Source organism: Benincasa hispida, chromosome 9, assembly GCF_027475165.1.
Source record: "Benincasa hispida cultivar pf3 chromosome 9, pf3_genome.v1.1, whole genome shotgun sequence".
In the NCBI taxonomy this organism is placed as follows: Eukaryota; Viridiplantae; Streptophyta; class Magnoliopsida; order Cucurbitales; family Cucurbitaceae; genus Benincasa; species Benincasa hispida.
In genome coordinates this window covers 95,608,205-95,680,293 of record NC_143486.1, presented here as the reverse complement: position 1 = coordinate 95,680,293, position 72,089 = coordinate 95,608,205, and the positions used below count along the sequence as shown (strand labels likewise).

Genomic DNA, 72,089 nt, shown 5'->3' with positions numbered 1-72,089 from the left:
ACCCAGTCACTCACGTCTGTGCCATCTTCGTATGATTCTCCTCAGTCGCGTCTCCGACCGTCGAACCCCGATGGTACCGCTCGCCAGCCCGCGCTGGTCTCCATGGGTTGTAGGTCGTCGCCTAAAGTCTTGAGTTTCGCTGTCATTCACACCCAGATCCGAAGACCCACACCCAGGCGGCCACCACTACGCCTCACTTTTGGGTCGCTCGCCGTCAGCCACGCAAGGGTGCTTCAGATCCGTCGTTTCTCGTCGTTTGTGCTGCCAATAATAAGGGTCTTCGGAACTTGTGGATTTGGGGTAAGTTTTGTGCTATTTTAATTGGATTTATTGGCTAATGGTGTTCTGCTTCAATCTATTGACACATATTTTTTTGGGCTTTAAAATCGAGTTTTGGAGAAACTTTGAAGTAAAAAATGTGGTGTCAAGAGGATTTGAATGTGGTTTCGACAAGCTTTTGGGTAAGTTGTGCTGGTAATTTGGGAATGATTTAATGTTTAAAAATTGGGCTTAAAGGTTAATATTGATTTTTGTCCATGTTCTAGGATTTCATTCAAAAGTTGTGAAAAGCTAGAAAGGAGTTTATTCGCTTAACTTAACTTTTAAACTTTATTTGAGGTAAGTAGTTTTACCATTGGAACTGCCCACAGGCCAGGCTTTAGTTGTATGCTAGCATGGTGAGTGTATGTTATGGTAAATTGTTAGCATGTTGATTGATAGTATGATCTGAATTAAAGTATGTTCTGGCACGAGTTCTGAATTGTTTAAATACACACCTAAGCACTTGATCGTTAGTATGTGATGGTATGTGTTTTCATATGTCGACTTCTGACCTGCTAGTGTTAGGCATACTTGTATGTTGTAGAATTATGATGTAAGGTTTACATGAATGTTGTATATTATGTTGTTGAGGATTATGTGTATGTGATGGAGCCATGGTACCAAGGATTTCATGTATGTTTTAGAATTGTACGGTGTTGATTTTTTGAACGTTAAGACTGTGTGAATATCCTCATTGATTAGTTAGATGCTCACCAGTTTTGTGTTTCCTTCGGGATTCACCAGTTTGTGTTTCATTCGGGATTCACCAGTTTTGTGTTTCCTTCGGGATTCACCAATTTTGTGGGCATACTTAACTACAATAGGATAGGACTCAGTCTCTTGTATGTTTCATGTATTTATGTGCCATATACGGGTATCTAGAGAACATAGATGTCTAGCCTGACCCCAGTGATGGGGCTACTTACTGAGTATTTCATACTCATTCTTTCTTAGGTTGATGTTTCAGGAAAAGGTAAAGATGTACCGGCGATGGCGCAGCGAAATTCGTGATCGTGTTATTGGGACTAGACCTTTTCGCTTCCGCATTTTGAAATCTGTTATTTGGTTTTACTATTTAAAATTTATTACTAAGGATTATTTCTTTTATATGCCTTTGATTAGCCTTTAAGAATTTTGGGTACCCTATTAACTGTTTTAACAATTGCATTTAATAAACGTCTTTTGAACTTCTCTTATTTAATTAGCATTTATTTCAAATAATTGAGCGTCATTTTTAAATTCTGTGCATGCATTTATTTTAGTAACGGCCTTACCTAAGTCCTAGGGGTCGGGTCGTTACATGGTTATTATAATCATAGATTATTATGTAGATTATAATACTTTGTGTTTGAGGATAGATTATTTTAGTTTGAGTTATGATAGTATATGTTTGAGATATAAACTATTTTAGTTTGACAATAAAATAGTAAACACTGTAGCAAAGAATAAAAAAATGATGAATGTAAAATAGTAAAAACTGTAGCAAATAGTAAATATTGTAGTAAATAGAGGTTTTGAAATAGTGTTAACAATAGCTAAATGAAGAATACAAAATAATATTTACGGTAACAAAATGTAGTTATTATAGTCTTAGGATAATCTTTGTCTCAAACGTCCTACGATGATTTGGATGCGACAATGTATGTGGATGGTCCTAGAATCGAAAATGACTAATTTTGCATGCCAATTAATTGTTGATATTCTTGTGGGAAAGTTGGAAGCTTTGAAGATAAAAACAAATTAATATGATATTCTTGTGGAGTGCTTTCATGGACGCGTCCTTTCTTTTTTCGAATTTAATGTTCTCATAAAAAAAAGTCTTGGATTTAATACTCGAATTAAAACTTTTGGTGGTACATGACCATTTTAGTCGAGCTACGCTTTCATTCATGATAAGTTTTATATTTGAATTACAATTGAAAGACTTAATTAAACTTAACTATAATTGACATGATTTTTCTTCCTTTAAGATTGAAGGTTCGATTTTCCATCTCTATTATTATTGTACTAAAAATATCCACAAACTTAATTAAGATAATTAATTTATGTGGATTTAAGTTAGAAATATTATTTGAATGCTTAAAAACATAATTAAAAAATGTTTTCGACTTTGATTATTTATCAGTGGACTACTCTCATATAGAGATGTCTAAAAAATCTATGGGGTTGGAGAATCCTCGAATATACGGGAATAGGGAGGGAGTGGGGAGTTTTTTTTCCATCTGCAATTCAAGGCCGGAGACGGGGAATATATTCCCCGACCCCGATCCCGCCTCATGTCCCCACCCTATCTCGACTTTTGTATATAAATTATGAATTTATAATATGTATATATTTATATTAATATTGTATAATTTGTTAGGATAATTATTTAAGTTTAAGATTTTATTACTTTAATTCATTAGATGTTGTAATTTTTATATATGACGTTCTAATCATTGAATTTTAATTTTTACAAATTATGAGAATTTAGCATTTTAATTATATTTTTTAAACTGGTATATTATTGTTTTTATTAGCAAAATTGACAATATTTTAATTAAAAGAAAATTGTATTGGATGTGTTTAAGGGATTGTTAAAAATATATATTTAATTGAAATAAGAAAATTGTAAAAAAAAAAAATAATAACAGTGGGGAATTTTTCCACCAAAGGAACCTAATCCCCATGAAATTCCCATGAAAAATTTTCGTCCGGTTTTCCAGAGAAATTCGAAGGGACAGGAAATAAAATAGAGGGATGGTGACAAGGACGAAGAAGACTTCTCCATCCTTACACCGTAGACATCTCTACTCTCATGTCATGCACCTATGTTTTATATTTTCTTCCTTTTAATTTAAATTTAACCATCATATAAATTCACCTGCAGCATGCATTTTGGTTTGATGGAGATTGGTCAAATAAACATTATCATATAATTAATTAGAGATGGCAACATTAGAATCGTACAATTGAAGCTTATCTTTAAAGATGAAAAAATAATGCTAAATATCAATGAAACGTCTTTTAATCGATTGACTTATAAATCAGTTCGAGTTTTAGTCTCGTCATATTGGTGGAGAATATATCTCTATTTATCTTTTTTTTTTTAATATTTATAATGTTGGAAAATAAATGAAAAATTGGATGATTTTAATACGTAAATTCAATTCATTTGTGAAGTTTTTAAATTGAATTGAAACCATCAAATTTGATGATATTGCATATATAAATTTAATTTTTGATTTATCTTATTTAAATGTGTTATGATTGATTTTGGTCGACTGGCAACTCAATTGATTTATTTTTTTACAATTGTTTCAATTCTATATTTATTTGGTTTTTTTTCTTTTTAACATTACTAAATTGCTAACCTATAAACATCACCTTCTTTCTTCATTTTTTGAGTATGATCTCATTTCAATTTGAAAAATTCTCTCATTTCTTTATTTTTTTTTTAATCTCGAGTTTAGTTGAGAGTAAGTATTCAAGAGTTCTCCTAGATTCAAGTAATTCAAGGTTATATTCTACCGAAATTAGTCGTTGTATCTTCCTAAAAAGATCGCTATAGTTTACTTGCAGCCCTATGTAGAGTATAAATTTTCTTCATACAATGCTTATCAGAAGTGTGCATCAACTATTTATTGACGTTTTCGTAACATCTAAAGGTTTTTTGGATACTTCAATTTATAAGTATTGTTATACCCTCTGACTTATCTTTTAGTTTGAACATAATTGTTACATAGAGTGTGTATTCCAATTACTATATTAGTTAAGGTGTAATCAGCTTGCCAGCATATTCACTTTCTATACATCAATTCTCCCAACATATTTTATGTTAATTCCTTTATGTATAAAATACAAGTATTTAGATAATTTGTTGTGGATTTGCATGTATAGTTATGATACTTTTTTACAGATTGTTTGTTTTTTGGGATGTAGATAACCGGAATCTTATATGCCTAAAATTATATATATTAGGAATTATAGCTGACATCTTTAGATTACCATGTTTATTTTGTATGAATATTTTTACAGATATCTGGGAATATTTTGATAACTATATTTGTTTTGTAGGACTCCTACTCGAGAATGTCTTAAATTTACATAAAGTTTCAAGAGGCCCTTACGACTATTTATTACTTTATAATTAATTTGATATAATTTGGATTTATATAACATATTTATTTTTATCGATTTGAATTTCTTTTAAAATTAAATCAATTTATATTATTTGTATATGTTTTTTTTCTCAACAAAATAATATATCGTAATCTAAGATTTTTTATAAAATAAATATTAATTTGAATATATTGCTAAAAAATAATAGGAATTATGACATGAACATATGATATACGTGGTTGACAATATTTATTTTAATTATATGATGCACATGAAGAATGATATATATGTAAAATAAAATAAAAAGAAAGGACAAAAAAGTAAAATGGAGATGTCTTCAACTCGAAAATTTGGAAAACCCATGTTTTATAAAGGCATCCAAAACTCTCTATATGTCCTTCGTCCGGACATCGAAATCTTCAAATGTCGAGGCAAAACAAATACGGTAATCTAGATCTCCACTCCATAAGAATCTAGGATACCCACGAAACAAACGCTCCTATAGGACATCTTACCAAAATTTCGAATATTATTGAGTCATAATTAAATCATAGAGTAATTATTTGGAAATCAAATTGAAAAGATTGATTAATTGAAGAGTCCTTCGATCAGGAAAATATATATATGTGTATATATATTAATAATCCACAGGTAAATCAATTAAGAATATCAAGAATCTTTGGAGCATTAATGAAAACAACAAGAGTCATAATATTCCATTAATTTAGAACATTTAGAAATTGTCGTAATCAAAACAACCTTTTATTTTCCATAATTTATATTAAAGAAATTTCCCAACTAATACACAAATATATATATATATATATATAGTTTGTTTGGCTGGATTTTGACGGCATTATATATTAAATAAAATTTAGTATTATTTTTTTGTGCTCCAATCATTGGTCCAAATCAGATTCTCATTTATTAGACATACCTGCCAATATCCGTTCATTTGTTTTTAATTCATACAATTTTATTATATTCATAAATAATTTTGTATCTCTATCGGCCAATTATTACATAGATAATTAATAATTTCTAGGAACGCGCCTTCCATATAACTGAATAAACAAATTTCCAAATTCAGATTATTGGTGAGATTTTGTTTTTTCTTTTATAACAATTACCCTATAGCCAAGCTAAAAATCTATAAATAAAATTTTCAATTTTCTACCTTATTAACTTAATCCTTAAATTGAATGCAATACATTTGTGAATGGAAAAAAAAAATATACATCATCAACCACATGGAATTAAGAGTTTTAGGATCAGGTCAAACAATGGGTCAAAAACAAAATCAACTTATTAAAATATATGTCTTGGACCGAAAAAGTCAAAGTTAAAATTTTTTCGAAAAAGTCAGAGTTAAAATTTTTCTACTCCAAACGCATAAATGAAAATTGATGAATTTATTAGACACGGAATAATAATAACAACAACAATTTTCTGCAAATATTTAAGTCAATAACTAAGGCTATAAATTCATTGTAAGGTATCAAAGTGAGTTTCATTTAATAATAATATTGATGTATGTACTCATTCGTTTAAGATCGGAGGTTTGATATCTATCTCCATAATTATATAATAAAAATAATAATTTTAATTAATATTATTATTTATTTATGTTCGAAGGATATCTAGTTTGAAACACTTATTTACCTGTGATGATGTCATCGATCAACTAATAAAAAGGTTACGTGTATGCTAATGCTCTACATATATATAAAACAACCACCAATGTGATTTTAATGCAAAACTTATATGGTTAGAAAAATATATTAGATAATTTAAATATTAAAATATAAAATTTATAAATTAAAATAAAATTTAAATTATATTAAATAATAAATTAATGAATTTGTGACCTTCTAATTTTTAAATCGAAGATATAACGTTATGCTCAATCAGATCATAATCTCCAAGTAATGGTAACCACTTACGTAGAAATAATTTGTATTCATATCCCTTGTTTTATTTAATCTCTGTTTTTTGTTTTTTTTAAAAAAAATTAAACAGTTGTATCTTATTTTCCGTTGTCAGGGATGACGTACTTTTATAGATTTATTTATTTATTGAAATGATGTACCTTTCCTCTTTATTGAAGCAGTGGAAGAAAAATAATAATAATGGTTTCGAATATTATAATAAGAAACAGAATTAACAGAACTAATATATTCTTTTCTTTCTTTTTTTTTTTTTTAAAAAATTGTTTTTCTAGGTTTTTTCTTTGCAGTGACGAGAAATACAATACTTTAACCTTTTTATTTAGGTTTAACAAACTTTTTTTTCAGTTCAATAATTACAGGATAGAAGATTAAACTTCGGATCCCTTGAGACGGAGATCATGCCAATACTATTGAGTCAAATTCACTTTAGCCGATTTAATGATTTTGGTGCTTAGCAACTTTGGATCAATTCTAAGATATGTTTTCAAAATAAAAAGTATATAATTGAATGCAATTAAATATAATAAAAGAAGGTTGTTTTTTTCTATAAGAAAATATAATTGTTTTTTAGTTAACAAAGTAGATGTGGAAATATATGTACACATAATCTAATTCTGCGACTCTTATTTTGAATTAAAAAAATGTATAGAGGAAAAAAAATTAGAGCTGGGTGTTCGGAAATCATTTTATTTTTTTAAATTATGTTTATTTCTCATATTATTTAAAAAATGATTTTCATCAAGAAACAATTGAATTTATAACAAAATTTCAAAAACAAAATTAAGTTTTTAAATAATTAAGTTCTTTGGATCTGTTTGAGAACCAATTGATTTCTGGTTTGTGATTTTTGAAAATATTTTTTGGTTTTAGTTTTTAAGAAACAAAAACGATACATGTTTGATTATTATTTTTTTAAAAAAAATGTTTCGATAATTATGTTTTTTTTTTTGTTTTTTAAAAAACCAAAAAAATTTGAATGACTTTTTAGTTATATTTTTTTAATAAAAAGAAATAGAATTAAACTATATTTGCAATATTTCCATATAATATAATAGTTACAAAACTACATATTTATTTTTAATACTTAAAATTTCATATTAACGAAGCAATATCATTATTTAAAATATATTGATTAATCACAAATAAAAAAATTAAAATATTGATCATATAATATAAAATAGTTTCATTTATATAAAAGTAGATAATAAGTGAGTGAAGAAACCATAATAATTAAAATGAATCCAATGATTCGCGTTTTCTTAATTTTGAATTTTAATATTATTCTGAAAAATTGAGATATTTTTGTTTAAAAGATAGAGAGAGAGAGAATTGGTGTGAAAGTGAAACTAGAGAGGAAAAAAAAGTTTGGCGTTATTTATCATTCAAATTCATATAGAAAGTTAAAATTATTATTATAATTAAAATAGAAAGAAATGGAAGGACAGATGAAATGTGGAAGTGAAGTATGAAAGTAATATATTTAAAAAAACAAAAAAATATATAATTTTGACATTATTTACCATTTTATTTCTATATAAATATTAAAAATTGTTATTATAAAATGGAAAAGAAATAAAATGACAAAGGATGGAAAAGATAAGAAAAATCATTGTGGCAAGTTTGAACTTTGGCATTTGAACCAAACAAATATTCATACCGCTACGACACAAGGGAAACGGAGCCATCTCTATAATAAATAAATAAAGCGCGTGTTTTCAAAAACGAAAACATATTCTTGAAAACCATTTTTTTTTTTCGTTTTTGAAATTTCTCAGCAGTTTTAAAAACATTTTTTAAATTGAAAAATCAGAAAACTCGATTAGATATCAAACAAGAATAAATCTTTTTCAAAAAACAAAAGACTAATTACTTATCAAACCATCCCTTAATTTTCAAATTTTAGTTTGGATTTATTTATCGACATAAATATGTATCTATTAGACACTTTTGAAGTTAAGTTACCTTCAAAACAATATTAAGTTTTTATTAAAATAAAATATTTATCTAGTATATTAACAACTACAGGAAACAAAAAATCAAACCTTCAATCTGAAAAGAGGAAGATCAAGGCTATTATCGTTAAGCTAAGTTCGCTTTGACGAAAAAAAAAAAAAAAGAAAAAAAGAAAAGAAAACCGAATGTAACCCAATGACATACTTCAATAACCAAGAATTTATGATTTCTCTCTCAAACCAATTTCTTTAGTGTAAAAAATATTATAAACAAAAACAAAATTACATAATGGTGTCATCATATAAAAACAACAAGAACGCCAAAATCAAAGGTTTCTTAACTATTGGAAGCGACGGGGCCCTCAGAACGACGAACTGTAAACCATCAAGGCACAGCGGTCAGGCGAAGAGTAAAACCTGTAAAACAGAAACTCGTTATAAGCTGAGTCGCGGAGCTCGCTTTCTTTAAGACGTTTCGTAGCTCTGTTTAAGTGTGCAAGCAAGTCTGAAAGTTGCCACATCATTCTCAGGATAAAACAGCCAAATGAAAACCGATCGGAAATACACCGTTACCAATCGGAACGTACACCCTTTCTAAACTCACTGCTCGAAAATCTAAGATGGAAAAGGAGAGGACGATGAAGTGGAAAATTAAGAAAATTGATTTTGTGTGTTACGAATTGCTGAAGGTCTCGCCTTTTATAGGCCTTCGACGTCGAACAGTAGGGAGCAAAACGTGCGTAGACGTTACGGATGGGCGAATGAAACGAAACGGGATGAATGGACTGTTTCCCCCTTTTTTCGGTTAAAAAATTAATAATAATAATAATAAATAATATTTTTATTAAAAATAATCATCACGCACACGCGCACCTTGCCTCGCCATGCCGAACGACGGTGGCGGCGCACGTGTGGGATGTCTACCGAACCCACATTGGTCTATCTCCTCACTCCCTCCAAAACATGGGTACCCCTTGGGCCCAAACCCCACAAGGTTGGAGTACATAAAGCAGACTTCCAATTTCCAATGTGGGATTCTCCAACCAAAAAAGTTGGTTCCCTCTAGTTTTGAAAATTAAATTTTCACCCAACCATCCCTCACTTGGAAATTTAAACAAAACGAAAAGAGAGGAAAGATTTTCATCGAACAGTTTCAATCTATACAACACTGTGCATAAGCAAAGGTGTCTTACGACTTGAACCTTTACATTGTGTAGATGATTCAGAATATACTAAGTAACCCTTGGTTTTAAACTCTATTTCTAATCGCATCTCACACAGAGTGTTATTAGGTTGTAGTACGAAAGCCCGTGCTTTTAAGGCTTAGCACGTGAATCCCGGTATAGTGAATGCTCTAGAGAGTTTGCCTAAAAACTCCATAGGAAGCGACCCTCACTTCCACATTCACACAGGTGAGTCTATCAAGTGTACTCCTATAGCTGGGTACCCCACTTGTCATCAAGTATAAATCTCATTAAGAACTGTGATATTTGTACTACATAGTAAAATAAGAGAAAAAAATCTAAAAATATATTACATCTTTAAAATATTTGCAAATATAGATGAGTTGACTAGTCAATCTTTGATTTTTTTAATTTCCAACTTTGCCCTCCCTTGTCTTTATTTTGTTTTTAAAATTTTTCTTTCCTTTATTTGAATTTTTCTTCTTCCCCTTGTTTTCACAAGAATTATGAAGCTGGGTTCTGTAAGGACTTGAAAATACTCAATTCATAAGTGACTTAACACTAACAAGCCAATCATCAAGTTTGATTATTATAACAACTAATAAATATAAAAAGCAAATGAAAATCTATCAGTGATAGCCACTAATATTTTTTATCATTGATACTTTAATCTTTGATTAGATTTTCATAGTTAATAGCCATTTATAGAAATATATCATTGATAGCCAACTTAGTCAATTTAATTAATAAAGTTGAATCTCAAACTAAAATTTAAGTGGAATGCCTAGAAGTTATCACTAATAGCATGTTTATTAGTGATAGAAGCTATCATCAGAAATAAAAGGGACTTAAAAATGTTTGGGAATGACAATAAAGGGGCAAAAAGGTGTTTAGTGGCTATGATTGATAGAAGCTACTACTGATAACATGTTACCAGTGATAGAAGCTAATACTAATAGCACGTTATTGGTGATAAAAGCTACCACTGATAACACGTTATCGGTGATAGAGAACTATCACTGATAGCATGATATCAGAGAGATCATTGATAACATCTTATTAGTGATATTATCAGTGAAAGAAGCTATCACTGATAACCACAATATGAGTGATGTTAGTGATATCAGTGATAAAACTTAGGTGATATCTATATATCGAGTTTCTTTCAAAGGTTAACCAGTTATAGAAGTCTATCATTGATAGCCTTAAGTGTTGATATTTCAAGGTTGATTCTAATTGATGAAAGTCTATCAGTGATGACGACTGATAGTTGTTATCAGTGATAGCCACGATAAAATATTATTAGTGATAACTACTATGGTAATTAAAGGTGTTGGTCTTCTTTCAAAGTTGATCACTATTTATAAATCTATCATTGATAGCCACTGATAGCCTTAAGTATTAATATTTCAACGTTGATTCCAATTGATGACAGTGAATCAATGATAGCTACTAATAATTGATAGTAAATTAAAAGCTAATATTTCAAGATTGTATTAATTTTTCTCAAATTGAAACCCATCACTAATACAACTATCATCGATAGCAATTGATAAAATCTATCAGCGATAGCAGCTGATAGCTGCTATCAGTGATAGCTTTTAATTTGAGAAAATCAGGAAAAGGTGAACAAAATGGTGGCTAGGTAAGGATTTTTTAGTCTTTTACCATTTTTTGATCTATATATGCAATTATTTTATCCTTGTACTACACGTTCTATTATTTTGGGCCTGAATTCTATTTATGCAACTAGCCCTAAGAATTGAGTTCAACCTTTCTTACGCTTCAGGATATCATATTCATACTTTAAGTCATAAGAATGGAACTCCGTGTTTGGTTTAGCGTGATTCATTATATATCACCCGTGATCAGTTATTACTCCTTGAACCTATTTCTTGGGATCTCCAGTCTACAGGTTGGGTTTTCCTCACTGTGATTCATTTTTCGATAGGCATGAGTCTCATCCTTTTTAAGGTTCTAAAAACCTTTTCTCTGGCCAGTCCTTTCGTCAAAGGATCTGCCAAATTTTCATCAGTCCATATGTGATCCACTCTAACTGCACCAGTAGTAAGAAACTCTCTAATGGTACCGTGCTTACGACGTATTTGACGTATCTTTTCGTCATAGTAACGGTTCTAAACTTTTGCGATTGCTGCAGTACTATCGCAATGGATCAATATGACTGGTACCGATTTTTCCTACAAGGGAATCTCTGATATCAGACTTCTAAGCCAGCATGCTTCTTCACTAGCTGTCGCTAGTGCTATTATTTCTGACTCCATTATAGATTGGGCTAAAATAGTATGTTTCTTGGACTTCCAAGAGACAGCTTCGCCAGCTATATTAAATATATAGCCATTTGTAGCCTTTGAATCATCCAAAAAAGAATTCCAATCAGTATCATTGAACCCTTTCAGGACAGCGAGAAACTTTTGATAATGTAATCCTAGGTTTTGGGTTTTCTTTAAGTATCTCATGACCCTTTCTATAGCATTCCAATGCTCTTTACTAGGTCTGCTTGTAAACCTGCAAAATAGTCCTACAGTATAAGCTCAGGCCTAATGCAGTTGGCAGCGTTTCTAAGACTGCCTATGATGCTCGCATACTCAGATTGATTAACACTGTCACCAGTGTTCTTGAACAACTTGACACTAGGGTCATAAGGAGTACAGGCTGGTTTACACTTGAAGTAATTATATTTCTTTAGAATCTTTTCTATATAGTGAGATTGATCTAAAGAAATTTCCTTTTCAAACCTATTTACTTTTATGCCTAATATTACACTATCTTCTCCTAAGTTTTTCATGTCGAAGTTCGCACTCAATATTGATTTTACATCATTTATGACGTGCAAGTTCGGCCCAAAGATCAACAAATCATCTACATATAGACACAAGATATTGTAGAGGTTATTATCAAACTTATGGTAGATGCATTTGTCACTTTCATTGACCTTGAAACCTTTAGATAGGATAAGGTTGTCAAATTTTTCATGTCATTGCTTATGAGCTTGTTCTAGTCCATAGAGAGATTTGTCTAATTTACACACCTTATTGTTTTGACCATGGACAACAAAACCCTCAGGTTATTCCATGTAAATCTCTTATTCAAGTTCACCGTTTAGGAAAGCGGTTTTTACATCCATCTGATGTACTACGAGGTTATAAAGAACAACGAGAGAGAACAAGACACGGATAGAGGTAATTCTAGTGACAGGGGAGAAGGTATCAAAGAAATCTACGTTTTCTCTCTGTCTAAAGCCCTTGGCTACTAACCTGGCTTTAAATTTGTCGATAGTCCCATCAGGTCTAAGTTTCCTCCTTAAGATCCATTTGCACTCTGTTGTCTTACATCCCGGGGTAGATCTACTAAGTGCCAAGTCCTATTTAACTCAAGTGAGTCCATCTCATCATTTATGGCTTTTTGCCATAGGTTGGCATCTACTGAGGACAGGGCAACTTTTAGATCTTTAGGGTCTTCTTCTGTTGGATCGACACCATCACGCAGCGAAAGAAATTAGGAGCCATAAGCATTCCAATTCATTAGTTTTGATTGAAAAGAAACATGCTAAAACAGATTATAATGGGTTTCATGAACATACCTTGGCCGAACCAATGAAATCTCCATTTTCAGCTGCAAAATCCTCTGAATCCTTGTGTAGACTACCACAAGATCTTCTCTACTATCCTGTTGGTGCTCTAGATTGAGTTGTAGGACTCAAAAGTAAACTGAAATCAAAGGGAATATGGAGAAATCTCACTGAACAAAACCCATTGAAGAACACCTTCTTCATTCGAATTTTTCAGCAAAAATTCAGTCGGTTCATCCTCTTTTTCTCCACTCTAATCTCTTCAATATATTGAAGATTATCATGCAAAGAGATGTGCTACATAGGATGCAATTCATGCTTGGAGTAAATCAAAGGAGAAGTGGTGGGTTCTTTGTAAGCAACTTTGAAGATGACTTGAAAAACTCATTTTTTCAAGTTTGTGTGATTTTTCAATTTTCAAAAATCCAAAATTGATTTTAAAATCATATTTTATTTCTAAAATAAAATTTATTAATTTTCTAATAAAATTAATAAATAATTATTTAAACAATTTAAATAATTCTTATTAATTTAATATCCAATATTAAATTAATTTTTACACAAATTCATCTTCATATATTTAAATCATATTTAAATATATTTTTTCCAATTTCGTTTGATTCTACTTTGAACATTTCAAATTAACTTATCATGCTACTCTAGAGCTCATCCATTTCCGAGCTAGTAGGGGAACCTCATGGACCTACAGATCGTGGGCTCCAACGATTCGAGATTAATCGACTAAACTCATTAGATCGATCTAACCCTCATTTGTTAACTAATGGATCACTCCACTAAAGCCCATAGTTGAACTCCTCTCACTGTAGATATATTATGTCCACTCGATATAACCATGATTAGTAAGTTAACCCTTCACAAGTTGTTCGTAATAACAGCTGAGTCAAATATCTGTTTTACCCCCGAAATTACCTCTTGTTTTTTAAGTCTCCACCGATCCCCTAATGAACAATTATTTTGTGATCCAATCACAAAACCGAGTCCCTCTCATGCCAAATGAGAGGGCGGGATCCCTTGTTCAAGCTCCAGAATTAGCACTTAAGAGAGCAATCTCTCTATTATCCCTAAAGCGGGTAGGAGTGAATTCCCTCTTGCACCCTATGTCCTCAGCTATCTATCCAGTCTCACCCCTAAAATGGCTGTCATATTGAGCCAGCGCTGTTGAGCCAACCCTCACCTATGAAAATCCTAAGGCAATACCAGATAAACAGGAGTTCAAAGTTAGCTCAGGATTAAGGTCAAGTTACCTAGGTCATTGCTTTGAAATAGTCAGTCTTAAACAGTAAACATCGTTATAAAGTAAGAGTGACTCATTTTGTGGTTCGATCTTGTACAAACTCTTTTGCACAAGGACACCGTCACTCCTCATGTCCAACGTGAACGATTTAGGATCACTTCGTTTATAGCACTTTACAACTCCTTGTAACAACTACAGAGCAGGCCGTATCCAATAGTGCTACCAGAATAAGGTACCCAACCTTATCCATGTACTATAGATCATTTTGACTATTTACTCAAACCTGATCCACCTTTATGTCTCCACATAAAGTTCAAGTACTCATCCAATAGTCAAGGGACTTTTAGGTTTATTGGATTTCTATTCAAGCAATAGATCTATTCAATAACACCTTTATTGAATTATCAGAATAAGCTCTATTATTTACATATTACGAGTTTTATGACATAAAACTCAACATCTTCTACATTGTAGGTCGAGAAGTCATTTCCGAAATCTTTGGCGGTTCTAGCTCTTACTTCTTCTAGGTTATGGGTCAGTTTCCTCTCTAGGGTTAGGATTTCTAACTAGGGTTATACCATTTAAACCAGAGCCCCCACAATTCCTTGATTTAAAACGAAACCTATCTTTAAGGAAGTCGGCATCATTTGACTCAATAATCATTTGGTTCACTAGATCATAGAACCTGCAGGCTTTACTATTGAAGGCATAACCTATAAAGACACACTCGTAAGCTCTACTAGCCAACTTTCTCCTTTTTGGGTCAGGAATCTTTACAAAGGCTAGACAACTCCACGTTCTAAAGTAGGACAAGTTTGGTTTCTTATTCTTGAGAATTTCGTAAGGTGAAGTTTTATTTTTAGATTTCGAGATTCAATTTAGGACATAAAATATGGCAAGGATGATTTCACCCCACCAGTAAGACACGAATCCTGAACTAAGTAAAATAGAAACTACTAACTCAGCTAAAGTTCTATTTTTCCTTTTGGCGTTTCCGTTCATTTCAGGAGAATAAGGTACAGTCTTTTCGTATATTATTCCATGTGAGTTAAAGAATTCATTAAAACTGTTCGAGTCGTACTCGGTTTCCCTATCACTACGAAGTCTTTTAACTTTTCTATTAAACTGATTCTCTATTTCAGAAACAAAAAGTTTGAAGGCATAAAACACATCACTTTTGTTTTTCAGCAGGTATACAAAAGTAAAATCAAAGCAGTCGTCAATAAAAATAATGAAATATCTTTTACTGTTCCTAGTCAATATGGCATCAAATTCACATACATCAGAATGATCAAATCTAGAGGCTCAAAATTCCTAAGTATAGATTTATGCGGAGTTTTAGTAATTTTAGCCTGACCACAATACTCGCATTTATCAAAATCATCCATGGATAACTTAGGTATCATTTCCAATCTAATCATATTACTAATTAAATTCTTATTCACATGATAAAGTCTAGCATGCCAAATATTCATAGAACACAACATATACACAGAAGATTTCATTTTATTAAGGTCTAGATTTAATTTGAACATTCCCTCAGCTGCATACCCTTTCCCATACATTATTTTTAGTAAGGGTATATAAGTCTGCCTCTATAGTTTGAGTAAACCTGACTTTGTTGAGGAGATAGCCTGAAACCAAATTCCTTCGTATCTCTGGAGTATGTAGAATGTCCTTCAATGTGAGGGTCTTCCCAGAGGTAAACTTCAGTTCCACTTCACCGGTTCCAACAACTTTCATGGAGTGGTGATTGTTGGGATATTTTAGGAACGGGTTTTGTTTTGTTTTAATTATTAAGGACGGATGGGTTTGAACATGAAATCATGCGTTAGACATAATTGATGCATTTGCTTCCATGCGTCTGAGGTCATGCTTCGAAATGATGATGCGTTAATCTTAGCATGAAATGACCATGCGTTCCTATCACAAGTTTTCTTACGCTTTCACCAAGTATAACATAAACGCAAGTTTCTCGAGTAATTCGAGGTTGAACACGGGGACTTGTCACTCAATAATATTTTTGAAATGATGCGTTTGGGGCGAGAAATAAAAGAAAAATAAAGCGAAGAAAGTTTAAATGACTTATACACTACTCCTACTGCTAGCTAAACAGATTGAGCACTAGGAGGTTTACAATGAGAATAGGTAGAAACACAACAACCAATAACGCATAGTGATGTTTACTATCTTAAATTGCCCGAGTAATCCCAGCTCGTTGCACTAACGCATCACACCTCTCGGTGGTCAGCCGCATGACTATATCTTTATAGTGCATGGTTGCGTTGAGCATAAGATTGTGCCTATCTCTAGGAACAATGCGAACCTTGCTTAGTGCGTTCCATCTCTTACCTTCTCAGGCAGTTAGACGCAGCTATTTAATTTATAGACAAGCAATGCAACATCCCATAGACAAGGTTGCTACAACCTTTCATCAAGAAAAGAGGATTAACTCACTATACTTGCACAATGCACACCTCTCGGTGGATTGCTTCATGCGTCCTATCTCTAGGCTACACGATTAAGCATGCGATTGACTTTGATAAATAAACGTTGAAGATAAAATATGATAGAAATGAAGATGATGAAGAAGACGGTAATGGAGGAATTAGGATTTGCATTGATAAAAAAATATCTTAATATCTCAAGCTAAAATGTAATACGATACAGAGATTAGAAGGGAGATGAAGAAATCTGCGTCAAGGCTGCCGATGGTGCCATGGTTGAATGATGGAGATGTCTCTCTCGAACTCTATCTCCGGCGAATGCTCCGATCGTCACTCGGTCTAGGTTGTGGAGATGAGAAATTCTCACTGGAAATCTCTTTCAGGCTCTCATCTGTGATCACAAACTTCTGCCTTGAGGCAGAAGCTCGGATGTTGTAAAATGAAGCTCCCAAGGGCTATTTATAGAGTTTGGACGCCGACAGCTATCATGATGACGGTATTGCTCATTGCTACTTTTGTCGCGATATGGGCATTGTCACATCGCCTTATCTTATTGATACTCCCAAGGTATGCGTCCGAGCTTAATTTAGCCGAAGTTATCAACGCGTTCTACCCATCTTGCGATCTTCTATTATGGCTATCACTTCGTGGCCACAATCTCCATTTGGTCACCGCAATTCCCATGCGTTAGACGCATGCGATTACCAATACTTCCATGCGTTGGATGCATGTGATTACCGTCTGCGATCGCTTATCTCATGCGTTTGTCTTTGCGATCGCCTGGCTTCAGCGCATGCGTTTGTCAGTTATTATAAGCCTTTTGGCATGGAGTAACGCATAATATTGGGGTTAGTGAGGATTTAGGTGCTAATTGATGCAAAACTCCATTTTTCGCAAATTCTAAGTATTATAACCTCATTTTCTACTTATTAGCCCTCATGATTCTAAATAAAAGGCTTATAATAACTGACATTTCTGCCAGTTATCACCGATCTTCCAACAAAATATTTTTATCCTTAGTTCAAGTATAAGTTTTAAATAGACTAAGGTCGTGACAGACATGGCGCGTCGCGCCAGTGTCTATGCACCACCCTTCACAACCACCGATCACATTTACTTTTGTGATCATGGCGACTAACGATTCTTCTGTCAAGTTCGCCTGACCAGTAGGTCGACGCTTGTTCCTATAGTTCCTAGCCATGTGCCTGGGTTTATTACAATTAAAGCAGCAAAACTATACCTTTTCTCCTGAAGGGGGCTTCTGTTTTTTCTGTTGGTTCTGGTTGTTGGAGCCACGATTCTGACCTTTCCTCTTTGTCCTTTTAGGTTTTTTGTCAGGTTTTACCACGGCAGAGGCGAGTTTCCTAGGTACTGCGTTCACCTCCTCCCTCTGGTCCTGCTTCCAGGCTTCCTCCTCGATCCTTAGTCGGGTTATAAGACTTTCTAAGGAGAACTCATTGGTCTTATGCCTCAAAGTGTTCTTAAAGTCCTTCCACAAGGGGGGCAGTTTATCAATAATAACAGCAACTTGGAATTGTTCGTCTAGAGGCATGCCTTCGGTAATTATCTCGTGGGTTATCTTCTGGAGTTCATGGGATTGGGCCTCCACGAATTTGTCATCCGTCATCTGGAACTTGAGATAACGGCTAACCGCATATTTCTTCGACCCGACCTCCTTAGTGTCATACTTCTTTTGTAGGGCATCCTAGACCTCATTCAATGTCTTCATTGTACTGTAGTAGTCATACAGATCATCAGTCAAACCATTTAAAATGAAATTCTTACATAAAAAGTCTTTCTCCTCCCAGTCAGCAGTTTCTTTTATCTGTTGTCAGTTGGTTCTTCTAAAGGGACGATCGACTTAGCCCTGGTACAAGCTTCGGCAACTTTCTTGACGGTGAGTCAGAACAACATCTTTTGCTTCCACTGCTTAAAGTTCGCTCCTTCGAATCGGAATGGGCAGTTGAGGTCAGATATCTCATTGTTGCTACTGAGGGCCATTGATGGCCACGAAACGTCTTAAAATTGTTGGAAACGACAGGGCCCTTAGAATGACGAACTGTAAACCATCAAGGCACGATAGTCAGGCAAAGAGCAAAACTTGCAAAACAGAAACTCGTTATAGGCTGAGTCGCGAAGCTCGCTCTCTTTAATGGACGGTTGAGGTTAGATATCTCATTGTTGCTACTGAGGGCCATTGATGGCCGCAAAACGTTTTAAAATTATTGAAAACGGCAGGGCCCTCAGAACGACGAACTGTAAACTGTCAAGGCACGACGGCCAGGCGAATAGTCGTTATAGGCAGAGTCGCGGCGCTCGCTCTCTTTAAGATGTTTCGCGTATTGACACGACGGCCACAGCCAAATGAAACCGATCGGAAATGCAGCGTTACCGATCGGAACGTGCACCCTTTCTAAACTCAATAATAATAATAATAATAATAATATTTTTATTAAAAGTAATCTAAAACATGGTTACCCCTTAGGGCCTAAACCTAAAACACAAGGTTAGAGTACATAAATGAGACTTCTAACACCAAATTTTCCAATGTGGGATTCTCCAACCAAAAAAGTTGGTTCCCTCTAATTTTGAAAATTAAATTTTCACCCAACATTAACACATCGAATAAGTGATTTGTGGCCATTTACAAAGTTATAATATTGTTATATATATATAAAGAATAAAATATGAAATTATTGATTATTGTCTATTGAGCTAGTATATATTAACAACAAATTTTATTTGATTGATAATTGATATGCAAGAATATTGCATGTCAAAAGATCATAATTAAGTCATATTTAGTTATCACTATTGAGAATTAATTAGACTAGCTAGGTAAAATCATTATAAATATCAAATATAACTTATACACTTCAATATATTTTCTTCACAAATCCTAGGTTGAAAAGCTCCATCTATTTAATTCAATTGTCTAAAAATATTGTATTGGAAACATCTATCTTCTGTCAAATTGTGTTTCTATATATATTTCAAATAAATAATTGTATAAATGAAACAAGAATGACATTAATGCTTTAGTAGAAATAATAGTTTAATCACTTTAAGACATCGTTTTCGTCTACATATAATGGACAACTGTTGTTGTTGTTGTTTGTATAAAAAGACATTGTTTTCATAAATTTATTAAAATATATATTCATCTCTCCATTTTATAGAAATGGAGATGAAAATATCGATAAAAATTTATGAGAAAAATTAATAATAAACAATTACAAATATTATCTTAATTATTAAAACACGATTTTACATTTTTAAAAAAAATTAATTGGAACACTTGGTATAATATTATATTCACGTTATGTTTTTTTTTTTTTTTTTTTTAAAAAAAATGTTACATCGATTTTATATGGTATAATGAAAATGACAATTCACTTTTCATGTTGACGATGGTAAATCATAGAAATGTATAAATATCAATAAAAATCTAATATTGTGATGGATATTTGTATGTATAAATTTTGTTGTTTCTATCTATCTATCTATATATAAATAAATAAAAGTGGCACTACATTCATATATAAAATTTAAGATTTTTAAAAAATTTATTTAGACTCGTGGTAATAACACTTTTAATTTTATTAAAACGATATTACTAACAAATAGAACACATAAATTGTATACTTAGAGAGGTAATATATATTATGAGAATGCGTTGAATAAACAAGAGTATATATAGATGTTTTGGATTATACATTAAAGATTAAAATCATGTCAAACATCATAGTTGTGATTTGTGTTTAATTAGTATGTCAAGTTGAACCCAACTTAATTAATTAATTAAAAAACATATATCTTCGATCATGAAATTAAAAGTTTGAACCTCATCTTCATATGTTGATATATATATATATATATATATATATATATATAATATATATATATATAATATATAAATAAATTTAAAAATAAGTTATGTTTAGTGAAAGTGTAATTAACTTGAAACGACATTCAGAAATACAATTTTTAAGTTAAATATTATTTTCACTTCAACAATTATCGAGTACAAAATATTACATTATTAACCTTCACTGATATAGATATTAAATGCAACCAAGGCATTATAACATTAGGATTTGAAAGTTGATGTACATAGATCATTTATTTATTTATGGATCAATTCCAAATTTTATATATATCATTTAATACGGATGCCTATTAGAGATATTCACGGGACAGGATGGGGATGGGGAAGGCTTCCCCATCCCCGTCACTGCCCCTTATTTCATTTTCCGTCCCCATGAAATTCTCCACAAGAAATCGCGGGGATCGAGTTTCCCGTGGAGAACATTTATCCGTTTTTTAATATATTCATTTTTAACAATTTTGTTTATTCTCAATCAAATAAAATTATATATATTAAATGAATTATTTCCAACAATTTTTTTCATTCAAATAAAATAGTATAAAAATTTATTATAAAAATAATACTATTATACGCGTAAAAATATAATTTAATCCTATAATTTTTAAAAGTTAAAATTTGAATATTACAATATCATAGTCAAAATTTTCATTTAAATACTACAACATTTATGGCTTAAGGTAGAAAGTCTTAAATGGTAAAACAATTTAGAAAATATTAAAGTATGAAAAGGTTTAAATGAAAATTATAAAATAACTAACTTTTTATACCACAACTTTCGTAAAAAAGTATATAGATAAAATAAAAATAATAATTATTATAACTATAATAATAATAATAATAAACTCATATTATGTTAATAGTAATAATAATAACAATAACAATTAATTAATTATATATATATAATTATATAATATATTCATCGGGTGGGGGACGGAGACAGGGAATATAATCCTCGTCTCTGTCCCCATTTAATCAACGGAAAAAAATTATCTCCACTCCTTCACCCATTTCCCGTCTAATTGGGGACTTCCCACCTCGGGCGGATCCCTGTGGGGCCTCGAACCACGGAGTAAATGGACATCCCTATGCTTATCTATATATAATTGGTAATGAATAAAATTGAAAAAAAAAAAATTAATAGTTTTGAATAATTTATCCAATTATGTTCAATATCATGTCTCTTGGAATAATTGAAAGTGCATTCTATTGTTAATAATGTATATCAAACTATTATAACACTAGAAAATGTATTCTTAAACCAGTAATTTGTATATTTCAACTAAAAAAGCATATTGTGAATTTGACATTTTATTAATTACGATTTAATTATTATCAAACAGTACATGTAGGAGAAGATATCAGGTATTGTCGTCATTAAATATCATTATTGATATATTATTTTATTTAATAAACTCCACATTATTTTTAAATAATTTTATTATGGTATGACGAAGAAAGAAGAATCGTTCACAGTATGATCAGAGAGAGTCCTTCCAAGTTTTCTTATATGTTCGATAAGAAGGTTAACCATATTTGAGTTTTTAACTTTGGTCATTGTTTGGACATTTTGATATTCGTTCTTTTATTGAGTTTAATATTTACGAGATAGAGGATTAAATGATTGAATTTTTAAATAGTAATTGATATTTTATAGACCAAATTATCATCAAATTGACCTGTATATCAACGCTTGGGATTCAAAAGATTGTTGCATTTGTTTGACCGTAAAAATTATGTAACCCAGTTTGAGAAATTATATGGATAAGTAAATTAAGAGCAAATACTCTCTAAATCCCAAATTTTCAGTAATTAAAAAGCAACACAACACTGTTGAATTGGAAAAGGAGAGGATAAAAAAGAAAAGAAAGTAAAAGGAATATAAGTATTGCATACAAAACAAATAGAAAATTAATAGTCAAGGCCGAAGTTGCGGGTTCGAGCCCGCTTTCCTCTTCATCCACTGAGTATTCGGGAGATAGAAAGTGGATTGTCGTCAAGCGTGACAAAGGAAAGGGGAGGTCCTGATGCCGGGACAGAGCTGTAAGACTCGAACAGATAGAATCGTACTACCTCTGCTGATGGCTGTTCCTTCACACCCGAGATGCTCACAACGTTAATCAATGCTTATGCCGCTGCGGATTGAGATCATTAATGACGGATGGAGGTTGAGTCTCGAGCATGTTAGGTGCCTCGCCCTTGTCTCCTTCGCCTACGACCGAGATCGAGTTTCCGAGAGGCCAAGGGATTGGATGCCCCTTAAAAATGACTATTTCAACAATGCCATTTTTATTTATTTATTGTTTCTTTTATCAACAGTTGGTAAACATGATTCAAAAGATGATTTAGCAACATTTTCGAAATTTATATTATTTGATTTTTTATTTTTGAAAATTAAATATATTTTCTCATTAACTTCTTATAATGAGTTGTAGATTTTTTAAAGTCAAATAGTTGAATTCGCAGTCAAAATTCATAAACAAAAATAATTTTTTAAAAATTATTATCTTTTAAATATGCCTATGTGTGCACGTAGGTGCCGATTCTTACTAGCTAATACGAGCGTAATTCAATTGATTAAGACACATACCCTAAACCAAAATGTTAGAATTTCGAAATAATAAATAACCAACATCAAATGACATATTGTGGTAGGATTGTAAAGGAATATGTTCAACAAGTGTTGTGCACCATTTGTTTATGACAATAAAACAATGTAAGTTATTCGATAGCCAAAAGTTATAATATTGGACCTCTCACTCTTATTCGAAGAGTACATTGTATTCTAGTTGAGATTTAACTTTTAAAAAAGAAGATAAAATAAGGAATAGTAACCAATAGTATAAGAATTAAAGGTAAAAAGACTATTCATATATATAAAAAAGGATTTAAGTGGTCATCTACTTAAGTATTACAATATTAATAAATTTCTTCAACAATGAAATGTTGTAAGATGAGACAATAATCATGTAAATTTTAGAAATATAAAGTGTAGTGTGCAAACCGAACCGAAAAAACTGATAAAAACCGGCTAAACCGACGTCGGCCGGCCGGATTCAAAGGCTTTCCGGTTGGCAGCGGGTTTATATTTTGAAAACCGAAGAACGGTCGGTTGGGTTGCCGACCGAACCGTCCGATATATTTGACATCTGCATCGAACTTATATCGCTTTACGCGTGTAATAAAGTAAAAACTGTGATTTACCTAATCAATGGTACGGATGGGTGTAAAATTACTATTAAACAATTAATCTTTTTCTCTCTCTTCATCATTATATCTTGATTTACGTAAAATGATTAATTATCAATAAAAATAAATACTAAGAAAATAATTTTCTCTATTCTTTTTCCAACTTGACACGCCTATTTATTCCTCTTTCCATCTCTTTCATTCTCTTTCCATCATGCATTTGTCTTTTCTTCTTTCCAACTCATTTTTTATATTCTCTCTCATTTCTCACTTTTCGTCGCTCCTCTTTCTCCATTTGAAACTTCTTCTTTCTTCTCCTCTGTTCTTCGTTTTTCTCTTTCTTCTCTCCTTTTCATCCCTTCTCACTCTTTTCTTTTATTTTTTTAAAAAGTTTGATGGGTTTACCAAAACCGATAAAAACGACCGATCGACCGTGTCCTCGGGCGGCACTCCAAAACCGACTGATAAAACTCGAGTCATCGGTTGTCAGCGACGGTTTTTTTTTTCTCAAATTAACCCGGTCCTACCGATGATCACCACTCTCGTAGTGTAGTGTCATGATGAGATCCATGGGTCAGAGGAGGCAGTGATTATAAGGACAGAGAAAGATATCTTGTTTTTAATAACAATGGTAGCGCAGAAGAAAAAAGCTGGCATACCCTCCAATTGTCACAATCAAGCCCTCTCATAGGCCCATCCAAAAATTTCTACTTTCCCATCATTCACCATCACATTTCCCATAAAAACTTTTTTCCCACTCTGTAATCCCTCCATTTTCTTTTTCTAGAAATTTCAAGTTCCCAGCCCACACTCTTCTCTCTTGAAAGTTGCAATTTTCTTTAATCACTTTCCCATTTGGTCTATCTGTAAAGTGAAGGAAAGATGGGTTAGGGGTTGTAGGATTCGTTTTTCGCATGTGGGTTTGATTGGAATTTTGATTTGGAGGTCTTGATGGTGAATGAGAAGATTGAATGGCGGAGCCCTTTTGGAGAGGCTACAGAAACAGAGATCATAACAATGGTGGTTGTAGTTGTAGAGGGTGTTACAGAAAAGTGAAGAGGAATTGGAATAGGAATCAACTGTTAATCAAAGCTGGAGGAAGGGTATCTCAAGGGATTGAGCCTGGATCCTCAGTCGAATCATCGTCATCGTCATCTTCAACGGCGGTATCGGAGTCAGGTTATAAACTTCACTAACACAGAGGAACAAGAAGATGAACGAAACCTTCAGTACGTATATGAAACCAAGAAGCGTCCTTGTTTTCCTCCGGTGTCGGATTCATCTCTCGCTGGGTGGAGCTTCCAAGATGAAGGGAAAATGGGGTTGTTCAGCAATCAATGGCCGGCGAAATCATCAAAATCGGGAATAAGAAGTAGTGGCGGTGGAGGTGGGAGTGAAATCGTGGAGGTTCAAGGAGGTCGCATTGTTCGTTCGATTGGAAGAAAAGACCGTCACAGCAAAGTTTGCACGGCGAAAGGCCCGAGGGATCGTCGTGTTAGACTCTCTGCCCACACCGCCATCGAGTTCTACGACGTGCAGGACCGCCTTGGCTACGACCGGCCGAGCAAGGCCGTCGACTGGCTCATCAAGAAGGCCAAACCTGCCATAGACAAGCTTCGAGAGCTTCCCGGATGGAATCCAAATGTTTTGGATACGAGCACCGACAAATCGACAACGCAGGCAGAGAAGAACAGCGAAAATAAAATTCCAGTTGCTATTAACTCACTGGAGGGGAGTACCACTAGAATTAGTAATCGGAAAGGGAATTTGGTGGCCGGCGACGGCGGAATTTCCGAATGTACTATGCAGAATTTGCAGAATGCTTCCACAGAGGATAACCCTAATAGCGACAACTCCAGCTTTCTTCCACCATCTTTCGATTCGGATTCAATCGTTGATACCTTCAAATCGTTTTTACCGATAACTACGACGACAGCGACAGAGACACCGTCGTCGATTTTCGAGTTCGATGCGTTCCCACCGGATTTGCTCTCCAGAACCAATAGCCGAACGCAAGATCTAGGACTCTCCTTGCAGTCTCTTCAAGGCCCAACATTGAAGCTCGAATCCGAACGAACTCAGCATCCAGTTGCTCAAAATCATCAAAACGATCATCTCTATTTCTCTGGATCAACACCATTAGGCTGCTTCGATGGATGGTCGGATCAGCAACCCCCACCGGCCGTGGAAATCAGCCAATTCCAGAGGATATTGCATTGGAACACAGGGAGTGCAGATCATAGTGGAGGCGGAGATGGCGGAGCTGGAGGTGTGAATGGAGAATTATTCGTATACAACTCGCAGCCAACGACCTCGAGTTTTTCGCCTCTATCGCCACCGTTGCCAATTCTGCAACCTCTGTTCGGAGAAAACCAGTTGGTTTCTCAGAGGGGACCCCTTCAGTCCAGTTACACGCCCTCGATTCGCGCTTGGATAGACCCATCAATCACCTTCGTCGATAATCAACCGCAACTAATTCCACTGTCGATCTACCAATCTTCTTTTCCGGGTCTTGGACTCGCCTCCGGCGGATTCTCCAGGTTTCTAATTCCAGCGCGTATCCCGGGTGAAGAGGAACATGATGGTATTTCTGAAAAACCATCCTCTGCTTCCTCCAATTCCCGCCATTGAATCTGCTAAAACAACTGCTAAAATCTTTCTCCTTATTCTGTAAGAAACCACATTAGATCAATACCCAGTTCACACAATTCCAATTTTAGTTCTAGACACCATTAGTTTAACTGGATTTTCTTTTTCCTTTTTTCTTTTTTGCAGGACTTGTTCATTGTTAACCAATAAAGTCAGTGAAGCTACTTCCCCATTGCTGGCTTGTTTGCAGGGATCAGAATTTGGGTTACTTTCTCAATGGCTTATATTGTGGGAAGAAGAAAAATCCTGAAACTATCTCATCAGGTTTCTTCATTCCTGAGTTATCTCTCTTTCTGTTTATGCTTTGGCTTTTCTTTTTCTTGTTTGAAAGCTTGCCTATCTGTCTCCATTTCAGAGCTTTCTATGTGATTGAGCAGTATCTGTTTGGTCTAATGTTGTCTTTATTTCAATTGTCTATTTTAATGGCCTCTTCTAATCTTGTACAACATTCTAGTCTTCCTTCTGTGAACCTTTTTTCCTTCTGTTTCATTGTAATAATGGAAATCCACTGTCTTTTCATTGATTTCAGCTATTTGGTTTGTTCTCATTGTTAAAGGAAACTTGAATTTGATTACATAGTTATTGTGTCTTTAAAGCTTTGATGGTTGGGATTATATAATTGCTATAAATTATTCAACCTAAGGAAATGAATGCCCTCCTACTTTTAGTGTCATTCCTAGGAAAAATTATTCAACAAAGCCACCACCTTATGACTTCATCTTATTAATTGTTGGATGTGTATTTGAAAACCTGCATTTTCCAACAACCACTAATGCAATGTTTCTTTTTCATATATATACATCCAACAATGTGAATCTGTCCGTCTCATTGTGGTGATCTCTTTGAATAATTTCTCCGTTTTAGCCTATCTATATGAACTATTGGATATACAAAATGGAACAATTGGAACATGAAAACCTAGATTGGGTAAAGAGTTTCAACTTCTCCTTATCCAATTTGTGATGCAAAGTGAAGGTATATCCATAACGAAGCTTTCTTTATACAAAACCAGAAATTTTTCCCACAGGGGTAGATAACCTTGTCTCAATGTTCTTACAAGTCTTGAGAATTTGTTAAGAATGGGAAATTGAAATGACTTAATGTTTTGTAGAAGAATTGGATGCACAAAGAAATTTAGAAGATGTATGCCATTAATAGTGTTCATGCCCACTTTCTTTTTTCTTTTTTTCCTCTTATATGCTTTTCTTACTGAATTTATCACCTGCCAAAGACAATGGCATAGCATTTACTCGAATGAGATCTAGTACTTGGTGTGGTAATTTCAGCAAAGATATAGTTTGGTTGATCATAGCCATATCTAAATACCTTAATATAGTCTACAACAATAAGCATTATCATGGGAAAAAAAGGGGAGAAAAAACTGTAATATCAGTACTAGATGATAGCAACGTTTATTGTGCAAGTTCTTTCGACTCCAAACTGACTTGTTGCATCTTTGATAGCATTTTTTAGCACAATCATTTGGAGGGATAGAATTCGAAGTTCTTATGTGAGTTGCGCTATGCCCGTGTCTATACTAATGGTAATCAATTAATTAACGGAAATTTTCTAAATTGAAAATTATTTTTTGTGTTTTGATTTTCCTATCTTAACCTAATTCTATTAGTTATGCTCTTAGTAAGATGTTTTCAAGGAAAATGATTTGAATCTCAAATTTTAATTGTAAGGCGAGTTACAAACAATACACTTGAATTTACTTTATCAACATTATTTAATCATAACACAATAAAACTTAATTCTAATTTGGCTCTAATTTCAAAACATAAATTTATCTTATAAACTTTAAACAACTTATTAGACTTACTCCAAAATTATTGTTTTGGTAATAATATTAGCAATCTTTATTTTTTTAGCTCGCCTTATTTAAATTAATGCCTTACCATTAAATATCCAAATTGAAAAATCCACGGTTTACTTGAACAATTACAAGTTTTACGAGATAATTTTTTAACAAAATTTAAAGAACTAACAATAATTTCAAATTTAAATTGATAAAATTATTATTTAATAAATAATGTTTTCTGAAATTTCAATAAGAACAATCCAAGTATAACTTTATGAAGGTTAAAAACGAACTACTAGAATTAGTTTTTGATTGGTTAGTTGGTTGTTTTCTGGTTATGCCACATGTATTTTGATCGCCTATTTATTGTGCCAATTCATTAATAAATATTCGAGGCATAATTTTAAGTTACCCTGAGTTTGGTATCAGATGTTTTCAGTCTCTCTCAAGGGTTTTCAGAATTTTCTCCCTTTTCTCCATGACCGACCTTCCCGATAACCCTTTTGCTTCAACATTGAAGGCAAACTCTTCATCTTCTTCCTCAGTTCTTGATCAATGTTTGAATCCTTATTTTCTCCATCACTCTGACAGCACAAATCTTGTCCTCGTCTTAGATTTTCCGACAAAGTCTAACTATACTTCATGGAGTTGTACTATGATTCTAGGGCTCACGGTCAAGAACAAACTTGGATTTGTTGATGAAAGTTTGTCCAAACCTGATGGAGATTTGCGGAATTCGTGGATTATTTGTAACAATGTAGTTATGGCATGGATTCTCAATTCTCTCTCGAAGGAGATATCTGCGAGTGTTAACATCTCTGATTCAACACGGGCTATTTGGGTTGATCTTCAACGGCGACATCAACGTAAGAACAGACCTCGGATCTTCCAACTTCGTCGTGAGTTATCGACTCTTTCTCAAGATCAATTCTCTATTACGACCTACTTTGCAAAAATGAAAACGTTGTGGAATGAACTTGCTTCTTACCGTCCTTCATGTACTTGTGGTCATTATACCTGTGGACGAGTTAAAGATTTGGTTAACTATTTTCAAATAGAGCACGTAATGACTTTTCTCATGGGATCGAATGATTCTTTTAGTCAAATTCGGACACATCTTCTGTTAATGGTGTTGGGGTTGATGTCATAAATCTCGTAATGCCCTATAGTTTGTAAACTTTGTATGAATAAACTCTTATGTGATTAATAATATATGATATTTTATTCACTTTGTTTATAAAATATGTGATATTTTAGTTGCATTAACCACAAACCAATAAACTAACGTCCAAGGTTATCATTGTAACTTAAACATGTATGTAGAGACATATAGGTGGGTCATGTTTGAGTGATAACCTAAATGGTCTGTAGTATATTGATAAGGCTGAGTATCTTATCCTGGTGACATTATGAGTATGACCCGCTTTGTAGGTGTTACAATTATTGTAAAGTGCTACAAATAATCTGATCCTGATCATTCATGCATTAGACATGCGAGTAGTAATATTCTATACAAAGGAGTTTGTATAAAACTAGACCACAAAATGTTTAGTCTTATTATATAACACCGTTCATAATAGAGACTTACATTTCACCAGGATGACCATAGGTAACATGACATGAATCCTGAGTGAGTTGTGAACTCCTGCCTATAAGGGCAGTCATTTGATTTGTATGGGTGAGAGTGGCCACACCGCCGACTCAACAAGCCTACCATTTTAGAGATTCGTTTGATTGAGGAGTTGGGAACACAACTACACAACTACACAAGATGGAATTCACTCATTCCCCGAAGCAGGGGTAAGTAGATAAATTGCTCCCTTAAGAGCTAATTCTGGGTCTTGAACAATGTGGTGTCACATCCTCTCCTGACTCGAGAGGTGTAGTCATAGTAGGACTATAATCTATTGTTCATTAGAGAGATCAATGGTACAAGAAGTTAGATGTAACTATAGGGACAAGACGGTAATTTGGCCTAACTTTACTTACGAGCAATTTATGAAGGGTCATCATACTGTTGATTGGTTATATCCAATGAACGCAGAAACATATCTATAGTGCAAAGAGTGCAGCTGTCGATCTTTAGTGGAGTGCCCGATAGTTAACGGATGGTGAATAATGTAATTAAAAAGTTTAGTTAATTATTCATAAACCATTGGAGTTTCAAGCTACAGGTCCATAAGGTCCCCTTGGTAGCTCAAAAGGATTTAGTTGAGAATCAGTTTTTGGGTTAATTCAGATTGTTCAAATTAATAAGAATGATTTAATTATATATGATATAATTAAATTGTTTCAATTATATATGATATAATTGTTATAATATATTTGATACATTATATTTTCAAATATATTTTCTATGAATGTGATTCATAGTTGTTAAATTTAATATAAATATGATTTATATTAAATTCTATAAAATAGAGAAAAGAAACTATAGTTTATATTGTATATGATACAATATTAAAACTATAGGTTATATGTTATATTTGATATAACATATAATTTAATATAAATATAATATGATAAGTTAGTTATCATATTTATTTATATTATTTGAATAATAACTTCCCTCTTTTCTCTACAACCACCTTAATGGGTGGTTATTGTTTTTGTTGCAAGAGGAATAGAAGAAAATTTGTTTTATTTTTCTTCCTGAACGACTAACGTTTTTTAGCTTGCTAAACGATTGAGAATTGCAGAAAAGTCCTGTGTGTTCTTTCAATCTCCTTCCTCCACCTAAACTATCCATCCTAACCAAAATAGTTAGAGCCCACCACTCTTGGATTCTCACCCCGAGAATGTAAAGGCTCTTTGTGGTAGTGTCCGATCTGTTTGGTTCGAGAAGTTCTCGAAGAATGTCTTCAAGAAGTTGTTGTACTTTAACTTTAAATGCATATCTACGGTATGTTTACTATAAATTATGTTTTCAACAATTAATGGAATTTGGACGATCCACTTTTGCTCAAGGATCTCTTTAAAAAACGAGTTCCTTCAAATGGAACCTGAGCCTTCTTTACAACGAGCTTTTTCTCTTGTTGCTTAAGAAGTTGAATAACGTGTTGCACCTTTCTCCTCATCCATTTTTTCGTTCGCTACAACTCTTTTACTAAAGAACTCTTCCTCTTATGTTTCTTCTACTGTTAATTCAAATGCTCGTTCCTCATCAACTTCTTCTAATTCTAAGAAGAAAGATTGTCCGATTTGTACCTATTGTAACATTTCAGGTCATACTGTTGAGAAATGTTATAAGTTACATGGTTTTCCTCATGGATACAAAATTCAGGAGAATATCTCAACTAAGCCCGAATCTTACTCTGCAAATTCTTTTAATTCTATTCCTGGTTTTACGGCAGAACAATGTCAAAGTCTAGTGAGTCTTGTTCAGACACATCTAACAAAAGCCAAGACTACTTCTGATTCTGATGTTATCACTTCTCATGTAGCAGGTACATATTCTGTTTCTTCTTTATCTGCTGCTTCTACATCTTGGATACTCGATTCTAGTGCTGCTACACATATTTGTTCTTGTCGAGATCTTTTCTCCCATCTCATGCTTGTGTCTGGAATGTGTGTTACTTTGCCTAATCAGTCTCGTATTGGTGTGGATTTTATTGGTGATATTCAAATTGATTCTCACCTTATGCTCCGAAATATTTTGTTTGTTCCTAATTTTCACTATAATCTGATTTCTATAAGTGCCTTAATTACTGATCAGTCAATTGTTTTTAGGTTTCTTGGGAATTCCTGCATTATTTAGAACATGTCAACCATGAAGATGATTGAGAAGGTTGATGTTTGGCAGGGACTTTATAAGTTGCAGATCAGTTCAAACAAATCAACTGATAGTTTTTCTATTTCTATGTGTTATTTTGTTTCTCATATAAAGAATACTAACCTTTGGCATAATCGAATGGGTCATTCCTCTCACAAACACTTATCTGCCTTGCAAAATGTTTTACCAATTAAATTTCAGAATAATAATTCTACTACTTGTATGATTTGTCCCCTTGCAAAGCAAAAAAGATTATCTTTCATATCTCACTGTGATATTTGAGGACTGTATCAGAATCCTATGCATTCTAGTTATCGATACTTTCTAACACTTGTTGATGATCACTCTCGATATACATGGGTCTTTTTTATGAAACAAAAGTCGGTTGCTTTAACACTTGTTCCATGTTTCTTCAAACTCATTGAGAATCAATTTAATGCATCTATTAAAAATTTTCGGTCTGATAATGCTCAGAACTTGCTTTTACTGATTTTTTCACTACTAAAGGAGTTCTACATCAACATTCCTATGATACTCGTCCGAAACAAAACCCTGTTATCGAGAGAAAACATCAACATATTTTGAATGTTGCTCGTTATTTGCTCTTTCAATTACATGTTCCTAGCATCTTCATTTTAAGAGATGTCATTTTCCATAAAAAAATCAACATGAAGTTGTAGATAATTTTCCAAGTTTGGTATTGCCAAGGATATTCTCGACACATTATACTTTACAGTTACTCACTGATGGCGTCTTGCTGGGCATCTTGTTTGGATAAAAGACAAGACACAATAAAAAATTAGATGGTCCCGGCGGGGCTCGAACCCGCGACCTTCGGCTCATAAGACCAACGCTCTAACCAACTGAGCTACGGGACCCGTTTAATATGTCAGGTTTTTTAGATGTTAGAAAAAGAAAAATACATTTGAAGGAGGTTTTAATAAAACAAATCTAGAAATCAGTTGGTCCTGCCAGAACTCGAACTGCGATCTTCGGCTTATTAGAATAACACTCTAACCAACTGAGCTACAGAACCCTTGGATGTAGTAATTCATCTTTATTTCTACTAATTTATTTCGAATTGAAATGATATTACTCATTAATTATTAAACTAATTAATTATATATTTAACATTGCATATGTAGTGTTGTTTTATTTTTTTTTCATTATTTCAGATAAAATAAAATAAAAGTTATTGAGCATGGATCAAATATATTGAAAAAAAATTTAAAATGTTTAAATCTAAGAAGGAAAATATTCATTGTATTGGATACAATTAATACTATTATTGATATAATAAAAATTTATAAGTTTATATGGTTCCTTTGCTACCTTAGCACAAATTAACAAGGATCAAATATATTGAAAGAAAACTTAAGATCTTTATATTTAAGAAAGAAAATATATTTATTGTATTGGATATAGTTAATATTACTACTAATATAATAAGTATATTGTTATAGAGTTAAGTTGAATGAGATTCAAATTAGAACTATATAATATGGGAGAATTAATGCATTTGAATATGATTCGTTTAATTCGAATGAAGTTCAAATTAAAAATATATAATAGGAGAATTAATAAATTCAAATAATTGAACATTTTAATGTGAGATATTGAAATAGATATTTATAATTATAATTAATATGATCAAATTTTAAAATAGATAATATAATTAAATAGGTTTATCCTAATTAAATAAGATTTAATCTAATTAAGGCTTATATAAAGGTCCTTAGAGAGTCCTCATAGATATAATTATTCCGCATAAAATTCTCTAACAAAATATAGAGGATAGTTCTTTAGGAACTCTCCCTCCCTAATTCCTTCATATCTTTCAAAGGAGACTCCTACAAACCAGATTCTTGCCAAAGTCATAGAGAGAAAGAAGAGAACATCATTTGAAGAAACATCTTACTGCAACTACGTGTCTACAAAGATATGTTTATCTTATGCTTAACCGATTTACTTTTTTTTTTACTCTAAAAAAAAATTAAAGCATTCAATTCTATTGCTTCCGTTGCAAGATCAAAGCGTTCGATCCTATATATAAATATACACATAATAAGTTATAAAGGGACATTTGGTATGACATTCTTTGGAACAACCTAAAAAATGCATGAAAAAGTCTAAACCAATGGCAGATCTATGATTATATGTTAATGGTATAATCCAAATAAGGTAAAATTAGAATTATGCCAGGCCCCTAGACTTTAAAGTGTGCAATAAATCCTTAAATTTTTAATTTTGTATTGAGTAGATACTTAAGTTTACAATTTTTTGTGACATTTAAAACTTTTTTTAAAAAAATAAAGCACAATGTAGTTTTTTGTTTTGATTTTTGAATATTAAGCATCCACACACCATTTCCATTTATTAGTTTAATGTTGCATTTTCACATTGTAGGGGTGTTTTCTTAAAATTAAAGTCGAATTTTGAAAATTAAAAAAATAATTTTAAAAAACTTGTTTTTGTTTTTGAAATTTGACTAAGAACTCTAATATGTCTACATAGAAAATATGTAATCATGAGAAAAATTTGTGAGAAGACAATTAAATAAACATAATTTTTAAAAAACTCAAAACCAAATAGTTATCAACTGAGCATAAATGTTACATAATACATAAATTTTAGTTTGGTGTAGAGTAAGATTTCAAATATTTTTTTGAAGACAGGTATCTCTTAGGTATGATATTAGAACTTTCAAATTAGTGATAAATTAGATTTTCTATAATATAATAATTAATTTTTTGTTTTAAAAGTACGCCCACCACCCTGTATTGGGGTTATTTAGATTTGTGGGGAGATTTTGAAACTTAATAGAGAAAAATGGGTCGTTTGAACTTCTTTAGGGAAAATAGGGTCTTTTTTTTTTTTTTTGTCTCCAAATGCATCTCTTCGATAATATTTTTTTTTCTCGGATTGAATACGTTTTTTTTTAAAAAAAAAGATGCGTCTTTTGAAGAGACGCATTCCTAAAAACAAAAAATAATAAAATATTTTTGCTTTTATTTTCTTTAAAATTCTTTTAACAACCCGAAACCCAACTCTTTCATTACTTATGTTTTTTTTATGGTTAATAATATTTCATTTATTTAATTCTAAATCATTGTTACCTAAAATCAACTATTTCACTAATCTCGTTTTTTTATTCTGATAGTAATATTACTAGTTTTTTAACAGTATAAACAATAATGTTATTTTGAGGTTAAGAAATTTCTATGATTGATTTTATATACTCAATATTAATTTTTAATTTCAAATTATTGTTTTTGTTTAAAGTTATTAGAAACTTATGCAAAAATATAGATATTAACTTTCAACTATTGTAAATAATATTCAAGGTTATTTAGGATGTGTTGTCGACTGCAAGTGCATTTTCGTAATTGAATTTCATTAATAAATTTAATCATAGGTACAATGTTCTTTATTCACGATTGGAAGAAGATTCTCTATTACGCCTAGATCGATCATGTTGAGTGACATAGTGTCCACGATCGCCACACCCTCTTATACTTGATGGTTGACTTTCCTCTGCAAAGTGTAGACCCTCACTACGTTGTCGATATGTCACATACTGGTCATGGACATTTGGATGGACATGTGAAGTTTGTCCTTCTTTTATACTTAGTGTACTGAGGGTTGTTGGAAAAAATTCAAATGTTGAGGGAGAGGACATCATGGAAGTATGTGTAAAATGATTGAGTGGCGTTATTGGATATTCATTCTGAACATTAGGTCGAATAGGAACATCCTCATGTCTTGTTGGATCACCTTGTTCTTCCATTGGAACATCACCATCGAAATTTCGCACTCGATATATTGAGGTGAGTCTATGCAAGACCCTTTGAGCAGATAATAGCAAATTTGGAAGCTCGACCTGAAAAAGAATTGAATAACAAATTAATGACTTTAAAATTTATTTTGGTGTGCAATGAAGAAATAAAATCAATCAATCCTAATAAATAATAAACTCATACCGACAAGTGATAGGATGCTCCTACTTTAGTTATGTACCGCCTCCTCACAATGGAATACCATTCAATATATCTAGGCTTGGTACCTACACCGTTGTTAATAGAAGGTCCATTAACAACCAAACTCTGTCGATTTTCCCAGATTGAAATTTGACGAGCCAAATATGCAATCCAGTCTTGCTCATGCCTACCCCTTAGATCATGTGAATGAAGTCGGACGTCTGTGTTGCAAGGTTGAGGAATTTGTTGCAACATCTCAAATTAACACATCACACGATCTGGGTGATGCCACTCCACAACGAAGAAGCATATGAGTGGACATCTGAATGTTCGTATCTCATTACCATCGAGACAGTATGACAACAATAGTTGGATAAGATGATTATATGACTCCCAAATAATCTGCATGCATATGTGTCAAAATATGAATTAACCAGAAGATCGAAATATTATGAATATATGATATATGAATGAATAAAATGAATAAAATATTACCTGATTAGACACATGTGTATCTAATATGTGTCTATATTGTATTAGAACATGCGTCAGTGCTCTAATTACAGAAAAGTTGTCATTCCATCTACAATAATCACAAGTTGAATTTTAGCTATTAATATTTCATAATGAACACAACAATAATGAGGTAAATATGCTTACCTTATTGCAAGTGGTCTGTCACCTAAGTTGTGTCTCGTATCTATGGAGCCGTCAAGACGCTAGAAGAGGAAATCGGTCCCATGCCCAAATTTGTAGCAATAAAAGTGGGCCTGCAATGTCTTTTCCATCTATAACTGCACCATTGCATAGTTGCTTATACAATCATGCAAGACAACCAGCGCCCCAACTGTAAATCTTGGCAACATCAAAATCTACCAAGAGAAGAAGATACATCATGTGCACTCTGCTATTGGATTTGTCATAAAATATCAATCCTCCAATCAACGTGAGAATATATACTTGAGCATATCGTTGCAGGTCCTCTTCATCTGCATGGTCTGGTAGATGGGCGAAGTTGTTAAATTGATCAATTAACCATGACAGGCTTAGATGGCCTCCCTTAAGAACGGCGTCATTTGTGGTTATGCCTAAGGGCACAAAGTTGTTCTCAGTCATAATTTAGAGACCCGATCAATGGTCTTCCATTAATTGGGAGTCCAAATTGGATGACTACATCTTTAAGTGTAATTGTACACTCTCCATGCAACATGTGGAAAGTGTGTGTCTCCATGCATATAACATAAAATTCCACAACGTCCATCGTAGTTTGGCCAATGCAATCTGATATTTATCTTATTATGTAAGTATATATTAGGCCAACTATATTAATGTGTTATTATTATTTTTTTTTAAAATATGTAAAAATAAAAGAATGTTTTTTTAAAAAATAATAACTACCTTCAAACAAAATAATAATAAAAAGTAGGTACAAAATCATGATAAATATTGTTACTAAGACATGCATCATCATTTGACTATAAATCAATGATAAATATTCTTTTATATTGACATGAATCTTTGTTCTTTAATCATCATAAAATTTACAATATTAAGGTGAATAATTCAAAATAAATTGACTAGATAAACAATAAACATAACAATAACAATACAATATTACTAACAATAAAATTAATATTAACATTCAAACATTTAATATTCAACAATCAATACATCATTTCAAATAATAGTAAATAATTATATATATATAACATTTAAATGACTTGATTGTTGAGTTTTCTCAGAAATAATAGTCACGGTAAAAAAAAAAATCAATACAAAATCATGGACATTTTACATTTTTGTTTCATTTCAGAAATAAAACGTAAAACAAATTCTCCAATTAATCCGTTATAAAATAAAATGTTTTAGTTTAAATCTAATGCCACTATTAACTTTAAATTCTTTCTTTAATTCGTTTTAGCTTTTTTTCTTTTCTCTACAAAATAAAGTAATATCACTATTTTTTTTCCCATTAGGAACATATTCTTAATTTTATATTAAAAACTACTAATAAATTTTAAAATTTTGGCAAAATTAAAAAGATTTAAATATAAATTTTACATTTAAAAAGATTTATTTTTTCCATTAAAAATATATTTAAATACCTATTTTTAGATTTCGTTAAAATTTTCTTTGAACGTGAATTAAAGATAATTTTTTATTTTAAAAAATTTGAGTTAGATTATTTTTACTAAAAGTATGAAAAAAAAACATTATTTTTACTATGTAATATTTTTTTTTATTAATGACTTTTTTATATGTTTAAACGTAAATAATTTGAGACTATGATGTAATATTTTCAAAATTATAGTCAAATATTCTAAACTTTTCAAGATTTGCTTTGACGACAACGATAATAACGAAGCATACGAAGACTCACATTGAATTCTTTTTCAAACTTCAACCATTGTTAGCGATTTCATTTGGATAGACTTGGTTAGAAAATTTATACTTTTAGAACAAGGTGTGAGTTGTTTACAATTTTTTCCCAAGAATAATAGGTAGGGTTTATTTTGATTTGCTTCTTGCAAAATATGGGAAGTGATCTACATTTATATGCATGTTTTAAATAATTTAGGATGGACATACACATGTTAGGAAGATTTTCCATGTCATTTTAGATGTTGTATTTTATATTCAAAGTTTCTTTCCACATAAATTAATTTTGACATTTTCGTTGTTGATTTGGTAGCTATTTTTGTTTGATTCCATTTAAAATCACCTCAATAATTTTTTTCATCCTCCAAAAAAAACTACCAAAGTAGCAACAAAATTGCAAGGTAATTATTTTTAAAGAAGTAGATAAAAACCAAAGAAGACATACCAACCAGCAGTAAAGCGGACTACATTAAAGTTTATTATATTTATTAGAGTTATTTTTAATACTTAACCCCAATATATATAACACAATGTTAATTACATGTAATTCTCCCTTATGATAATCCACTATAAAAAAATATATCAACTTATTAAAAGAAAAATATTGCCCCTTACCAAAAAAAAGTTTGAATAATGGTTTGTGAAACTTTTGTTCAATATAATATCCACTGTAAACAAAATAAACATTAAAAAAATCAGTAAAAGTTATCAAAAACTTAATTCTTTGTTGAATAACAAAAATATATCAACTTATCAAATAAAATACTACATTGAAACAAATTAATAATATGAAGGTGGAAATGAAGGTAGAAGATGATCGGTATTTGAAAATAAATAAAGAAGGTGGCAGAAATGAAGGAAATTTTGTTTTGGGTGAAGATAAAATGAGGGCTTGGGGAAGATGAATTTCTTTTGGGTGAAGATGAAATGAGGACTTCTTTATGATGGAAGGAGGCAAAAGAAGACAAAAATGGTCCGAATGTATATATATATTGCGGAGAAAAAACATAATAAAATTTAAAATATAATACAAATAAAATCATAATACTCCTCAGGATTTTGATATTATAATACAAATAAAAAAATGAAACCCCTTGGTTTTATGATACAAATAAAAAAAATGAAAACTTGATTTGAGGTTTATATATATATTTAGAGAGAGGGATTAGAACTATCTTCGTGCATTTGAGTCAATCATCCAATATATGAGATATAGGAATTTGAACCAATGATAAAAAAAAATGAATCCGTTGAACTATGCTCATTTTAGCACTTAAAGCTAAAAACTTCACAAGTGTTTTATATTTTGATAACATAAAATCATAATACCTTTCAAGATTTTGATATTATAGAGTTCATCTATCTTATAGAAAGTGTGAATCCCTTTGGTTTTTCTAATGTGAGATTCTGAATAAGATATTGTCTCTTTTGGGTTCACCATTCTTGATTGGATTACAATTTCTTCTTATTGGATCGACAATACCCATTTGTACTTTATGGACTCTAATACCATATTTGATAGAGGGCTCATTCTCAAAATCATTTGGCGAATAAAATGAGTAGCCTATCTATCTTATAAGCAGTGTGAATCCTCTTTGAATTTTCTAATGTGGGATTCTCAACAGTTATTGAGCTGTTTTTTTTTTCTTGTAAAAAGCATAAATGCTTAAAAATATAGGTTAAATTACAATTTAATCATTTAATTTTTAAGATTTGTTTTAAGTAAAAAAAACACTGTAAAAGAAAAAACTAATTTGTGCCAACTAAATCTATGAACTTTGAATTTATGTCTAATATGTTTTTGAACTTTAAAAAATGTCTCCTAAATTCTTTAACTTTTAATTTTATATCTAATAAACGTTGAAACTTTTAGATAGAGATGTTTATTTATTTTTATTTTTTTTAATTTTTCCTTGGGGACTCACCCCTGATAAAAGAAACTGTAAAAAAAAATATAATTTTTTTTTGGGGGATTTTGGGAGAGGAAATAATATATTGATTGTTGAATTCTAGTAAAACAAAACTAAATTGAGGGAGATCCAAAATGTAATTGCAAATCTAGTGCTGGAAACTCCAAAAAAGATTATACCTTTTTCCTATATTTTACACAATTTCAATGTTAAAAGCTACAAAATAATTTGTTGTCACACGCCAAGATATAAATATCATATAAGTTTTTCTCAATTTTTTAGTTTTTATATTTTAAAATCTATGTATTGAATTTTTTTTTGAAAATTTATGTAATAAAGCATAATACTGTCATTGTTATTACTTTTATATAATTAACTCTAAATAAATATGGAGAGATATTTTAAAAAGAAAACAACGATAGAGACTATAGAGTCATTATTTTCAAAAAAGAAAAATATATCTCCAATAGATTTTATGCGAAAATCAAATTACAAAAATTAGCCACAGATTTTGGTTTAATAACTACAATTTATGAATTGATTAATATATAAATTAAATTTTCTCGATTAAGATTTATACAAAAATCAATAGGACTTGATTGTATAATCAAATAAGAGAGAAATCAACAAATGAATAATTGTCTTAAAGCATATATAAAGAAAAATTTGTTGGATAAGTTATATAGAAAGTCATCATGGATTGATTTCAAAACATGAAATCTTGTAGAGGACAACTATAATATGTATTAAATTAGCTAATTTACAAAGCTATGAATACTTTTTATATTTTTCTTTACCTTTTTTTATTACATGGTGTTCACCTATATAAAATTTTTGATTCACTGCCATTTAACTGAACATATCATTAAATTGAAATGTCCAATTCAAACTTATCTAACTTGGAAAATTGAATTAATTAATTTAAATAAAAATGGGAATTTAACTTTTTAATTAAATTTTTTCTATAGTGGTAATTTAAGTTAATTGTTTTTTTTTTTCTTTTTTTCTTTTTTAAAAAAAACATTTCAAGAAAAATTTCTGATGGGACCCTATTTCAACAAATTTTTTGTGGAAATCTTCGCCCCAAACTCCACAAAATTAAATAGAGAAATTTGCAGGAACGAAAATGAGTATTTTAAAAATTAAAATAAATTGATTAAATTTATTTTACAAATTTATTAGACACAAAATCAAGAACGGTTTTAAAAGTTAAGTAGGTAGATTAAATGTTGGGATGAGTTAATAGAGAGATGGGTAAAGATTGAGGACTATAAAAGGTAAGGGTATGAAGGAGAGAAAGAGATGAATTGCATTGCATACAAATGTTGAAAGAAGAGCTATAAAAGGAGGAGGAGCCCACAATTTGGATTCTAAAAGATCATTCCCCATATGAAAGAAAACAAAAACAAACCCAAACCTAAAAAGATGAATTGGGTTGTAAAGTTAGCTTGGCCTTGAGCTCTTTTTGGAACTAAAATCCATAATTTCAGAGAGAGAAATATCTCAAATATGGGTTTTAGATTTACATGGAAAGGAACCCACAAACAAATTGTATTTGTAAGTAATGGATCACACACACAGAAAAGAGTGATTTCATTTTCACAAGAGTCGGTCTAGGAATGAAATGAGGAGTAGAGCGACGATTTTGGCGACTTAATCGTTTCCAAAAATCCTCACTTTGTATTGTAATCTAATCTTAATGTTTGATCTTTTATTTTTCTTGTTCTTGATCTTCGACTGATTTGATTTTTTTTCCCCTTCATTTCTCTCAGACATGCAACTGGATTTGAGAAGAATCTAATTCGCTCTCTGTTTGTTTAATCTTTTTTTCCTCTTTTTTTTTTTTTTTGTTCATTTCGCTTTGGTAGCTCCGCTCGCTCTATATTTTGTCCATAGATTTCTCAGTTTTATTGGGTTTTTATTGCTCGTTTCTCGTTTTTCCCCATTTGGGTTTTGTTTGTTGAGAGTTCCCTATGCTTTGTTAAGTGGAAATAGTGAGTTTGCTTTAGATGTATTGTTGCTGGGCTTTTAGTTATAGTAGTGGAATAACCTTGTTTAGAAACTAGGGTGTGTTGGAATACTGGTTTCTGTTTTGAAGTCTAGATGGAAGATGATAGGAATGGGAGACGAGGAGCAAAAACAGAGGTGTTATAATAATAGATTTGGAAGTTTTGGGACAATTGGTGGTATTAGTGGTAGATCTTCTTCTAAGAAACTAAAACCCAAGCCTAAGAAAGTTCCACAAAGAGGACTTGGTGTTGCACAGCTTGAGAAGATTAGATTAGAGGAACAACAGAAGAATGATGCAGCTCCTGCAATTTTCTCATCCTCTTCTCCATTGTCACCAACCAAATCCTCCTCTTATTTGTCTTTACCGGTTCCTAGTTTTCGTCAATCGAACCGGTCGCCGTCATTCCTTTCACCACCTCCGGTGAATCTCTCCTCTTCCACCTCAATGTTTGGGCCACCTTTGCCTGTTTTAAACATGGATGTTAAAGATTCTTTCACTGTTCCATTGGTGGATCAAGCAAATAGTGGTGGATCTGAAACTGGGTTGTCTGCAGTTACAATTTTGGAGCAAGGAAATGCTATCAAATGGCAGAGTTCTTGTGAATACTATCTTGAGAAGGAAAATTACGGGGTTGATCCCGGTTTGGCATTTCGTTCGAATTTTGATTTCCCTTATGAAACTAACCCTGGCGGGCCTTCCAACGAACTCCAAAGAGCACAGCAAAATCAAGCACCTTCTCCGCTGGTAATGCATGAGTTTTCTTTTCTTTTCTTTTTTTTTTTTTTTGAATGCCTATTTAATACTTCTTAAAACAAACTTCGTGCTTTTGAATAAGAGACCAATTTGATTAATGGAACTTGCAGGTGAATCTGTCATCAACAACTTCACTGTCTTCTGGTCTAAATGTCCAGATAGAGCCCCCTTCAAACCAAAGCTATTGTTATGGAAACTACTCAACCATCTGGGCAGACAAGGAAGAGAAGGTGAGTTCAATTACTTTACTTGGATTTATTTTCATTATGATTATGTAAAGAATTCAAGCACCACTGAAAAATGCTGTATGTGTCAAAATATGTGAATGATTGTGTAAATTATGTAGTTACAGATGTTTGGCATGAATAGATTGCCCCGCTTTTCTCCAGACAATCCAACTGAACCGATGTTCGATTACAACCATTCTTCCTTCAATGTTCCAAATAGATCCGATGATTCAACATTGCACGGCAATGGAAGCGCACTGAGTTTTCGGTAAGACAGTCTGATTTGATCATGCTCAATATGCTTTAGATATAAAGTCATAGTTGCCAAGAATATTTTTTCAATATGCAGAGAGGATCATGTGCGGAGCTTATCTGCACCAAGTTCCTTGGAAAACATCAAAGATGACGATTTTAATGGAAACTTCCTTACCCTTGCTTCGCTTGCTACTTGTTGGACATCATGTCCAAGCTCTAGTATTGTCAAATGTCCTCCAACTTATCCTCTTCTGCAGAATCTTATGGATTCCGATTCGGAACTGCATCCTTTTCAGGTGAGATATGAGAGTGCATAATGGTTTAGATTGCTTTGGTGTTCTGTCTTTTGCTGAATTACTTTTCTTTTTTGTTTGATATTTCGAAGGGAGGATTGAAACCTGTCGGATTGGCCAAAAAGCAGCCTTTCTACAGCTTCCTCCCACCAGCAGAGGTGAAAACTGGGAAAGAAACTGCCATTTCTATGAACAAGTGCAATGGGGAAGTAGGAGAAAGACTTGATTTAGATTTGAAGTTGTAGAAGCTACAGCCTAATGTTATCTTGTACCCACAGTGCTTTGTGTTCATATCTTAGAAATCCCCATTGCTACAGAACCTGTATGTTACCAACCCTTTTACAAGCTCTGTTTTTGCTTAAATTAAGTAGGTTTAAATTATGCAGTTTCGTGTAAGAAACCCAAAATTTTAGCCTGAAGTTGGTTTCTTTGTTGCTTTTTCTGTTTTTGGTTTTTTGGTTTTACATTTCTGCAAACCACAGTTTTGATGATTCAGATTCAAAATTAAAAAAAAAAAAAAAAACAAAACAAAAAAAAGAAGAAGAAGAAGAAAGAATCAATCTAAAACTAGATTTAAAATTCTGATCTCCCTTTCTTTTTCTTACTTTTCTCTCTTTACCATTTCTTTTTCCTGTTCTAAACCTGATCCAAAAATTGAGACCAAAATATCGAACACCCGAATTTTAAGAAAATGTCAAATGACCCAATATCAAATTTGGGTGAAATTATCAAAACAATACTATCGGGCACGTGGAATGACCTCTTGCTCTCATACTCTCCCTCCATCGTTCCTCTCTCACAGATCTATTGTCTCGCTCGCTCGTGTTTGGTCTTGTTCTTGGTCTTGTTCCATCCGCACTTTGTGATCTTGCTATACTTGAAATTTGTTGCGTCGGAGTTGTCGTGTGTTGCAACGTTGGAGGTGTGGCCGTCTTCGATCTAGAAGAAAAAGAAGACGATGCGGTCTAACGTAATTTTACTTATCTATGACATCATCATTTGGCTTTTTTTTTTTAAAAAAAAAAAATAAAAAAAAAATAAAAAATAATATTGGGTTACTTTGCATTTTTGACCTAATTTTTAGGTCATCACTACAATTATTCCTTAAATTTCTCGACTTTTTTCTCTACAAATTCTCTTAATTTTTTTCACATATAACTCCTACCTTCTTTCTACTATTTTTTTCCCTCTTGAAACGAATATTTGCCTCTTCTATCATGTCTGTACTTTTTAAAATAATAATAATAATAATAATAATAATTAAAAGAAAAGAAAAAGAAGGAAAGAAAGAAAAAGAAAAACTAAAAACAGTTCTCAGGTATGTTGAAACAGAAAATGATCACCTGTGGTATTTTCCTTTTAAAAAACACAGAAATTCAAAATGGTTTTAAATAGGGTTTGAAAGTTTTTGGTACTTTCCCCCCCAAGAAACTAGAAATAGTTGAATCGACCTTAAAATTTAAGAAAGAAAGTTTCATTAAGAGATTAGGTGATATTTCCTTCAACAAATGGTTTCTTTTTGAAAAGATTTCATTCCCTATTGAACATCAGAAAAGAGAGAAAAAGAAAAATCATTATAAAAACTTTGAGCATGTTTGAGAGTGATTTTCAAATATATAATATCACTTGTAATTAACAAGATTTAACATAATAAGTAAAAGAAACACACAATTCTTAAAGAGTTCACCATGTTCTAACTTGTTCATTAGATATTTATACCTTAGTAGTTGACTTGTGAGAATTATGATTTGAAATTGATTATTTCAGGAATAGATTATGCTCATTATTTTACTTTACTTGCTACATCATACCAACACAAGAATGAAGCAAATTAAGTAGAGCAGAACAGTAGTTGTATAACATAGCCTCAGCAGAGAGTATGTGCAAAGATATCCGAAAATATAAATGAACAAACCCCCTGAATATAACTCAAAACACCAACTGATCTATGACCAACCAAAGACATAATCAAGAACATAGACCAGCACAAGAGACAGGGGGTAGAGAAGGAGAGCCACCAGAGCTGTCCAGAGTGGGAAGGCAGTTCGGAAGCTACCGAGAACTCCCATTATAATCGTAACGACGAGAATGACCAGCACTTCAGATGAAAAGTTCCAAACCAATCCTCTCACGTAAACAAGAGCCAAGAAGACTGATAGGCAGAGGACATTGTTCATTGTCACTGCTCCATATAGCTGCACCATGAAAGCTTAGAGATCAATCATATTCCAAGTCCTTCCTATTTTCTTTTCTACCAGTCCTCAGCATAAATGAACTATGGGTAAAGAAATGAAATGTTAAGTATAAAAGAGAACAAACCTCAGAAAATGTTAATGAGGCAGTTTTTCGCTTATCACGGCTTGCAAAGATTATAGCAGAGACTGCTTCACTGGAGTTGGTTGCTAATGGAAGAGCGATAAATGAAATAAAGAATGCGGGAATGCTAGTCGCATTGGAGAAGTTATGTACGACGTCAACCAAAGGGTCAGCAAAGGCAGCAGCAATGGCAGTTCCAAGTAACAAGAAGAGTATAGCTTTGATCAAGACCCCCTTGCCCTCCTCCACTCCCTCTACGACCTCATCGCTCTGTTCCCCGACATCCAGCAAATCATGCTCTCTCTTTGTTTCCTGTAGATACATTGGGGCATGCTTCAGAAAAGCGACCTTAAAAATTAAAAGGAAAAGCGAACAGATTACAACTTACTTGATGAAAGTTATGCAGGTACTTCATTGTGTGAGGACCATCATCACCTTTGCCAGGTCTTGAACCTTGTACTTGAGTAAGCCACCTAATGATTCCATTGCCAAACTCAGTTGCATTAACATGGGAATCACGAGAAGTATCAAAGTCATTCATTATTTTGTTAACAGCGTCATCATGATCTAAGTCGATCTCCTCAAACTGAATGCCAACAATTAGTGCTCTCAGTTCAGAAGCGGAAAGTAGTCCATCCTTGTTCTCATCAATGCTTGAAAATAACCTGTCGTTATGTTCATTGAGAAACTATCAGCATCTGGTAAAATAAAAAGGCGATGATAAAAATGAACAATTGAACTTTTTGTTCCAACGAACTTGTCTATTATTTCTTTATCTGGCTCCCCATTTTCTCTCAGGAGTCTTCCAAGTGATTGCTGTTTTAAATGTCTTAAAAGTCCAAATATAACATGCTTGTGCTTGACAAAGGCAAGTTTCCTCCTTTGAATCCATGGTTGGAAGACCTGAAGAAATTTTCTCACCTCATGAAGTAGGATATAATTGAGGTACAATGTCAAACATCAATAAATGAGAAAAGAAAAAAACGGCAACGGCAACAAATCAAGATAAAAGGAACTAAATGTCTTATCATTTAATCAAGGTCTACATCAGGTTATATATATAATATATATATATAAACAACTTTCATTGGAAAAAAATAAAAGAATGCAAGGGCATACAAAAAAACAAGCACCCAGAAACAAACCCTCTACAGAAAGGGTTTAACAGGGTCTAGAACAAAGTGTACGCCAACACGTTGTGAAGGTCTTGACCCTTCCATTGCAGCTATAACTTTTGGACTCTGGAAGATTATTAGAATGGCTACATATGTTTCTTGCTCACCGAATTTGGCATGTTTGAATGGAAGGTAAGCTTATTCAAGTTAGCATTTATCTTTAAAACATGGTAATCTGTAATTGTGGGTCTTTTAATTTTCCGATATTGTGTGGACAACAAATTCCAAAAAATGAAAATAAAATTTTGGGTAAACTGTAAAAGAAAGAAAAGGCACCTGGTAAAGGCAATAGATAATGAACATTGAAACGGAGATAATAAGAGCAATCAACACTGCCAAGTGCCTTCCTGATGTTGAATTGAGCATTTGTGGAAGTTGAACTATTAAAAATGGAAAAACAGATATAACCATAATCCTGGCAGCATAGCTGGTCCAGATATCAGTACTGACTCCAGATTCTGTCATAGAAAAAATTCCAACGTAAATTTATGCATCGACTATATGCAGATGAAGAACAGAACTTTTACTAGGCAATTGATAGAATATATCTTATATATATAAAACCATATAACATACGGAAATTCAAAACCAATTCAGCTGACACAATACCAAGTGTGATCAAATGGAACAGTGACCGAGAGTTGACCCTCAGAACGAAATCAATTGGAAGTGCAAAGATGAAGCATTAAGATGCAACCACGCACTAACAGCTTTAGGTATGTTCTTGAGATGAAAAACTGGGGTCGCCCAACATGTAAGACTACGTAAGTTTACTTTAATTGACGCTTGCAAATATCTTCACCAAGATTATCTAATCTTCAGTTTCTATACGATAGGAAGAGTAGATAACACGAGAAATTGCCATCGTCACAAGTCACGACTAAAACTATAGAAGTTGCCTGTGGTCAATGACAAAACTCACATAACACCTTTAATACTACTCAAAATGTCCTCTTTTTTTTTTTTTTGTAAGTCTTGATCATCCGCTAAAATGAGCAAAGTTCAACTGACATAAAGTGTGTACTATTGATCAAAAGGTCTAAGCTTTGAAAAACAAAGACATATAGGAACACAAACAGACACCTTGGAATTTCTTCTGGTGCAAAAGTATTAAAGAAAACATATGGCAATATATAACAGTTGAATATAACCAAGACAAAATGACATACCAGTCAAGCTAAACCCTTTTGTATCCTGTGAATCTATGGCAACTGAATCTTGAAGGTCACACTTCCCAACAATCACACATGTACCCCAGATCAGTGTAAGAAGCATGACAGTTGAACCAGCTAGCAGGCCCATTCCAACGGAGACTTGGCTTTGTGCAACTTCAGCACTTCCTGCAAGACCAGAAACTATAGAAAGGAGAAGATTAGAGGGTTTTAGTTTTATCATATCTGTCATTTGTCACTAACAAAATGGAACAAGAGAGAATCAAAACAATAAACATTCGAACGAAAGGGGCCAATTCAAACTTAGAAACTCGGTGCTTTTTATCACCTTTCATATTCTAATAAGTTCATTTAATCAAACTTCCATTGGTGAAAGTCTAGATATCTATTAGCCCAGAAAAAAAATGTCAACAAAAAATATAAACCCAAAAAATATGGAGTTAAGGATTACATAACCCATCATTTAAAAACCGCTAAAGAAAAGGATGGTCCATTTTGAAAACATAGGGAAAAATGGCTAAACTGAAATTTTCGAATAAATAGAGCCCAGTTTGGGACTAATGGCTGAGCTTTTGAAAAGATGACATCCAAGAAAAAGAGATGAGAATCGTTCAGGTTCTTGATGTTGAGCTCTAACCGACAAGGTATCAAAGTAGCAAAAATTGAAGTACGATAAAGTTTGAACCAACGAATAGCCACAAAAGTGAGTTATAGCAAAAGCAAAGAGATGCCCAACCCAAGCAAAACCAAAGTAGAGGCATAACAGCAAATAGAACATCAACAACAAGCACCCCCACCTTTATTTTATAATACTCAAACCATTTATGAAACTTTTGGGGGTCAATTACCGAAACTTTTTCTAGAAAAAGTAGCCAAGAAAAAAAGAAAACAAAACCGACCATACATTTCACAATTTTAATGATATTTCCACCGCGTTTATGTAAAATCTGATTCAGTTTCTGCGATCAAACAGTTCATGGGGAAATGAACAAATGAAAAATGAAAGTAAAATATAGATCTATCACTTATTTTCCACAGACCCCTACCCGATTTACTAAACCATATAGCCTTCGCCTGGATCATAAAAAACAGAACCACGCCTCAAATTCACAAATAAAACGATCAAGTTTTCGAGAAAACGTATGGACCACACCATTTGATTTCGCAGGACATTTCGATTACAGGTCAAAACTCATTAAAGTGCAAAAGAAATAAAGAAGAGAAATTGAAAGAAGCAACAAGTACCGAGAATCAGCATAGCATCAGGAAGAGCACCAAGCGCAGGAAGGAACAATCCCCCCACAATTCCAGGTCCCAAGATCTCCAACAGGAGCTCGCTTCCAGTAGACAAGTACTTAGCAGCTAAGAACATCAAATATCCATAAACGATGATCAAAAAGAGATTCCCCAAAGCAGTGGTGGTACAGGGAAGAAACCCATAAGACTGCTCGCAAGACTCCTCCTCTGGTGCAGAGAATGAAGATAGTGTATTGAGATGCAGATATGGGGGTTCCTGCAATTCATTGACGCCATCGGAGACTAGATCGGAGGAGGAGGAGGAAGTGAGGGAAGAAATGGAAGCGAGGCGGGAGCTATGGGATTGGGAACAGAGGATGAGGAAGAAGAGGAAGAAGAGGAGATGCAGAGGAGATGAGGACATGGTTTTTTGAGGCAAAATCTGGAGGTCCGGCGAGAGAGAAGAAGTGGGTGTAAGGAAGAAAATGGTGGGTGTAGCTTAAAAGAAGGATTGGTTGGATTGTGACACAGAGAGATTCGACTTGTACCGTTGGGATCCACGTCGCTGAGAGAACGATCCTCTCTGTGAGGAAGATGAAGGAATTTCGTTATATAATATTAACAATAATAAAATTCGTCTCACAATTTCCCCATCATTTATTTAAAATAAGAAAAAAAGAAAAAAAAAAAAAAACTCTTTTACTAAAAATATTTTCAAATTATAAATTCTTTGGAATTTCAATCAATAAATGAAATAGTGTAGTACTGAGAACTTGGATCACAGTCAAATAGTCATTTTTAGATTATCTATTTATTTTTAATTTTTATAAAAGTTGAGAGAGGTAAAATTTAAAGATGTATACATATAATAAATATTTTAGCCTTACTTTGATTATATAAACTATAAAGTAAAAATTCTCTTTACTGCAAGAATCAAATAGTTTGGAAAAAACACAACTCAATCCAAAATAATTTACAATAAAGTTTTATTTTATTTTTAGGTGAGGAACTTAGAAATCGAATGAAACTTTATATCAAATCAACTCGAGCATAACTTAACGAGTAAAATATAAATTATTATTTTAAAGATAGATGGTATTTCATCTTTATCTTTATATTTCACTTTTCACTTTTATTTCTTTTTGTTTTTAGGTTTCGTAATTTATATTTTTAACCCTTTTTTTTTGTTGTTGCTAAATACTTACTATTTTTTAAAAAAAGAATTAAATACTTATTTCCATATTTGGTGACAATATTTATTAATTAATTTTAAATAGATAGATTAATTTTTCACTATTTTTACATCATTATTAAAATTAATTATTTTAAATTAATCGACAAAGGCTAAAAGTAAACATTAGTAGAAATTTGAGGGTAAACTATAAAATATTGAAACTTGTGGACCTTGTAGAAATTAGTCTCAAAACTAAAGGATCAAAACATATTTTTCAAAAAAATAAAAAATAAATAAAAAAAAGAAAAAGAAAATAATAAAGACCTTATTCCTTTCCTGGATTTCATATAGAATGGTTTATTTGTTGATAATTGGAGGTTAACGTATATTTCAAGTCAAAGAAGATAATAAATAAGTAGAAGAGACGTGATTTAAATCACAATAGAAAGTTTCAATCCCTCTAAGTTGTATGATAAATATCTCTAAAAATCTAATATTAGAAAAGATATTCAAAGGATGTAATTTTTAAAATGACGCTAAAATCGTTATTGATATTATTTAACCTATGCTCTAATTTATCTTAGAGTTTGATATTCAAGTCATTATGTATGGTTTCAAACATTTGATGACTTAGAATTTAAATATTTACCTGCCAAATAAATGAATAACATTATTGGGCTGTTCATCAGATGGTAAGAGCTTTCATATTCAACCAAAATTATTGGAAGTTGTTATTTTTCAACGATTATAAGATAAGATATTTCCATACTTGGAATGGTCCACTGGGACTGACAAGTCATATGCAATAATTTAGTCAATTAAAATTTTAATTGCCTCAATATTGGAGATTCTTGGAAGCAGTAATTGGGCATTTAGTAGAAAAATGAAAAAAAAAAAAACCTATTGTCTTTGTTAGGAGAAAACATTTAAAATTAGGGAGTCAAAAAATTGAATGATCCAAAAAATCGATCAATCGAATCCAATCTTTACATTTTGGGTTAGTATATCAACTTATTTAAGTTGGATTGATTTCAAATAAATGAACTTTTATGAATTGAGTTGATTTATTGGCTATGAAGCATAGACACAGATACGGCTACACGATATAGATACGATCGGATACGGCGAGCCGTCAATTTCTAAAAAACTAAGATACGGATACGTCTAAGGATACGTCATTTTTTATATAGTTTTTTAATATATATATATATTTCTAAAAAACGAGGATACTTATATGATGAAGATACATTTTTTTTCTTTAAAAAAAAATCTAGGATATAGATAAATTTAGCATACAAGTTAATAACAATAGCAAAAAAAATATAATACAAACACTGAAATACAATACAAAAAAAACAACATCTAAAATGTTGAAGTACAATAGTTAATAAAATGCAATATAAAAGTGACTCATATTGCAAAGAAGAAGAAGATTAGAGCGAGAAGTATGAAGATAAACGAATAACTTATTGTTGAAGATATCCAAATGGTTTATATTTTGGTGACTTTGTGGGGACTCAAATGTGGAAATGAATTGGATGATTCTAGTCTAGGGTTCGGTCCGTTATTTTTTTTTCCTTTTTAGTTTTGGACTCAAGTAGTGAGCTTTTTAAATAGGTTGCCTAATTTTAGATTGGAAAAGATTAGATGAGTTACTTGTCTTTTTTCTTTAAAAAAAAAGTACGCATAGAAATAGATACGTCAAATCGCATGTCAGATATGTATCTGAGAAGTATCTGGAAGTATAGATACGTCAAATCGCGTGTTAGATACGTGTCTGGGAAGTATCTCAAAGTATAGTATCTGATACATGTCTGATACGGCTTCTTCGCTTCACATGAAGTATTTGTGCTTCGTAGTTGGTTCACATAATATAACTCGATCCAACTTAAACTTATTATTAACTTTAAAATATAATATAATTATTAATAGGGTTGTTTTTAAATATAGAAAAATGAACCAAAATATTTACAAAATATAGCAAAATTTTAGAACTATCAATGATGAATGTTGATAGGTACGGATAGAAGTTTATCAGTGTCTATCAACGTCTATCATTGATATTTTTAAATTTTGTTATATCTTGTAAATATTTTCAATAGTTCTACCATTTGAAATAATTTCCCTTATTTATACATATATATTGATTTTAGATTTATTTAATTTCTTTATTTTTATTCTCTAACAACTCTTAATAATAGTTTTCTAACACTTTGAAAAGAAAATCTTCAAAGAAATTTTTAATATATAAATAGAAATTGAGTTGTTAATCTTAATTCAACCTATGAAAATAATTAAATTATATTTTTACGTATTTACATTTTACTTCTTTTTAGAATAAAATTTTAAATACATGACCCGAGTAACCCGAACTAACCAAACCCAAATATTTCATGGCTGGGTTGAGTTATTTGGGGGTTGGGTTCATTTTTTTGATTGAGTTATTTAGGGATTGGGTTCATTTTTTAATAATGGTTATTTAGGTTGAGAAATTTACAATAAAAAAATTAGGTTGGGTCTAAAAAGTTCTTCAACCCAACCCAACCAATCCACCATCAAAACAAGTGTAGCTCAAATAGTATGTGCTAATAACAACTGGTATGTGGTTTGAATCTCTCGACTTGATTGTACTAAAAAAATGTGGGAGCAAGTGTAACTGTAGCAACAGGGTGGTGGAAGAATTGATCTTGTTCTTTATTTTTTAAAAACAATGAAAAAATAGAAAAAGAAAATAGTTTAATCTTGCAGTAATCAACAACTCTCTTCCTTGAGGTTGAAGGTTTGATCTTTTATCTCCCTTATTATTTTACTAAAAAAGTATCAACTTGATCTTAACTTATTGGTAATTAGCATGCAATTTCTTTCTTGAGGTTGGAGGATCCGTCCTCCATCATAGTAACTGTTGTTAAAAAAAAAAAAAAAAAATTAATTTTATTCTAATTATGAAACTTTTGATTTTATTTCATTTTAATATCTCAAAATGTATAAATTTACAATTGTTGATGGTTGTCCAAGCAAGACTCAAACTTAGAAACTTAAAGGCGACATGGGAGAACGTGTATCCCTAAAAGAGAAAATTAGGGTCTTTAGTTTTGGAGCCATCAATTAATCCGATAAATATGTACTAATCGAAAAATAATTAAGTTATGCTCGATCCAACGTTTTGCAGTCTCAAGCGCAACAAATAATCTTAGTATTGTCTCCTCGATAGGTCAAGTCTTGAGTTAAGGATAGATTAATATAAACTAAATTTAAAATGTCTATTAAAAAAATGTAGGGATGAGGTGGAAATTCAAACATTAAACCTAAAAAAAAAAAAAAAAAAAATAGACGCATTACGGTTGACTTATTCAGGCTTTATATTGACATTAACGATGATGTCATGCCATCTTTTTCTTTACGGTAGTGACTATTTCTAAATATTTCCAATATATTTTTTCAAATTTTGAGGGATTAAATTGCAAGGTTTTGAAACTAAAAATACAAAAGAAACTATTTCTCGAAACTTCAAAGGGCTTAAAATCAATTTTTTTTTCAAAGAAAAAAAAAAGCCTTAACATGTTTAGACTAAACTTGACTATGAAACTGTTTTTAATCCTTTATGGGTCATTTTGGTTCATAAAAATAAGAGATGGAAATGGAAAATGATATTCTATCACATGTTTGGTACGAGTTTTTAACCTTGGGAATGAAAATATCTTATTATAAGGTACTTCATATTCTCATCCACAAACGTTTTTCATAACCACCAAAATATACGGTTCTCCATTTCCGATGATTTTTTCTCTCTTATTTTTTATCTTTTTATTTTATTTTTTCTTATTTGTTGATAGTGGTTAATATATTTAATTTTTATAAATAGGTTTAGATTTAATTTATAATTGACATATATAATTAATTTTTGTTAATAATAATGTTAATATAATAATTTATTCTATTATTATGAATTAATATGAAAAAACCATAATTTTTTTTTAAAAGTATAAATAAACCATAATTATATTTGCAAATCCCTTTTTATTGGTAATATATATTAACATTATAAATTATTTATTAAAATTATTAATTAGTCTTTAAAAAATATTAATTAATTAACTAATAATAATAAATTAATTTTTTTTTCAATTAAGTTCTTGTACACTTGTATTTCTAGTTTTAATCTATAATCATAGTTATTTTTAAAAAAATTAAAAATATTGTTTGATAATTTAGACTCATTTAGTTTATATTAACTTCTTTTGTGTGTGTATATATATGTGTGTATATATAACTTATAATTGACATCAAACAATTAGTTAATTAACTCTTCAATTAACAAAACTACAAAAAAAAAAAAAAAAAAGATATTTAAATTAATTACCAATATTTTTTTTAATAAAAATGATAATATAATGTGCAATATAAAAAATTTAATTGATAATAAATATTAACCGGATTGAAGCTATAGCATCATTATTCACTGGAATTGAAATATTTGCGAGATCAAGGTCACAATTTGTATCAATTAAACAAATAGTTGTAATTCCCAACATAATACATTCTTGAAGAGCCTGAAATTCTTCTTGTTGATCAACGATTATTACAATATCGGGTAACCCCATCATATATTTAATCCCGCCCAAATATGTTTGCAAGTGAGATAATTGTCTCTTCAACATAGTGGCATCCCTTTTCGGAAGTCGGTTGAGTCCCCTCGTCTTTTGTTTTGTTCTCAAGTCCCTGAACTTATAAAGTCTCATTTCTATAATAGATCAATTTGTTAAAATCCCCCAAACCATTTTTTATTAACTGGAGGGTGAGTGGGTAAACATAATTAAATTTTATTGGCTTAAAATTGATTTAATAACTTAATGTAATAAAAATAAATTAACATATGAAAACTAATTATTAAAATTAATTTTTATTAATTTTATACTTTATAATTGTATGAAAAAGTATAAGACATTCCCACTGTTCTCATTCTCATATATAACCAAACATAGTAATATTTGATTCCTAAAGATCCTATTTTCAGACATCTACAAAACCTTAATCCAAACGTTTTCATTAATAGAAGAATAAAAAATAAAGTTTAATAAACATTGAAATGAAGATGAATATAATCAATAAAAAAGAATTAAAAAGCATGGGTTTGAAAATATCTCCAAGCTTAGAAAATTTGTATACTATGTGGTTTGTATTGGATAGAAGAAGCCTGATAAACAAAGGACATGATGTGACACTTGACGATTTTATGGGTCGATTCGTGAGATAAGGCTGTTTCTAAAAAGAATTGGGACAAAAGGGGATGAAAGTTATTTAGATAAATACTAAATAGGGTTCTTTTTTTGTCCTTTAGTGCACTCCACCATTTTAGTTATTTTTTATTATTTTTTCATTTTTCTGCCGTTAAATTTCTTACAATTTCTACTGTCCTTTTTTTTTTTTTTTTTTTTTTTTTTTTTTTTTTTTTTTTTTTTTTTTTTGTTTACCTCTTTTTCCTTTTCCTTTTAAATTGTTTTTTTTTGTTATACTTGAATTTGATCTCTTGATTTCAATTTAATTCCTAGGTTTCAAAATATTATAATTTCATCATTAATATATATAGTACAATATGAGTGAGAAAAAGTTATAATTAATATATCGACCAAAATTTAAAATATCGATGTCAATGAAAATGTCTTAATTTTATGAAAATATTGATAAAAATATCGATGTCATTAGATACTCTTGAAAAATTCTAAATTATTTCTCATTATATTGCTAAAGTGACAATATACAAAAAGTAATAATCAATATATCAAGAAACTTTATAATTTTATTTTCAGTAAAAAAAAAATTATTTTAAATGATAAAGCTGCTGAAAATATTTACAAATGATAGCAAAAGTTTACTGTCTATCTACGATAAACTACTATCTCTATTTGTCAATAGACTGCGATAGACTACTATTAGTATCTAATATAGATAGTAGTCTACGGTAGATAGACAGAAAAATTTTGTTATTTTTATAAATATTTAGTTCATTTTCCTATATTTGAAAACCGTCCTAAAAAATCTACAATAACATGTTTTCATCACAAAAATGTATAATCAATGGATCAAGTTTATATAATTTTAGTTAAATGATAATTATTTTACTTTTGATATTTATTAAAAGTGTTCGAGTGTTTTTATTTATAAAATAAGATATATTAATTGCACTTGAATGTTATATTAATTTTTTTTTATGTTATGATATTTTATTACTAAAATTTTAATTTAATTATTAATTATATTTTTTCTATAATTCGACTGCTTTTAGAGTTTAGAATTCAAAATTTGACTTTCTAATCTATAGCACATACTTCAAATAAAGAAAATATTTTTAAGAATAAAAGAATTAAATAGTTTTCGAATTTGTATTCAGTATTTAAACTAAATTTTAACTACTACTTAAAATATGGATATTATAGTATTAAATAAAAATGATGGATTAATTATTTTTTTTATTGCAAAATTATAGGATTGTTAATATTTAAGATTAAAATTTCCATAAACAAAAGAAGGAAAAAATGCAATGTGTGAGACTAAAACATTTAAAACAAATTAAAAACTAAAATGATTATTATCTTAATATTAAATTATATTGTAGATACTATTTTATTAAATTAAAATTTTACAATCACTTAATTCATCAAATATTTAATGTTGTACTAAGTATAATATTTTTTATATAGCAAAGTGATAGACTATTAACATTTAAGATTGAAAATTTCAAAACAAGAAAAAAAATTTAATGAAAAAATGTTTGGGTTTGGGCTTCAACCTAGGTGGAGGGAAAGAAAAGTATAAGACACCACCACCACTCCAAACCATTTGAACAATATTTTATATAAATAAAAAAGCAATCATCCAATTCAATTCCGCTTATTTACCGTTAATTTCATGTACTGATGGCACATATGGTGAATGCATTCTAATAAAAAGAAGAAAACAATCCCATTTTCCTAAATAGTTTAAAAAATACCCCTTCTTCCTAATTTGTTTTTAAAACTACATTATTTATCCAATTAACCCTGATTTTATAGATGATATATTTAATGTGGATCAAATAAAAAAGTTAAAATTATTCCGTGAATGATTCAATTTTAATAAATCTTAAATTCAATCATTATATTTTTAATAAATCTTTGATTTAGTCATTTAAATTTAAATTTTTTTAAAAAAACATAATATGTAGATATATTTTCACCTTTTTAAAGGGAGGCTCATTTAGTTTTTTTTTTCTTTCTTTTGAAAAAAACAACAATAAACTAATCTATTGACTAATTTAAGATTTATTGAAAATATAAAAAGTGAAATTGAATAATTTGAATGTTATGTTGAAATGGTATGCGTACATAGACTAAAATGTTATGTTGACGAAAAAATGAAATAAGAATTAAGATCATGTAAATATATATATTGGTTATATTGCAAGTTTAGTCTCTAAACTTTTTTTTTTGTCTTCTTCATCCTTAAACTTTTAGATCTATTATATAGGTTTGAACATTCATATTTGTGTCAAATAAGTTTATGAAATTTTTTGTCGGTTCTTTTAACTTTCCATTGCATATCTACTCTATATATATATATATATATTTTTTTTAAAAAAACTTAATTAGTTATTGATCTATTAGTTTGAAAATTAAATTTATTTGCCTAATAGATCTCTAAAATTTTAAATTTATTTATATATATATATATGTGAATTAAAAAAAAAAGAAGTGTCAAATAGGTCAATGACCTATTAGATAAAAAAAATACAAAATTAAAAAATTTTATTGGACACATAATTGAAAGTTTCGTTGGTTTTTGAAAATTAAGTCTATTCTCTTTCAAGTTCTCCCAATGATTAGCATATTTCTAGATTACAATAGTTCATTTCTTTAAAAAATTTAAAAAACAAAACATGAAATTTTTAAAAACTATTTTTTTAGGTTACAAAATTTGGCTTGATTTTTTAAAATAAGGATAAAAGGTAGATGATAAATCAAGAAATTTAGAAGTTAAATGAGTGTATATAAGTTTAATTTTTAAAAACGAAGAATCACAAAGGAAATGATTATCAAACGAAATCTTAACGATGTATTAGATTAGTTGACATAAAATTGCAATGTTAAGAATTTGTAGATATTTTTTTTAAAAAAATTGAAGAATCTATTTGACGTAAATTTAAAAGTTGAAGCAATAAACCTATAATAATCATACATTTTGTTTGGTTTAATAATTACGGATGCAAGAAAAAGTAAGGGATGTTATATATGGAATAACACTAAAGAATAGCAATTGTTACTTATTCATGACACTGGAATGATTTCAAAGAATAACAGTGTGTTCGAAATGGTCAAAATAAATAAATAAATAAATAAATAAAGGCAGTGTGTTGAAAATTATAAATATAATTATAATTATTTTGAAAGAGAGTGTTTGAAGATTGTTCAAAGATAGTGGTTGACGATTTAATTAAAGATTATATAATATAAGTTTTGAGGGGCCCGATTCGTCCTCTTGCCGTCCTTTTCTTTTTGTCGCTAATTACTTGGGATTTTGCTTTTCCTTTGAATTGTATTTGACGTTTTTTCAAGTAATTTCGTAAAGTTTGAGGATAGTAATAATGGCACTGATTTATTTTAAAACTTATTTTTAAGCCGATCAACAATGAAACCACCAAAAATAAATAAATAAACAAAGGAAGAAATTCATTCCCTCAAATGCTACTGTTTAGTTAAACTGATATGAATTTATCTCATCACGTCAACTATCGTTTACACGTATGGGTTCTCAAATCTCTTCTAGAACTTCTTCCATCTCAATCAATGATACTTTTGTCTGCAACACCCACCAAGGCGCTTTATAACTCAATTGGCTTGATACCGACAATGACGAAAAACACATGTCCGAAAACATTGAACTTGCATATTCACTTCACTAATGACCATCCTCACTTCTAAAAATCCATTGATTTCCTTCTTCTTTTATAATAGAACAACAACACATGCATGTATTGGGAATGACTAGTCAATTGGACATTTGCTAGAATGACTTGTAATAAAATTAATCAAATATTTTTAAATGTAATTTTATATTTAACTTAAATTTGCAAACGATTTTCTGTATTTAACTATAATGATCTTTCTAATAATTAATTCAACATTGATTTTGAGAAAATGCCAATAGTATGTTAGTTGAAAAATGTATTGGAGACTATTTTCTCAAAAAGAAAAGGAAATATAAAGTAGAGAAATATGCTCATGGTGAGAGTTATTATGTAAGGAAAATTGTGAGGTTTTTCTATGTGTAATATCCAAACAAGGAAAATAACATTTGTTATACTAGATATTATAACCGTTGGAAAATTGGCAAGAAATTATGCATCATTCCATTGTTTGAGGTGTTGAACTGTTAATCTGTTAGACTACAATCTCTTTGTTGAACTGTTGGGTTGAGTTTGAGTTTGCTCTTGATTGATGAGATTAATGTGACATGTGTGACATAGTTGACACACGTGGTTTGTTAGATTGTTCCACAAATTTAATTTTTACATTTGGTATAAAACTTTAGCAATTTTATTTTATTGCTATTGTATAGCATGATATTCAATATAACTTGATTAGTACATATTCGAATTTTTCATTAGTAGTAAACTGAATTATTTTAAATGAGATGCTATTCTGATCTACTTGAGCATGTCTATTAGCATGTTAGCGTGAATGGAAATAATATTCCATGTGTGATATATTTGACAAAAGTTTATGCATGATTAAATTATCATTTTTGGCCATTAATTTTTATGAAGTTGAAAAGTATTATTATACTTTTAAATTGAGTGTGGTCCTATAACATTATTTTTATGAAGTTGAAAAGTATTATTATACTTTTAAATTGAATGTGGTCCTATAACATTATTTTGACCATCACTTAGCTTGTTTCTAGTATGACAATATGTAAATTTCCATCATTTTTTGTGAAAGCTTGTAAAACTGATGGTAATTTGAGATCTTGTCTAAGCTATAAAATATGTGGACATTTTATAAGGACTTTTCATGGATATATAAGTTAGAACAACTATCTCCGTTGGTATGAGGTTTTTTTGGATCAAACCTAAAAGCAAAGCCATGAGGGTTTATGTCCAAAGTGAATATAATATCATACTATTGTGAAGATATTTGGAGAGTTGTTATCTCTAATAAGTAGTATCAGAGTCGTCCCCTAGCTTAGCCACGTTGATATAAATCCTCAGTTGTGTAGTGAAGCTTCAAATGTAGTCATGCTGTGATCCATGATTGAACACCATTGGATAGGATGTATGCTCTAGTGAAAAGGAGTTTGCCTAATGGATGGATGGCTACTTGAGGGGAGGTTTAGTTGGTCTTTTATTTGAGGGGATGATCGTTGGAAATGCGACCAAAGTCCCGCATTGATTAGATAAGAAGATGCTCATGGATACATATATATATAATTTCAGTTTATTGAAAGTATGAAGTCCTTGTTTTATTAAGCCTATCTAGGATCATTGAAAGAGAAAATGAAAATTGAACTTCATGGATTTAGTAGAATTTCTTAAAGGAAACAAAACCTTAATGGTATTAGTATAATGCATCAAATGGATGTAAAGAAGTCCTTTCTCAATGGTGACCTAGCTTCCAAATAATTGTATAATTAGAACTTTAATGGTACATTAGTAAATATCCATTGATACATGTGTTTACTCAAAGTTGTTTGAGTTAATTTGTGTGATTATATGTTTATACGTTGATAATATGCTTATTTTTTTGTACAAACATAGATGTAGTCAATAATGCCAAGTTCTTATCATTGTCACATTTTGAAATGAATTAGATAAAAGAGAGCTAACATAATACTTAGTGTTAAACTTAGAAAAATTGAGAACAGATTTTATTTAGGTCAATCACACTACATTGAGAAATTGTTAAAGAGATTTGATAGTCACGGTGATGCTTATGTAAAAACACCTTATGATGCTAGTATGAGCCTTAAGAAAAATAAAAGAGATAATGTTTCTCAATCTGAAAATCCAAAGTTTATAGGGAGTGTTATATTTTTTATGAACTATACTAGACCTATTATTGCATATGTTGTGAGAAGATTGAGTAGATATACACATAATCATGATAAAGATCATTTGATTGCTCTTCGTCGTTTATAAAGGTATCTTAATGGTACAATGGATTATTGTTTGCATTTTAATAATTATTACCATATTAGAAGGGTAATGTATGCAAACTGTGTAGCTTAGAATGACGAAGTAAGCTTTACTAGTGGATGTACTCTTATTGGGTAGAGAAGCTATTTCATGGAAATATGCAAAACAGACTTGTATAGCAAGGTTCACCATGGGGTTTGAATTTATTACTCTAGAATTAGCAGGACAAGAGGTTGAGTGGCTTAGAAGTCTATTGGGAGATGCACCATTGTGTGGGGCATCAATATGAATGGCTTAGAAGTCTATTGAGAGATGTACCATTGTGGACGGGTATTAGTACCATTCTCTTTAAATGTGATTCACAGACTACCATAGGAATTATCAAGAATAGTGTGTATGATGGCAAGAGGAGGCATATACACCTCAGGCATGGAGTTGTGAAACAATTACTGAAAGGAGGATTATTTCATTGTAAGGTTTGAGAGGAATTTTGCATATCTTCTCACTGAAGGCCTATCAAGAAGATTAATTCTAGAACTTTCAACAAGTATGGGACTCAAACCATTATAGTGGTCCATAGCCCTTTATCTAGGTGGTCTATTGCGATAGATTTGATGGTCCATAGCCCTTTATCTGAAGAATCTCATACCGAAAGTTCCATGAGTGGGCTTAGATCGCTCTGATTTCACAGTGACCGAAACATAAACGATATGCATTCCATACAAACAGTTATGCATATTAAACTCATAATCGGCATGCTCATAATATAATAAAACACAAGGAAATGGTTCATACCAGATGAAGACACTCTTCGAACGATTGAACCCAAAGCAGCGAAAAACCTCTCACCGATCTACCAGCACCCGGCGAGTCTGTCGACTGCAACAACACGATCCGAACGTACACGAATAATGTCGCGGGGACGACACCACCACAAGAGAAACCCGGGTATCCTCGGCGTAAAAAACCCAAAGAGTGGGCTCCGGTGAGTTTGGTAGAAGACGTCGTGTAGACGATAAGCAAGTGGGAGATGAACTATACTATCGTATAACAAAAATGCTTATCGTATAATAGAGCTACACGATCATTTAGGAAAAATTGAATGATCGTTTAGAAAAGATGTATACGATCGTTTAGAGAACGCGTGAACTAGACGATCGGTTAGACGAACGAGCTTCTATTGTATAGGCTATTGCGATCGCTCTTTCACGGATTCTTTTTGGGCGCGGGCGATACGAATGCACGATTGAATAATTAAAATGAAAACGATTTTCATAGCTTTAACCCGCTGGTTACCATAACCTTCGCAACCCTACTTCCCGCGTCCGAACATGGATTAATCAGTTAATTATCAAATAATTAATCAATTAATTTAATTAATAAATATAATCATATTATATTTATATCCTATAGTTTGATATCATGTATATCTACTATAGTATTTTCTCTTATACTTGATATAAATCATATTTATATCTAATTTCCTCCAAAATAATGTATCTCATACATTTAGCCAATTATATCATATATAATTAACCAGTCCAATTATATCATATATAATTGAACTTCCTCTAGTCAATTTGAATATTTCAAATTAACCTAAACACTGGTTCTCGACTTTATCCAAGCTACCCAGGTGACCTAATAGACTTGTGACTCGAAGCTTCAACGGTACGTGAATAGCTAACTAAACTCTTTAGCCACGAGATTCACCATCCGTTAACTATCAGTGATTCCACTAAAGACCAACAGCTGAACTCTTCTTACCACAGATATATTTCTGTATCCATCGGATTAACTAATCATGAGTACGATGGCCCTTCACAGATGCTCGTAAGTACAGTTGGATCAATTTACCGTTTTGCCTCTGCAGTTACATCTCACTCCTTAAGTACCACTGATTCCTCTAATGAACAATACAACATAGTCCAATATGTGTGAACACCTCTCGGGCCAAGAGAATGTGTGTGGGGCCACATCGTTCAAGCCCTGGAATCAACCCTTAAGGGAGCCATCTATCTACTTACCCCTGCCTCGGGGAAGGAGTGAATTCCATCTTGTGTAGCTGAGTTCCCAGCTCCTAAATCAGACGAATCCCCAAAATGGTAGGTTTGAATCGACGACTTGGCCACTCGCACCCATACAAATCAAAGAATCGCCTTCAAAGGCAGGAGTGTTGGATCGATATGGCAATCCTAGAAGGGGGTGAATAGGGTTTAATTAAACTTTTTTTTTTCTAAATTAACCTAATTAAACTAATTAATACACTTTTTATAAATAATAAGAAAAATTCAAATTATGCAACAAATAAGATGACAAAAAATGTGATAATTTAATTCTATCAAATTTTAGCAAATAAATAAGAACAAACTAAAACATACAATAAATTGCTTAAATTAATTACAAAAATAAAAAGGAAAGAGTTAGAGAAGAAGACACCGTAATTTTTATAGTGGTTCGGTCAAACTCGACCTACTCCACTCCCCAAGCGCCTCTTGGGAATTTGAATAAAATCTTTCCGACTCTTTCCACGGATTAGAGCCCAACCGTTACACCACCGCTCCTTTTACGGGTTCAAGAGCAAACCCGATCCTTTCCACGGTTTAGGATCAAACCGTTACAAATGTTGGAATTTTTGAAGAACACAATACAACTCTCACTAGAGTGGATTTACAAGTTTAAGCACTCAACAAGTTTATCCTCACAATACAATAACACTCTCTCAAGAATAAGATGAAAAGAAAAAAATTGGGAACTTAGAGAGAGCAACAATGGAACTTTTGAGTTTTGGAGGATTATGAAATGTAAAATTTGTTGGTTTAAAATTTGGAGAGGAAGATGGTTTATATAGAGATGGAAAAATTTTTAGAAACCACAATTAATTTGGACCATTGGATTTTGGAAAAGAAAAATCAATGGTGGAGATTTTAAACTAAACTAGTCGTTAGATACAAACAAAATATAATATTAAATTCATTTTCTTTTGAAATTCATTTTTTTTTAAATTAATCCAAAAAAAAAAAAAAATACCATGTATCAAAAACTAGCCATTAGACACAAACATAAACTAATATTAAATTCATTTTCATTTTAAATTCATTCTCTTTAAAGTTAATCCAAAAATAAAAAAACATACCATGTGTAAAAAAAACTAGTTGTTAAACACAAACATAAAATAATATTAAATTTATTTTCCTTTTAAATTTCAATTTTTTTAATTTTAAATCAATCCAAAAATCAAAAGTCCATCATATGTTAATCTCTTAATGATCCACCATTCAACCAATATGCTACCACATATCTACATGCAAATGGTCTGGTTATGCTACGTCATCCACCATGGTATTTTCTCTATAAACTTGTTTCGGTCATATCGTCTTCATTTTAGCTCCGATTTGAGTGATTCAAGAGGTGTTGGAATCGTTGTTCCAAGCTCTATGCTATGAACATATTAAAACACTAAGATTTTCAGTAATTAAAAATTGAGTTTGTTATCATCAAAACATTGATTAATTAATTAATTAAAATTAATTAATTTGAGATTAAGGGCCAAAAAGCCAACTAGAAGTTCCCAACTCACTCAGGATTGAGGTCATGTTACCTATGGTCATCCTAGTGAAGTGAAGTCTCTGTCATGAACGGTGTTATATAACAAGACATTAACACTTCGTGGTCAGGTCTTATACAAACTCTTTGTATAGGATGCCCCCGTGCGCATGTCCCTAATATGAATGATCAAGATCAGATCATCTGTGGCAAGTCACAAAACTTGTGACCATTCCACAAAGTGGGCCGCGTCCGTATCATTACTAGGATAAGGTTTTCCTCCTATATCCATATACTACAGACCATTTTGGTTATCACTCAAGACATGATCCACTTATATGTCACCACATACATGCTTGAGTCACATACAGATAACCAGGAATTTTATGTTTATTGGTTTGTGGTAAAGCAAATAAAACAAATAACCGAGCAAAACAACAAGATGTGAAGTAAATATCATATATTAACAATCACTGGTGTTCGTATATACTGTTTACAAACTACAAGACACGAGATTTTAGGGCATCAACCCCAACATTATCTGGGTGATCTATTACGATAGACTTGATGGTCCGTAGCTCTTCATTTGGGTGGTCCTAGTACGAACTTGATAGATAGAACTTAAACCTTTAAAAATACCATAGCCCTTCCTTTGGGTGGTCATGGTATGGGCTTGATGGATAATTGTAAAATCTTGATAGCTCATTGGTCATGGTATGGACTAGATGTGAAGTCTCCATAGCTCAGTTTTGAGTGGCCTATTGCTATAAACTTGATGAAGCAATTAATGTAATTGTGAAGATGTGACCGCCTTCTATGGAAAAGTTTAAAGATCTTTTCCTAGAGCTTTCACATTGACCCGAGGTTCTATGTGCATGGCCTTAAATAGCACGCTTTTATCGCCGAGTCGATGAAAATTTAAGGAGTAAAACGTGTTATGGGGGTCCCAATCATAGTTATTGAAAGTTCAAGACGTAATTCACTCTCTCCAATCAAGTTGTTGCCCTACTTCACTATGTATCAATTCAAATCGAAAGATATTAATGTTTAAGTTTATTATCTATATTTGCTCAGATAAATTATTTTTTGTTTTTTAATTATCAGTCATACGTGGGGGATTTTTGGGAATGACTAGCCAATTAGTCATTTGCTGGAATGACTTGTAATAAAATTAGCCAAAGATTTCTAAATGTATTTTCAATTTAATTTTGAAAATAATTTTTTGTATTTAATTTAGATATGAAACGTTTTTGTAATCAATTCAGATATGATACGTTTTCTATCTTTAATTTAGAAAAACGTTTTTGTTGGATTCTTATAAAAAGAAAAATGGTTGTTTTAGTCCACAAGAGTGAAATTTGAGTTTGACATGATATTTCTCTCTATTAAAAATGATTTAATCATGAGCAAAGTTTCCACTCGATTCCAATCCTTTTTCAACGGATGCATGTCTGAGAAGGGTATTGTCTTAACCTTGGGGAGCAACCGACTTTTTGTGATTTAACACTGAGGTCATGTCAATTTTGCTTTCAAGACCGTGGATCTTCCACGACACAACAATAATTGAGATCTGAAATTGACGATGACTAACCACTTGAAGTTAGTTTTTACCTACAAATCAAGAAAACATGTTTCAACTACTATGAACAAACCCTTTTCAATAACCATAGCCTCTAGTACATCAACATCAGCCAAATGAAAAAAAAAAAAAAAAAGAAAATAGTAAGAGACCAAGAGCAAGTATAACATCTCTCCTTTATCCTTTGGAAAGGCCATTGAAATTGTAGTTTCTATAACAAAGTTGTTATACAACTTTGTTTTCTTTTTATACGATAAATAATTATACAGATGCAACAACCTACCTAAAATTTAATAGGTTTTTTCAGATTAGTAAATTGTTACATATTAAAATTAATATTAAATGATTACAAAATTATGAGAGTTGTTTTCAAATATAGTAAAATGAGTCAATTTATTTATAAATATAATAAAATATCAATGTCTATCGATGATAGACAATAATAGACACCGATAGACATAAATGTCTATCAATATCTGTTATTGTTAGACAATGAAATTTTGAAATATTTGAAAATATATCCATCAGTTTTGACAATAAAATTTTGTAATATTTGAAAATTTATCCATCATTTTTATCCTTCAAAATAATTATCTAAATTAAAATTATGAGAATTAAATTCTTATTTCTATACAAGTTCAAGGATTAAACCTTTTTTTTTACTCAAAATTTTGATTGTAATCTTCATTTCGTCTTTATGTTTTAAAATGTTACCTTTTACTTATAATTTACTAATGTAATTTTACTTGGTCTCCATATTTCTAGAATTTATACTTTTACTTCTAAATAATTGATGCTTATTTTTGGTATTTGTTAATTTTTAATTAATTAATTAAAAATAGTTATGATGTGAATTTTTTTTAATTAATTTTAGTAGTGATCGAAAATGAATGAAACTAATTAAATTATTTATATTAATTAGTAGAGAGTAAATTATAGGAAACACTAAACTTAATACTCTGTTACAAAAAGTAGATCTAAACTTAAAAGAAATTTTATTAATACATTTAAACCTTAAAAAAAAAAAGAAAAGAAAAGAAAAATCAACTGAAGGTGGCGCCGTGATCGCACGTGGCTCACTTGCTTTCTGACTCTTATAATAATTTTTATAATTATGATTATTTTATCGAGATAAGGCTACAGCCATCTACTCCCCTCTTTAAATCGCTAAAATAAAATAAAATATTATTTGGATAGTTGAAAAATATCTGAATTAAGTGTTTGTTTGGATTTATTGGAGTTTTTTTTTTTAGAAAAGTCATTTTTATTTAATCTCATTTCATTAAAAAAATCTAAAATTATATTTTAAAATATATTCAGAATGATTGTCAAACGCTTTAGTTTTTTTTTTTTTTTTTTTCCAAAAATGACTTATTTTCAAAATTAAACACGGAAGGGTTAAACCAAATACATTATTAAAAAAAGTGTTTTTATTATTTTATATTATAGTTTAATTTAACGAAATTATCAAATAAATTAAGCCTATAATTTTACCCAAAGAATATGTACTAAAAAAATAAATAAATAGCCCAACTAGTACGATTTAAGGTGCATTGATCGAGTTTGTCAGAAATGTCAAGAATTCTTAATACTCCTAAAATTAAAATTTTCAATAAATTTGGAGAGGAATAATTTTATTGGTGAAAATAAATTTAAATCCAACGCAACCTTTTATATTCAAGCGTCAAACCTTATTAAAATTTGATCTAAGTAATTATATATATACTTTGATTTTTCAAATTTGATGTTACTAGAATGTTAAAATTATTAGGATATAGTGGAATCCAATGATTAAACAATTAATGAAAGACTGAATCAAATTCCAAAGGAGTTGAAAATGTATGTATCAAACACAAAAATGTAGGACAATAAGATGTTTAGGTAGGCCAATATTATACCTTGTAACAACTAAAAAAACTTTTAACCGCTAAAAAACAACTAAAGTAGTCATTCTGTGGTATACAAAGACATTGTATTCAAAATACACAATCAGAAATCTTCCTAAAATCTACAATGATAAAGGAAAAGAATCTTATTCATTTTTTTCTTAGATTATTAAGATAAGATGCAATGCATGCACTTGGATGTATAAACCATAATCCAATAATTATAGTACATAACCGAAAACAACAATCAAATCAGACATCAAATACCAGTAAAAACCAACACATCTCCCTACACAAACCTTCCATATTCCAACTAGAAATTCTTCAACCCAATCTTTCATCTCCAACCTTCCAATTTCCAATTAATGGAAAACGAGTCAAATCATGAATTTGAATTGCAAATTTCATGTATCAATTTAAGAGACCGTTCTAAACCGAAAAGTTCTAATTCATTGGTTAAAAAACATTTTTTGAGCTACAACATATAGGAGAAGAAGCTCGGAGAAGAAGCCTTATTGCTGGAGAAGAAACTCGAAGAGAATATTTGAGAGTTGAGTTGAATAATTGATAACTTCAGAATGAGAGAAGAAGAAGGCTAGTTCTTGTTGTTTTTCCAATTAATCCAATAAAGAAAGGGTTTTGAGCAAAAAAAGGAAGACAAAGAGTCTGATTCTTGAAATTGAAAGAAAATTGAAAGAAGAAAGATAAATGATCTTCTAGGTGTAGATTTACTAAAATTGTGGAAAGATATAACTGCTCAAAAGGGGCACGATTGGAATTTAGCCATAAATCATAAAATTAAAAATTGGTCATATTTTCAATTAGATATCCTATTTTGTCCATCCTACACAATTTCTTTATCTTGTACCAAATGTTCTTGCAATTAAGTAGGAAGAATCCAATGAAAATATAAAAGTAAAAAAACTCACTTAAAAAACACAATATTTAAAATATAGAATATTCAAACCCTCTGATCTTTTTAATCGAAAGCATATATTTTTTTTTAACGAATTGAATTTTATTGATATTGACAATAACACCATGCTTGAATAAGTGTGAAGTATTTTAAAATTGATTGCCTATTATTTTAACCCTATTTGGTAGCCATTTGATTCTTGTATTTTGAGAACTTGACATATTTCCTATCAATTTTTTACCATGTTTTTAGTCTTTATTAAATAAAACAGTTGAATTCTTAGCCAAATTTTAAAAACAAAAACATGTTTTTGAAAATCAGATTCCGTTTGATAACCATTTGACTTTTGATTTATGAAAATTAAGTTTACTTTGTCCAATTTTATACAATAGTTTGCATATTTCTTAAGTAAGAGAATTGAGTTCTTATCCAAATTCCAAATTTCAAAAACAAGTTTTTAATTTTTTTCTTCAAAACTTGGTTTGATTTTTTAAAATATTGGGAATAAGTAAATGAAAAAAATAAGAGATTTAAAGATAGTAGTGGTAGGGGTGTTAATAAATTTAATTTTAAAAAACTAAAAATTAAAAATCAAATTGTTATTAATCATGACTTTTTTTTTTTTTTTTTTCAAAATTTGGCTTCGTTTTTAAAAGTATTGATAACAAGTAGATGAAAAACAATAAATTTAGAGATGAAATGGGTGCTCATATGTTTAATTTTAAAAAACCAAAAATCAAATACCAAATGAACACCAGAAGGCTTAAATAGTTGAACATGAAAGATAGTTTGAAAGGATCTTTACAAAGTTAAAAGTTCTTATCGTCATTATTTAGTACAATAAGAGTAGAGGATTCGGGTCGATCTAAATTTTCATATTATATTAATAAAGTTCAAAAACACTTTTAGTCCTTAGACTTTTTTATATAAGTAACAATTTTTTCTTTGAACTTTGATTTGTAATGATTTAGTCTATAAATTTTTAGTTTTGTAATAATTTAGCTCAATTTTATTATGTAATAATTTAGTTCTTGTATTTTAAAATTTGTTAGCAATAACCACTTTCCGAAATCGTATTGATTGGTTGAAAGGTTTGAAAGAGAACGTTGTTCTAGGAGGAATGATTCTCGTTGGTATTGGATTCAAAGAATTAGTACACCATTCGAGGCAACATAACAATGTTCCTTTGGAACTCCCTCCCAAATTTTTTTTCCAGGGGAAGTGAGGGATATTTTGTTCCACCACAAAAAAATATTTGATTTTTACATTTTGACTAATTTACACAATATATTGAAACAAGCATTTCTAGGATTTTTAGTCCTTAATATAAAAATTAATGTTAATATTTAATGAATTTTAATGAGATTTTATGCATAAATCTAATGTATAATTTTGATGATTTTTTTACTAAATCATTATATATAAAAGTTTAAAGACTAAGTGATTACTTTTATCGATGTCGAGAGACGAGAAGTGTTTTTTAAGTTATTATTAATATGATAAAAGAAAATCAACCCACTTAATGCATTTAATTAAATTTGAAAAAAATAAAATTATATTATTCCCAGTGATATAAAAATAACGCGGGGTCTACGTCTACCAAATCCTTCGATATCGCTTTATGAGGAAAGGTTATTGTCGACATGGAAAATAAATTGCAATTTGAGAATTATATTTATTTTAATGGGTGGACACGTCAGACGCGAGATTACCGGGGGCGGGGATGTCGGCAATACACGCCGAACAATACCGAATTGACCAGCCACGTGGATGGCGCTAAAGAGAGATAAGGATAACATTTCAAAGGTCAAACATTTATCCAAAAATCAACCCGATTTTTCAACCGTCGACACTGGGCTTTATTATAATTATTATAATTATTATTATATATAGAGAATGAACAACGGATGATTAACAAGGAAGCCTCATTTAGACTTTTAATAAAATTCATTCAATTTTGTTTCTCATATTCCGTTTTTATACCATGAAGGTGCGACGTGTGAGAATTCAAACCATAAA

The 72,089-nt window shown here is 31.1% G+C and overlaps 3 protein-coding genes, 1 non-coding gene and 1 pseudogene across 6 annotated transcripts; 3 read left to right on the top strand and 2 right to left on the bottom strand.

Moving 5' to 3' along the window:
* Nucleotides 1–24,084: 24,084 nt before the first annotated feature.
* On the top strand, nt 24,085–27,096 carry LOC120086058 (transcription factor TCP4 pseudogene; annotated as a pseudogene). The gene is made up of 2 exons (XR_016532241.1): nt 24,085–26,543; nt 26,649–27,096. The product of XR_016532241.1 is annotated as a transcription factor TCP4 pseudogene (transcript).
* Nucleotides 27,097–28,665: 1,569 nt separating this feature from the next.
* On the top strand, nt 28,666–32,191 carry LOC150034225 (uncharacterized). Its single transcript, XM_090317272.1, has 2 exons — nt 28,666–29,469; nt 31,381–32,191. The coding sequence occupies exons 1-2, from the start codon at nt 28,805–28,807 to the stop codon at nt 32,081–32,083; spliced, it is 1,368 nt and encodes a 455-aa protein (XP_090173398.1). The 5' UTR covers nt 28,666–28,804; the 3' UTR covers nt 32,084–32,191.
* Nucleotides 32,192–32,902: 711 nt separating this feature from the next.
* On the bottom strand, nt 32,903–32,976 carry TRNAI-UAU (transfer RNA isoleucine (anticodon UAU)). Its single transcript has one exon. It is a non-coding gene; the product is annotated as a tRNA-Ile (tRNA).
* An 8,687-nt stretch (nt 32,977–41,663) lies between these two features.
* On the top strand, nt 41,664–44,341 carry LOC120085628 (uncharacterized). Of its 2 annotated transcripts, none has more exons than XM_039041725.2 (5): nt 41,664–43,119; nt 43,239–43,358; nt 43,481–43,623; nt 43,705–43,906; nt 43,996–44,341. In XM_039041725.2, exons 1-5 carry the CDS (start codon nt 42,475–42,477, stop codon nt 44,146–44,148), a joined length of 1,263 nt encoding a protein of 420 aa, XP_038897653.1. In that variant the 5' UTR covers nt 41,664–42,474; the 3' UTR covers nt 44,149–44,341. The 2 variants fall into 2 exon arrangements, with proteins under 2 accessions (XP_038897653.1, XP_038897651.1); XM_039041723.2 differs by having other exon boundaries at nt 41,743–43,119; nt 43,475–43,623.
* A 1,398-nt stretch (nt 44,342–45,739) lies between these two features.
* On the bottom strand, nt 45,740–50,558 carry LOC120085627 (sodium/calcium exchanger family protein / calcium-binding EF hand family protein). Its single transcript, XM_039041722.2, has 7 exons — nt 49,812–50,558; nt 48,564–48,749; nt 47,671–47,852; nt 46,977–47,122; nt 46,608–46,884; nt 46,223–46,531; nt 45,740–46,098 (listed from the first exon to the last, which is right to left on the bottom strand). Exons 1-7 carry the CDS (start codon nt 50,224–50,226, stop codon nt 45,850–45,852), a joined length of 1,764 nt encoding a protein of 587 aa, XP_038897650.1. The 5' UTR covers nt 50,227–50,558; the 3' UTR covers nt 45,740–45,849.
* Between the last annotated feature and the right edge of the window lie 21,531 nt (nt 50,559–72,089).

What these genes read in the sequence shown, in the direction of transcription:
- LOC150034225 (XM_090317272.1), top strand. Translation starts at nt 28,805, where the DNA reads ATGACCGACCTTCCCGATAACCCTTTTGCTTCAACATTGAAGGCAAAC. An exon ending in TTAATGGTGTTGGGGTTGAT is followed by an intron (nt 29,470 to 31,380) that starts GTCATAAATCTC and finishes AGAAGTTGAATA; the next exon opens with ACGTGTTGCACCTTTCTCCT.
- LOC120085628 (XM_039041723.2), top strand. Translation starts at nt 42,475, where the DNA reads ATGATAGGAATGGGAGACGAGGAGCAAAAACAGAGGTGTTATAATAAT. An exon ending in ATCAAGCACCTTCTCCGCTG is followed by an intron (nt 43,120 to 43,238) that starts GTAATGCATGAG and finishes TGGAACTTGCAG; the next exon opens with GTGAATCTGTCATCAACAAC. An exon ending in GGGCAGACAAGGAAGAGAAG is followed by an intron (nt 43,359 to 43,474) that starts GTGAGTTCAATT and finishes TAAATTATGTAG; the next exon opens with TTACAGATGTTTGGCATGAA.
- LOC120085627 (XM_039041722.2), bottom strand. Translation starts at nt 50,226, where the DNA reads ATGTCCTCATCTCCTCTGCATCTCCTCTTCTTCCTCTTCTTCCTCATC. An exon ending in AAAAGGGTTTAGCTTGACTG is followed by an intron (nt 47,853 to 48,563) that starts GTATGTCATTTT and finishes TTTCTATGACAG; the next exon opens with AATCTGGAGTCAGTACTGAT. An exon ending in ACCTGCATAACTTTCATCAA is followed by an intron (nt 46,532 to 46,607) that starts GTAAGTTGTAAT and finishes ATGTATCTACAG; the next exon opens with GAAACAAAGAGAGAGCATGA.